Source organism: Podarcis melisellensis (genome assembly GCF_964234715.1).
Source record: "Podarcis melisellensis genome assembly, chromosome: 6".
Classification (NCBI taxonomy): domain Eukaryota; kingdom Metazoa; phylum Chordata; class Lepidosauria; order Squamata; family Lacertidae; genus Podarcis; species Podarcis melisellensis.
The window spans coordinates 37198267-37270355 of record NC_138538.1 but is presented as its reverse complement, the minus strand read 5'-3'; the positions used below and the strand labels follow the sequence as shown (position 1 = coordinate 37270355).

At 41.0% G+C, this 72089-nt stretch overlaps 2 long non-coding RNA genes across 4 annotated transcripts; both read left to right on the top strand.

Annotated features, from left to right (window-relative positions):
* Nucleotides 1–23873: 23873 nt before the first annotated feature.
* On the top strand, nt 23874–35214 carry LOC309372696. The gene is made up of 2 exons (XR_014169626.1): nt 23874–23973; nt 35105–35214. It is a non-coding gene; the product is annotated as an uncharacterized lncRNA (long non-coding RNA).
* A 23377-nt stretch (nt 35215–58591) lies between these two features.
* LOC309371770 lies at nt 58592–68634 on the top strand. 3 transcript variants are annotated; one of them, XR_014169279.1, is made up of 3 exons: nt 58592–58981; nt 64095–67955; nt 68203–68634. It is a non-coding gene; the product is annotated as an uncharacterized lncRNA (long non-coding RNA). The 3 variants fall into 3 exon arrangements; XR_014169280.1 differs by having other exon boundaries at nt 62978–67955; XR_014169281.1 differs by lacking the exon at nt 58592–58981 and having other exon boundaries at nt 58992–67955.
* Nucleotides 68635–72089: the final 3455 nt, after the last annotated feature.

Sequence of the window (72089 nt, the reverse complement as noted above, 5' to 3'; positions counted from 1 at the left end):
TGCAGCTACTAGCCACTCGTTCCATAAGCTAGTCACTCCGTCAAATGCTTTTGACAAGCTGGATCTTGAGAAAATGTAAAATCAACAACATTCACATATGTATTCTCGTAAGCTTTCAGCAATGGATTCTGTACTGCCACCAACGCCAGCTTGGTGAATGTTAGAAATGATACTAAGTTTCTTTCTGCATCAGTGGTGATCTGTTGCAACAGGAGCAACAAAGACTAACTATCCTTATGCCATTAATAAATGTGCTAAAGTACCAGGAGACACTGTGCTGTATTTATTCTGCCACAGCTTGGGACTACTATTTGTGCTTTGATTCAAGACATCCTAGCTGCATTGTTGGGTTTCTAGTCTAAAACTCATGGCAGAGCCCATTGTGCAGTACAACTGCAATAGTAAGATTCACATGTGAGGCTGTCTGGAACTGATGGAAAACTGAACATGGAGTATAATGGTAAATCTGAGAGCTAGTAGTACTTGCAATCACACTGTGATGTAATTATATGTGTGATGACGATGATGATATTAACTATTAGTAGCAGACGTAGTAGCAGCATTAAAAACAGGAGCCACATCAGACACTAGCTCAAATGCATTTGGAAGAATAATAATGAATAATAATAATAATGTAATGCTGAAGTGTCCATTTTTACCTTCAAGGAAGCTACACTTATATAGCAATAAATAATACAGAAGGGGGAACTGGGAAGATTTCTGAGCACAGTATACATTAGTTGGGAAGTGAAACATCTTTTCAATAGTTAGGAATAAATCTTAAATCTTTAATATCTCTTGCAGTCTCATTTTAATTGCATCATAAAATATTACATGGTATGAGCATTGGTGCAAGGGTGCAGGTGCCTAATTTCTGGTCCATTTTGAGAAGCTGTCTGTGGCTCAGCATTTGTGGATTTGGAGGCTGCTGGCTTTTGAATTAGATTTTCTGCGAAAATTCACATCTGAATTCTGATCAAATATTGTGGACCCAGCATATTTCCAAAGCATGGACTGGAAATTCTGGTGACTATACCAAAATCTGCCACCTATTATATTGGTCATGTGCAGAAATCTGATTCAGTACACATTTAAAGGCAAATCTATTGAGCTTCCACTTTCCACAACAATGCGCAAACTGAAACACAGATATCCTTCAAAATTTGCACTTATGTGAATTTTGCAATGCAATTATCTAACCCACAATGCTTACAGCAATGCATATTTCAGGGGGAAGTGTGCACAAAAATGAGTATGTTAATGAAAATAACTTACAAATATATATATTAGGGATGAAATGCAAAAATGTGTACATTAGTCAAAGCTGCATATCTCAGGAATTTTCATGAGGGCTTTTCCCTTTTAAAAAACCACAAATCACTGTCGAAATTTATCACTGCTGAAATGTGGAGAACAGACTTTCAGATGGGAAAAAATGAGAAATGGAGAGAATCAAAATGGACAGATCCTTCTATTCCTAGTCATGTGCGAAATCTGCATAGACTGAACCAAGCCCTAACTGTCCACCCCTAACCACTGTTGCCTCACTCAAGGTACAAAAGATACCTACATTTAGGATGTCAAGTAATTCAATTTTAGTACTATTTGGACCTGTCCCTGCATTTCTGCCTCCACTCTGCCTTTAGCCAGCCCAGTCCATAATAGTGTCCCCTTAGCTTCCCTAGCCTTGATTTTTCAGTTTGATTTTTCTCCCCTGACCCAAACAGTAGCACAGACTCAGGGCTCTTCCTTGAAGGCTGATTCTCTATCGCCAAGTGGTGAGTGGAATTCTATTGCCATTTCTCTTAGCAGCCTCTCGCCCCAGGCTCTAACACATACATCCTCAACTTCCTTTTGCTCGACAGTTGTACTAGGGAAAAAAGTTGATAAAAGCAGTTCTAAGCCTTTGAAGATAATTCATACATTGGTTAACAGCTGTAATAAAAAGAGCAAAAATTACAGCACAGCTCCCGGCACCTAACATTAAAGACCATTGCATTTTATAAAGCCAATAAATCAAACATTCTTAGACTACAACTTCTGGTTAAAATCAAGATAATTGGTGCATCGCCCATTCTCATAATGACAGCAAAAGATGGGCCCTTGAAAGAATTATGATTTTCTGAACCTGTACTTAAAAAATAAAAAACAACAACACCAAACTAAGCAAATATGTGTAACTTCCTCAGGCTCAATATATTAGGTACTGCTCCTGTCCAAGCAAGATTCACTGAAATTTGACATTGCTAGAGCTCTCCTGTCTTATGGATGCTCACAGCAGGTGATGTTTCAGGATGGGATAAGAGAAAATCAAGCTGTGTTAGTTTAATGTAAACTTTAGTCTCATCCAGCCTAGCAATGAATCTGTAGAAATTATCAGGTCACTTAATCCCCTATGCAGGGCAGACTATGGGCAGATTCAGGAAACAGTGTGAGTTAGGTTTAGAGAAGGACAAGACCTTTGTCAGCTGGTCTACAAGAGTAGTTAGTCAGGTGACTGCCTGACTGCAAATGAGGTACCAACTGAAGCCTAGAAGTATACCAGATCTGCCTTTTCAGCAATAGAAAGGCTACAGCTCAATGAGGCTGTGAATTCTCTCTACTCCAGGTAGTCTCAATAGCAGACTGCCCGGTGTGCAGTTGTTCTCAAGTGCTTTTTCTCTACTCAAGTCACTGTGTTGACTGAGCGAATTAATGAATGAATGGTTAGGAGCTAAGTGCAAAGCTATCGTGAAACAGCATAACATTCACTTAAATAAACTATAGGTGCTCTCAGACATGCTAAGGCAGCCCAGAAAACTCATGTAGTTATCAGATGCAGAATGTTTGGACAGTTCTTTCCAAACCCAGCATATACAGTGGTACCTCGGGTTAAGTACTTAATTTGTTCTGGAGGTCCATTCTTAACATGAAACTGTTCTTAACCTAAAGCACCACTTTAGCTAATGGGGCCTCCTGCTGCTACTGCACTGCTGGAGCACAATTTCTGTTCTCATCCTGAAGCAAAGTTCTTAACCCAAGGTACTATTTCTGGGTTAGCGGAATCTGTAACCTGAAGAATGTAACCCAAAGCGTATGTAACCCGAGGTACCACTGTAAATGAAGTTACTTCTGCATTGACCGGAGGTCACATGATCACACGTCCAGTGGAACAGTCAGCTGCACCATTGTGAAACTTTTCTGTTGCCTGGATTTTATAGTCAGCTGCTGAGGCCCTGCTCTCTGGTTTGTCAGTAAGAAGTTGATGGTTACCAGTGGTGGCCCCACACATGTCAAATTCTCTTCCCCATGACATATGAGTCACTTCATCTTTGGAAGCTTTTAAAAAAACAAACATTAATTTCTAGTGATATTAACTGGGACTATTCTATTAGTAAGGTGTAATGTGGTTTTAATTGCATGATAATTTTGTTATGTTTCATGACTATTATTACTGTATATTTACAAAAACTTACATCATCTTGAAAGATTTGACTGAGCCCTCCAAGCCAGTCTGTAAACCAAGTTACCAATTGTAGCAAACACCATGAAGCTGGCTTAGAAAATTAGCTTAGGTGGGCAGAAGTTTTTATTTATGTGGCAAACCCTTTCATATGAAAGGGTTGGTAGGGATGTAACTCCCAGCTGGTGAGCACCGAGACAATTTAACCATAAACCTGATGTGTGATAAATAGTATCCTGTCAGCAGATTACTGATAAAGAAGGGAGTGGTTGTGCTACAGATGAAAGAAAGTAAGATTATAACCAGTTGGAAGTCTGTAAAATACTGTGCTTATCTCTGTTGTATAAAAGGGATTTTTTTTTAATGTGGGACTATAACACAAACAATTACATACTGATATAATAAATACTCAGGCCTCAACCATTTTCAGATTACAGTTGCAATAAAGGTATGCAAATTTAATTACTGTTTCAGATCAGAAAGCTCTGGGTATTCAAACTCTGGTTACTCTGTGCAGTCACCTCTTCTCAGAGGGACATAAAGCAAGCTCAGGGAGACCAGTCAAAACAGCTATATTATCATAGAGCTTCCTCAAAGGCCTCATCTTCCCTATACATTTAAAGCCCTTGAAGCAATCGTGGTTTATCCCAATGAATCCTGGAAACTGTAGTTTGTGAAGCACTGCAAGCTGTTAGGAAGTCACTTTTCCTCTCACAGAGCTAAAATTTTCATAGCACCTCAACAGTTAATCCCTCTGCCCACTGAACTCTGGGATTGTAGCTCTGTGATGAGAAGAATAGTTTAATTATTGATTAGAATGCAATGAATACAATCATATAAGATTAGTGTGAGAGATTTGGGCAGACACGTTAAAATTGACTTCTGCTCCTGCTCTTCTCATCATTTTTGGGCCAAAGTAAAAGGTTTTATGGTATTTTGGGCAGTAACATAGCTTTAGTTGAACCTCAAAAGGAAAGAAGTTTCACAACTGGTGCTTAATGTGCGCCACCAGGTTAATTCAGAATGTGCTCATGTCGTCACTTCACCTCCCTACCAGTTCTGTTGCCTGTACCTTCTTACCACAGGAGCACTGGATGCTGGTATATTAGGGTGAGTGGGGCACTGTCCTGTCAACCTCAGTCTGCCCCCAGCCAATCCCCACTTATTTGCCTTCAGGCTTACAACCAGTCTAGGGGATGGCACTGCCTGTCAACTTCCTCCTCCTTAATCTCATTGTTCAGAGGTGGATTTGGAAAGCACGACTATTTCGGTCACACAGGGCACTGAGCCTCCGGGGCACTGCAGGGGTGCCACAACTATGATTGAGAATTGAGCCTGAGAGGTGAGAGGGCACTGAATTTTGCTGTTGTACAGGGCACCGCTAAAATTTGAAAATCCAAGGTCCACCATGGCAGTGTAGGCCTTGTAAAACTCAGCAGGGAGAAGGATGGGAGTAGAAGATGGGAGCAGAATTAGTTGACTCTGCTGGTAATTGATTTTGGGTCTGCCTGCTGTTGGCCCTTCCACCTTCTGCCCAACCAGTCCCAATGGTAGGTGTGGATCAAAAGGAGTTTTCTTAATCTAGCCATGGATGCCAGAGTTCACTCCTCCTCTGTGATATGTTCAGGTGGCTGGTACAACTTAAGTTGCCTTTGAGGCTGTACAATGGCTGTAGCATCCTACTACTGAAGGCTTAAAAAACAGAAAAGAAGCTCTCTGTATTGCTGGCTTTCTGCAGAAGTTGCCTCTACCAATCAGCTCCTAAGGAGAGGACTGTGATTAGAGCAGTTCATCAAAGACATTATTTAAAAAAGTGTTATAATGGTGACATAACATTCAAAGTGGGGTGGGTCATTTCAATCATGTGGACTGGTTTTTCCTGGCTTCCCATCATTGTTATTGTGGTTTAATAAGGTGCAGTAGATTCCCTTCAACCATAACCAAATTGCCCACATGATAAGTCAAAACTTTTCTTATCTTCTTTTTTCTGAAGATTTGTCTGCAGACCAAAAGAGAAAGATGGAAAATGATTTCCCAATACTGTGCAAACCACTTCATTTAAATTCCATATGTTGCTCCAAAAATCAATGATACGGCAAAAGAAAAAATCAGATTGTTAGAGCGAATCTTGTTTTATACCTGTTTTGTTTAATAATAAGGCTTTATTAATGCACTTGATTTAACCAAGTGATCCAACCACTAAACTGTGTTTATAGTGTGATACTAAATAACATCAAACACGCTTCATGGTGAGCTACCTTAATTGAGTTCATAAAATGTGCTCTGACTTCATTACGATTTGTAAATTGCTTAGATGCACATGATGCAACGATAACCAAATATTTTCCCTAATCATTTGAAATAAATATAGCCTATGTGGTTCATTTCAAAAGAGAGTTAGCTCGGCTGCATTTTCTAGGTCATTTAGTTCCTCGCCTTTTGGGTTACCAGGGTGTGAAGGAGATTTCAACATATTTTAAGGAGCTTCTTGCACATGACTCACAAACGGTATGCTTTTGGACTTGGGAATGGGGTGAAATAGCTCATAGAAAGACTGAGGTACCCTGTAAGCCTTCTTGTAGTTTGTGGGCCTGAAAAGAAAAAAGAAAAAAAATTGGTGGGGGAAGCAAAGCTTTCCCTTACCCTATCCAGGTAAGCTGCAGAAACACTGGTGCCAGGCTGTATCCCACATCAGCTGTTACTGGCAGGTTGGTTAAAGCATACCTATTCACAAGGGCATCCACCAGGCTTACCAGAAATGCATTACGCTGCTGCTGCTGTTTTTGTAATATTTATTTATACCCTGCCTTTTTCCATGACAGGACTCATGGTGGCTTACAGGTAAAAATAAGAGCCACTGAAAACAAAGGGGGTATCATTAAAAAGCAATGAAACATTGATAGAATTAAAACTACAGACATCCAAAATCTATTAAAACCATAACAATAATTATAATAAAGACAGCACAGCTCCAGCCCATTTTATGCAACTGAAGTACTCGAAGCATCCTGAGTGAGGAAGAAGGGTGAAAAAACTTCTCACACCTTTGTGCTGCTGTGCAAGAAGGATGGGAAGCTTCTGCGTTTGATTTCACCGTGACAATGGTGGTGCGTTGCCACACACGTTTACATCCTACACTCTGTATTCTGATAGGCAATTTTTGCCTCCACCCCGGGTCTGTGCCCCTAGCAGGGGCTGGTTTCACCAACCCCTAGGTATGTGTCTGGGCATGAGCGCCAGGAAAAGAATCTCAAGGGGGGAAACATACAAGTATAACCCCTCCTAAATGTATCATGCAAAAAAACCACTGCCAAAAAGCCACCTCTGAAAACTCCTCGAGAGGCAAAATGGGGTTGGTGATTTACCAGAGACCTGTATCAAAAAATAGGGACTGCCCCTGGAATATCAGCGGACATTGGGGGCTTATTGAATGGCATTCTACTATCCAGAGACATTAATAAGTCTCTTTTCTTCCAAACTGGCAGGTCTCACTAGAGCCCTCTGGTCAGTTGTTACTATTGATCCTGGCTTATGAGAGAAGTCATTAACTACTGGTAACGATTGTTGGCTAAAAGGATTACCACTTAAAACCATGAGAATCAATGGGAAAATCTTTTGGCTAAAGGTTCCATTGATAACTTAAGACTCTCAACACTCTATGGCATTGTTCTCTTCCTTAGCACCTGGCATTTTTCTTTTTAATTGCCCAGTGGAATTAAAACTTCAGAAACAACTTAATTACTAGATTTATGCTTCACAAAAGGTTCCATTCTAATTATAGGTTGCCTTTTTAAAAACAATCTAATTGCAAATAATTGAATCCAAAGAACATTTTAACATTATAGTTAGAAACAAGGAGTTTGGATGAAGGATGCAAGTTTATTCCATTGCTTTGTGTTGGAGAATGGATGATAATATATTATATAAAAAGAATACATTGGCTCTTCCTGTATGGAACACATCCATTGTATTTCATTCTGTGTCAGAAATGCTGTGTTGTATAAGCAGCCAACAGAATCCAGTGGCTTTTGAGTACAAGTGAGGAAGCATACATGTGCACAGACCTCTCATGTGCAGAGGCCCTCCTATAGGATGAAGAAAGACATTCATTTTATGAAGTCCTATCTGATAGCTACTGTGCTAAGATCAAGGTGGTGGTAAAGGTAAAGGTAAAAGTAAAGGTAAAGGACCCCTGACAGTTAAGTCTAGTTGCTGATGACTCTTGGGTTGCGGCGCTCATCTCGCTTTACTGGCCGAGGGAACCGACGTTTGTCCACAGACAGTTTTTCCGGATCATGTGGCCAGCATGACTAAGCTGCTTCTGGTGAAATCAGAGCAGTGCACGGAAACGCTGTTTACCTACCCGCCAGAGCGGTACCTATTTATCTACTTGCACTTTGACATGCTTTCAAACTGCTAGGTTGGCATGAGCTGGGACCGAGCAACGGGAGCTCACCCCGTTGCAGGGATTCAAACCGCCGACCTTCTGATCGGCAAGCCCTAGGCTCTGGGAATTAGACCTCTGCACCACCCACGTCCCTCAAGGTGGTGGTACTGGTGTGCAAAACCATATGCAGCTAAGGAGAAGGAAATCTAAAAGATCACCCATTATATACTCAACCAGTCACTGAGCTCTGCATGAGAGGGCCATTCTATACAATATAGGAACTGGGTACTTAGGATGATGGGCACCAACCCTATTGTGGTACCTCGGGTTAAGTACTTAATTCGTTCCGGAGGTCCATTCTTAACCTGTAACTGTTATTAAGCTCAAGCACCACTTTAGCTAATGGGGCCTCCTGCTGCCGCTGCTCCGCCGGAGCACGATTTCTGTTCTCATTCTGAAGCAAAGTTCTTAACCTGAAGCACTATTTCTGGGTTAGCGGAGTCTGTAACCTGAAGCGTATGTAACCTGAGGTACCACTGTATATGCTTGCAGATTTAACATATAGAATAAGAAAACAAGAAGAAATGTACATTTAAAGAAGACCGGAAAATGTTTACTGAATATATGGATGAAAATTGTGTTCATTTTAAAACGCTAGTAGCATTCAGATAAATTCCACAGTGTAATTAATTTTGATGGATGTAACAATGGATTGCTGAATGGTTTGGTTCATGTAAAATTTGCAGGGATGTATGTTATGCAGAATGAACCACAGAAAAAGGAGGGAAGTCATTGATTTAAGGTTGTTTAAAATGAATATTTTGAAATGAAAATGAGAAAATTTTATAAATTTTCACAGCTCACCCCAGATGCTCCCAGGGGCTCTGGCGTGGCCCTAACCCCTTGACAGGGTTCAGACAAAAGCAAGGCGAGCCCCTGGATTCCTTTAACAGAATTCCCTAGCAACAGCGATGGAGGGGTAGGCACAGCCAACCACATCCCCTCCCCAAAACATTGAACCAAATGCCTAATCACCAACCTTACAAAGTTGTGATGATTTGCTACACGGTAGGCAAAAACCAAGAGGCACCAGCCAAGCAGCCGAATGGCAAAATTCCTACCGGGCCCCTGCTCCAAAACAGATGACCCCTAGACAGGCATAGCAAGGCCATAAGAACAACCCTAAATATAGGGAGAGGAGGGCAGGTTATCCGCTGCACGTTGCAAGAAAGTGAAACTCTCTGCAATGTGCAGCAGCTTAAGAAGCCCCTCAGCAGCCAATAGCCAATCCAACTGACCAAATTTCTGCCCCAGCAACAGAGGGGCAACCAATGGGGTGTTGTGGCCATCCAAACGGTCCCGCCCCACAACAGGCAGGCAGTTTCTGGTGATCTCACTGCAACACATGCCCTCCATGATGGAGGACCCGACTTACTAAAAATCTAGAGGAACCCAGCAGAAATTTAGATGATCGTTTCCATGTGAACTGTTTCCAGAAATAAAATCCATTTGCAACCATGTTAACTCAGAAAAGCATGACGGTCATTCTTATCATGATCACATTTACCATGATGGTACCTAAGTTTTTTGGAAGAAGGGAGCCCAGTGCAGATTTATCATCATTACCACCTTTTCCCAGACTGCTCTCAAGTTATTTGGGAGTGGGGAAGTACAGAGGCATTGTCATCATCATCATCATCATTATCATCATCATTATTATCAAGTTTTTCCTTATTGCTGCCAAGGGGTTCTTTTTTGGGGGGGGGAATCCATTTCAGAGGCATTTCTATTATTATCTCTTTCATACTCATAGCAGGGATTCTTCCCAAGCTGAGAATAGGGGAGCACACTCTTAAAAAGGCAGAAACTCTTAAAATATATCCATATATTCCTAACTTTAACATAGACATGTTTATTAAGGTGAACAAATAAGGCCGTCCAACTGTACCCCAAAGACCATAAATCCACCCCTGGATGTCTTTAAAGATGGTTCAGAAACCTGTGCAGAATTCAGCAGTCAGGCTATAACACTATACCCTCCAACATTTCTCCAATGAAAATAGGGACGTCCCATTCCATGATTATTTTACTATTTATATGCCACCACATCTTACTGGGTTCTCCCAGCCACTCTGGACAGCTTCCAACATATAAAAAAAATAAGAAAACATTAAACATAAAAAAACCTTTCCTGTACAGGATTGCCTTCAGATGGCTTGGAGGTTGGATAACTCCATACCCTCCAACATTTCTCCAGTGAAAATAGGGACATCCTAAGGAAAAGCGGGACATTCCGGGATCAAATCAGAAACTGAGATGGCTTCTCTAAATCAGGGACATCCCTGGAAAAAAGGGACATTTGGAGGGTCTGTAACATCGGTGCTGGTCTATCTCCTATTGTGAGAAAGACCACTGACAGACACAGCAACAGATGTAGGAAGCTAATGGTGGCTGAGTTCGGAAGGAGGGAGGGAGGGAGACAGTGAGTTGTTGTTTAGACATTGAGAGGACACTGGCAGAGAAATATAAAACAGTAGAGAATACAGTAGAGAATACAGAAGCATCAAGATCAGTAGAGGGAAGGAGGGAGGGAGGGAGACAGTGAGTTGTTGTTTAGACATTGAGAGGACACTGGCAGAGAAATATAAAACAGTAGAGAATACAGTAGAGAATACAGAAGCATCAAGAGAATACAGAAGCATCAAGATCTTCTGTAAGAGGAAGCATGAGATGATGTGTCAAGCTCTATGCCTTTCCAAATGTGTTAACAAACTGTGTGTAGCAAAGGGGAATGATGATAGGTGTGTGCAGAGAGTCAGAGAAAGAGATAATATTAAGGAGCTGGGACAGGACAATGGATACTGCTGGGCTTAAAGCAGTGGGGAGAACCTTTGAGTGCTGGGGAATGAGAGGTGTGTACAGCACCCTGATAGGAGGTGTGGAACACCATTTGCTGCTCTGCCTGAGGCAGCAAACTGTCTTGGGCCAACCCTGACTGGAACCCCTTCAGCGCTTTGTAACTGAGCAAAGTGATTCAAATCAATGAGATCCTGTTCACTTTCAAATACAGTATGAAAGAAGATACAGAAACTGGGGGGGCATGACAATGTAGCTCCACATGATACAGAAAGATTTTGCTGTGTGGGATCAATAGAGCACACATCAGCTGGCAACACCCAGAACAACTTGGAATATTAATGCACTTTCTAAACCACATAACGTGAAAACAACAAAGGATCAGTTTCACACCTACAGAGAAGACACAAAAATGCGCCAGCAGCAGAGGAGTCGGCATTGTCAAAAAACAACCCAGGTGGCACTTTTGTTGCAGCAGGATTTGGAAGCGAGTGCTGCTCAAAAATTGCTGAGAGCTTCCTGGTGGAAGCTAGAGACAGGCAAGAATAGGCCCAGCAAGAGGCAAAGAATCTGGGTAGGAGGAAAGACATGTCAGAACAGGAGTAAGCCCAGGGCTTGTGATGAGCCATGGAGATGTGCTGAATTTATGTGCATTCCATTTCAAATATGAACAGCTAGAACAATGTTAAACATTTCACAGTTATACAGATAAGATACATTCACACTTGGTGTTATGTGTGTGTGTTGTGGAGAGGTTGCATATATTCCCCAGCATCTTCAAATCTGGGTGGAAATATTGTTTTGAACTCTGATCAGTGGCTGTATGTTTTCAAGTTGAGAGCACACATGCACATACAAAACACACACTTAAGGCAGTGCATGTTTCTCAGGGCAGTACATGTGCTTCTATTTATCCCACCTTATCCTCACAACAATTGTTTGAGACTAGTTCAGCCTGTGACTCTCCCAAGACTCCTTTGACTTATCAGGGGGTTGAATCCAGGTCTCCCTAGTATAAGTCAACTTCATAAACCAAGGTTTGAAGAGGGTTTGCTTCATTAAATCATGGTTAAGACTAATGACAGGTTTTTTTCTTCAGGGTTGGAGAAACAAGAAACTGAGGTTAGTTGAAGCAGAAAGCAAAAACTTCCAATCTACTATTTGCACTTTTATTGACGAAATGAAGGTGTTGGGAAGGAACAGCAGCCAATGAGATGGCTGTTTCTTTCTGTAGCTGAAAACATATATAGTCATGCTCATCTGTTACCAAAGAGTAATTATTTCAGCATATATTTTCAGCATTTACATGATCAGTTTGTGTACACTGTTTTATGTTCTCTATCTTCAGAACTCAAAACAAAATTCCAGCTCCTCTCTTTAACCTTGCTTGCCATATGAACAGCTGCAAGGTTAGTGTTGTGGGGGGGGGTGTATCAAAGATCATTGATTTTCCAAAATAGTGCTCATTATCCATGATTTGGTGGCTTATTATGCTGGTCACAATGAATGTAACACCACAGAGATCAGCCAAGTTCACCCTCATATCCAATTAATGTAAGTAAGGGGAGAATCTAGCCTGACATTTCTAATATTAAACTAAATTGGAAAAACACACTTCTCACCCCCCTCCCCAAAATCCCAAAACCTTTCAAGCTCCTGATGTATGAAAAGAAGGAATAAGGAAGGTCAGATTCACAGTTGTTTTAGCTTACCATTATTCTTTTGTCTTGACAAACATCTCTCTCTCTATTTTAAGGGAGAAAAGCAGTTTATTCCTATGTTGTGTAGGCAGTCAGTCATAGAAAAGTGGAAAGGAGAGGTAGGAGGTGAAAAGTAGCAAGGAGAGAGGCTGGATGGAAAGAAGTAATAATAATGGGGAAAATGTCACATTAAAATTTCAGAGCTGCTGCTGTAGCAGCAGCAGCAGCAGCTGCCTCAGCCTGGGGGGTGAAAGAAGCCAGACAATAGCAAAAGGAAGCATGTAGCATCTTGCTAGCATTCCTGTGGTCGGAACAAGCCTATGCAACTGCTGGAAAATTCCACCCTTCTGCAAATCTTGTCTGTGATTATTGTGGGCTTTACTTCTTTTCTTCTTTTAAAGAATCTTATATATGGCCACAGACCTTTCCTGCTGCAATTACATTAGACCCTTAAGAAGCTTTTAGGTATTACAGGAACACTGGGAGATCTCCAGTTCTTTGGGGAAATTATGATTGGCAAAATGGGATTCTCATGTAATAAAAACATGAAAAACTATGAAGTCACAGAAAGGCTTCAGTTACAGGTAGAGCTGATTATTGCCTCAAAGAAGCAGGAACTTCATACCAGGAATTTCTAATGTTTTCTTTCTTTTCTTTTTTAGTCCACTGCTACTATTCACCACTCTGCTGCCTTGCAGGATATCTTTGAGAGAAGCAAAGGCTAAGGAGTAAACCCTACACAAATCCAGAGTGGAGTCCCTAAGAAGGGTGGCTGGTGCTTTGTATGCCTCCTTCTGGCAAATCCTGCAGCCAAGCTGATGCCAAAGGCATTGCTCTGCTTTCCTTTGGATCACATCAGCAAGGCTGAGAAGGGGGTCTCACCTCCATACACACTGCCCAGGCTTGTGTCTCAGGGAGGCCACTTCGGTGTCATGCCAACCCAGTGGTTTGACCTTACCCTCAGAGGTTCACTCCATTGTCTCTCAAGACAGATGGATGTCAACAACTGTTCACCAGAACTGTTCTTAAATGATTACTGCAAAAGGGTCTTAACATCCTCTAAACAATAATTTACAACATTCTCTCTAACAGCAAACTCAGGTTGGTTGTGTGCTTACAGTATTGGAATCAATATGGAGGCATTGCAACAAAAATGGGAGATACCCACATGCTCAGGTGAGCCCCAAAGTATGCAAACCCCAAAGTAAAACAAATATTTGTTTGTTTTAAACAAAAGGGAACAAAGACACGCAGAATGGGACATAACCTTCTCATTGACCTCTAGAACCCACAGCAAATGGAGTGTCATTTAGAAAAGAAAGGCAGATGGGGAGGAGACTGAATTGACCAGCCTGAGCCCCAGCATAGAGTATTCATGAGTATATACTCCACTCAGGTCCTTTTTCTTCATGAGGACATAAGTGGATAGAAGGCAACTCTGAACTTCTGGGTGGAAGGCTTGGCCACTGGTCAGGGATGATTGGAGTTGCAGTTCCAATAACATCTAAAGGACACTTGGTTTCCTACTCCTAATTTAAGCATCCAATTCCACCACTTAGAGCAGCAAAACAAAATGGAGAGATGAACCCCTTTAACAAGGCTTAATATATGGTTGGCATTTGGGATCAGGTGCAGGAATTTTCAAGGGATATTATTATTTCTTCTCTCCCACCCTTTCTCTTATGAGAGCCGAGAGCAGCTAACAGCAAAGCTAGACCATTAAAAACAACATAAAAGCACAGTACAAAGTATAGCTGACAAGTCAGCATTAAATTATACAAATACCAATGGTGTCATTCATGCTTCAAAGCCGTGTTGAAACAAATAGGTCTTGAGTTGCCAACTGGATGCATATAATGGGATCTCATCTGGCTGGGAGTTATGGCCCATACTTACTTTCAACTTCAGATATCGCTCTGTTACCATTTTCCCATGTTCCTATCCACTTTCCCATATCTCCCTATATCAGACACATGCTCTCTCTTTGGTGGGGGTGGGGCCGGCACAAACCAGCAATAGGTGGGATGGAGCCAAAGTAGCAGGACTGGAATCAAAAGTGGGTGGGACCAGCCCCTTTTCTTTCTTTTTCTGCCACTCATCTTAAACAACTTCCTGCTCTATTTCTGACACCTTCTTTCATCCTCCTTGCCACACACATGGCATTAGGACCTCAGGGTGTCCAGCCTTGACTTTTATAGAAAAGTTGGAGCTGTGTTTTGACTTCCAATAGATTCCCTCTAGAGGGAAGAAAACCCAACAACACTATTGAGTATTATGGGAGAAAACACTTATAGTCTTGTATCAAATGTAATTGCTCAAGAGAAACCTGCAAGCGAGTCTTTTTAAAGGATAGGGAAAATTGTTCAGCAGCATTTATCATCAAAGCCTCCGATTATAGCAGAGAAATGTTCAGCTTCCACAAGTAGAATCAGTTTCAAGATGAATCTGTTCCTTGCAGCAGGATTAAAAAGATTTTTAGGACATTGTGACTTTATGGATGGGGCCTAATGATGCACTGTGAGACAAATTGGCATGTGGACTTTACAAATGAGAGTATACAAAAGATATTTTTTAGCTGAGGAAAACACTTACACAGTCTTGCTGTTGAAAATGCTGTAGCAATCAGAACTGTGGCAAGGGATTACTGTAAAATTCCCAAGCAGTACTAAAGGAGCAAAATAGTATTATTATTATTTTAAAAAAAGAAAAATTACAAAAGAATAGAAGTGGCAATCCATCTGGGACATGGTCCTTTATTATCACTGTGGAAAGAGATCACAAGTTCCTGCTGAGTGCAGGTTTAAACATACATGAAGCCAGGAGTGAAATAAAAGGGGCAATATTCAAAACTCAGGAACACAGAATGGTCAAATTCATAGCACCAGCAAGAAAAAATGGAGTACCTATTCCTTTGCACAGATAGTATTAACTCAAGACTGTATGAGTAGGATAGCCAAGCCATGGCTTAGTGTGAACACACGAGTTTGCGGAAGAGTGTATTTGTTCCTCCTGGTTATTCTGCTGCTGTGCTGAGCTAAACCATGGGTTTGCTTAGTGCATCATCTGAACCTGGGCTCATGGTTTAGCTCTCTCCAGATGAATCATGACCAGGAAAGCTAGACCATGAGCCCAGATTCTGATGATGTACTGAGTTTTGTTTTTAAAGAAAAATGAGCAGAGCTTCAGAAGGGTGGTATATCATTAGAAAGGGGATTAGCACGTATGAGGATGTGACTGAGTAAATAGACCTTCCTTCAACTGGAAATCTATAGAGATGCTGCAATAACACCAACAGTATCCTGTTAAAAGAGAGAGGGGGGAAAACTTGTTTAAACTATATTGAAACAGATTTCAAAACTTTAAATGCAGGGGCAGGAGCCATAAAACTTCTAGAAACCAAAGTAACATGGTGTGAAAAGCACTGCTCAAATTTAACAGTGTCAGACCTGTTCCTTGTTGCCTTTGCCCAGCAGTAGATTGCCAACTGCACCATTTGGAAAATCTGGCTCATTCTCAAAAAGAGGCTAAGTGAACATCTTTGATTGTCCCATCAATAAGTGGGACCATAAAGCTGTGTGGAGATTAGTGTTACCATAAACCTAGTCCTGAAGGTCGAAAACGATCCTTTACAGCAGCATGATGTATTTGCCACATTAACAACAGGTGGCAAACAGTTCAACAAGATTTATTAGTCACAGACCACTCTGCAAATGGAAGTGGAAGAAGATACTAAGGCATACCTCACATTCAACATCTCCAAAGGCCTGAATCAGTACGAAAGGCTTGTGTTTGGTACCACATCACTTTCTGATATCTGGCAAGAGGTAGTGGATCTGATTCTGCAAGGGAACCCCAGAACACAGTGATAGGTGAAAGGGTTGAATAATATCTGAAAGCCTTGGTTGCCCAGGCAGGTGATGCCGTGATGCAAGCCAGGCAAGCAATGTCTCACTGAGGAACTAGGGTGCAGATTCCAACCAGACAGACACCCTTACCCGAGCTTGGGGGTGTTGTGGTGAATGCCCCCCCTATGCTATGTTGATCCCGCCCAATGCCATTTACACCCCCATGCAATGTTCTTTTGCCTAACAAAGGAATGCAATAATTTCACTAAGGAAAAGGTTTAAAAAAAAACCACCGTGCCAATCAGGTTGAGAGGGGAAAAAAACATTTCCGGCCCTGTCAGCCAGCAACCCAAAATTGCTCAGTGAAGGCTCTAACCTGAGGGTGGGTGGGCAGGAAACTCTTGAGGCAAAATGGCCCAAACCTCCAGGGGAAGCAGCCTTATATAGGCTTTCCTCTCCTCCCCCTGTGACAGCTTTTTCCCATGAGCCCATGCAGACAGGATATTGGGCAAATTGCTCAGTACCGGTACTTTGCTGTAATTTATGGGCTACAGCAGCACCTGGCAAAGGCATCCCATGCTTATTGGGCATGGAATGAGGCATATAGTACTGAAACATTTAGAAGAATATTGCTTATTGAGACAACAGTGAAAAAATGTGATTGACCCCCAAAGTTTCATTAGCGAGTGATACATAGTACTATTTTGGCTTAACATGCCAACAGAAAATACCAAGCAAGAGCAAATTCCACTTCATTCTGAACTGCAACCATAAGTGATACTACCTCATGGTGACCAACCCATAGAATGATCACACCATTCCTCCACTCACATAGAGCAATGAAATATGACCTGTGGGCAATCAGCCTGCATTCCCACCCCTTCCCCAAACTTACAAAATGGAAACTGAAAACTGTGTTGAGAGTGACCTTTATAGACTCCACCGTGTGAATGGAGAGGTTGTGGTTGGGAAGAATCTTTGCAGCTTGCAGGCCTAATGTTAAACTGGTACATTAGAGAGGATTTTGTCAAGATTAGTATTTTTTTTCCTGCGATGTCAATCACCCTAGAGACTCTTTTTTTTCCCCCAAGGAAAGAGCCTTTCAGAAGGAAGCCTGTAACAAGCAGGCCAGAACTTTACCCTTTGGGGATTAGTACGATTTAGATCTTTGAGAACTGAAGCCAAATCCTAAAGGGGGAAACAAGTTGAGGCTCACTTTTTTAACACTCCTAGTTGTGTGAATAATCCTGCTTCCACAGTTGTGTCCAACTGCTTGATTCAGTGCTAGAGGCATGAGTAAGAGCTGGCTCACTTTAAACTCCTCCTAAGCCTATGGGAGCATGCTGTGTAAATCAACAAGGAAGGAGGGGAACGAGTATTTGCAAATGTTAATATATGATGATAGTAAAATATGTTGTAAGTATGACAGATAAGATCAAACAACAGACATAAAACAGTTAAATCCCAATACTGCTAGCAGTTTGGGGAGAGCCCAGAGGCTTCAGTGCTAGAATAAAAATGTAAAATCTCTCAGCAGTGTGACTTATTTTCAAGATAAAAGAAAACAAAGCATTTCCCAGTGTTCTTTCGTTGAGGAAAAAGAGGAATGAATAAAACCCTACCTGAGGATAACATACAACCATCCAAAAGGCTATTGAAGACTGAAACCAGATGTGACAGACCAAATACTGATACAATGGTCTGTTGCCATCCCTTCTAACTAGGCCATCATTCTGTTTTCTATCCCAGGTCTCAAACAACTTGTACTTAACAGAGACGTACAGATGGTTCAGATATTTGCAAATTGCTCTACATGGAGTATTTGCAGTCATGCCCTGTGGAGAAAATAATGTTTGGCCCACATTACCTAAAGCTGAGGCAGCCAACATCGTCCCACCCAAATGTTATTGGGCTACAATGCCCATCATCCCTGACCGTTGGCTATGCTGGCCAATTGGAAGTTGTGATTTGATAACACCTGAAGAACACCATGTTGACTAACTCTGATCTATAGATACTAATGCTGTGTCCTGACAAGAATATGCATGAGTAACAAGGCGAAAATGTATCACCGTGATTGCATGTATTAATTGTGATAGGAATTGGTTGTAGGTATGGACATGCCATGTCAGATGTCTCTAGGGCGCCTCAGGCCATTCCACATGGAACAGTTTACAAAATATAAACACAGTTGGACATCAGCTTCAACCAGCATACATTCCAGGGTTCATGGACCATTAATATAAGTCCTCCTCTTGCTGCTCCGTAGGCTCACATGCTCCATTGTTGGAGCTTGAGAGCTCCATTACATGTAACTGAAAACAGCACACCCGTGGTAAATTTTCTACTCAACAGGTGTAATTTTTCAGTGGCAAATTGCCTGCGGTGTACTTGGTCAGATCCAGCATGAGTCTTACACCTACATTTGAATACAGGGGGTATCTTGACATGCAAACTAGCTCTTGATGTCCCAATCAATTGGATGGTGGAAAGGTGAATGCTGGGATCTCAGTGATCCCATCCTGCATTCCCCCTTGCCCCCTAGCTAATTAGTACTGCTAATTGCACTCCAGCTCTTTGGAGAGCTATAGAGAAATGCAGAAAAAGGTGCTGAAGGCAGTATAAATCCCATAGGGGGGTGCTGGCCATCTTACAGTGGGTCACAGGGAAGGCCAGTGTAAGACATGTGTGGCTTTCCATGTGTTGTCTGAGAAATCAACAGGGCAGTTTACCTGTTTCCAGGTTGATCTCTCCAAAGGCTGTGGCCTCCCTGACCTCATCAACCAGGGACATTCTATGTAAAGTTGGTGGCAAAAATGCCTAAAGGTTAGAGCTTTAAGTGACACTATGCCTTCCTGGTAGAGTCGGTGCATGTGACAAGCTTGAGGATTGGAAGTACACACTGGATCAAGGAATGGAGCTTTTTCCACACTGATGGTGATCCCCACAGTGAATGTAACATGTAGACCAGTTTGTATATGTTTTAAATTGCTTTAAAAACTTTAAAATTTTACTTTTCAACATTCCTGTAAGATTATAATGAGAACCAATTAAACAGCCCCCTCAAAGCCATGGAAGGATGGGTGGAAAAGGATGATGTTACGACTAGTCATCTGTTTTCATCCTATTTTGGCAATTTAAAGCCAGTGGTTGTTTCACCCCCTGCCCATCTCCACCCTGCCCAAAGTTATGAGATACTTCAGGTGAAATAGCTTCAGTTCACCCTGCAGTGGAAAAATGAAACATTTCAGAAACATGAAAAGGTTTCTGTTTTGTTTGTTTTTAAAGAAAAATGGGCAGAACTTCAAAACAGGAGGTGTCCTAATTTTTCTTCCAGGAGGATGGTCCACCCCTGTCCTTAAAGATATGAATCAAAGCAATACTTTGAAGGTGTGACTAATGGGTTGCTACTTATATAGCAAACTATGCATTCCTTTGTTGTTCATGGAAACCTCATTCCACACCCTCTAATAACTGCATCTCCCAAGGTAACTGTAAGCAGAGACTGGGGTTAGATTCATGAGATTGCACAAAGTGTTCATAATGGATGCCTACTTGATTGGCACTGGAGACAAAACCTTATACCTCTAGAGCTGGTCTACCTATTCTGACAGGCTCACATGCATTAGTCAAAGAATAGAACACTTATAACTTGCTAACCCCTTTCACCAGTAAAGCTTTCTGCTGTCAGTGCCAGCCCTCAGCTAGTTGTCTATCTAGGCATGTCCTAAGCACTTCTATCTTCACAAAAGGGGTGAGGAACTGGAATGAATGTTGACTTCAAGAAGACTGACTCCCACATGGGGTCTTGCAGAGATACCATTTTGGTCGTTCAGTGAAATTCATGGGCATGTATCCGTGAATTACAACAATGAGTTACTATGCAAGGAACATCTTGTGACTTGCAAAATCACACTCCCTACACAATATTGGGTCAAGAACAATCCAGTTTGAAAATCAGGTGCCTTGCTTCACATTCTGGACAAAAGAAACACACACACACACAAACATGCAGACACACAATGGAAATACAGAATGCCTGAATGCCATCCTAGGTTGCTTCAGGCATTGAGGGGTTATTAAATCAGCCCTCAGAAAGATTTGTATTGTGCATTTCTGCCTCTTCCACACATTGTGTGGGAGTTAATAAGTAATGGGATGAGCATGATGGGATGAGGGAAGGCCCATAGGGTAAATGATGGAGTGGTGTAATTTAACAAGTCAGTGAAAGGAGCAGTTAAATCATGGCTAAATTATGCCGGTGTTTGCCAGAAGTCTTTCCCTGTATTCAAATGCTTTTTCATAAAATATTGAAATTTCTTTCAGCAAAGATAAATGAAGACTCACAGCAGCCAAGCAACTTAAAGCATTGGACTGAAGCCCTTTCTCCTTTTTTAACTGCATGGGTGAGGCAGCACTATGGTGCATTTTCAAGGAGCTGAATCTATTGGGGGGGGGACCAGTCCAGAACAGAGAGATTTAGAAGGCAAATATGTGAGAGGATTTCATTTATTGAGTCTCTCACGGCCTCTCAGTAGAGCTGAGCCAAAAACCGTTTTCTTGCATTGCAAATAATATACTCACCTCTGAATCCTTTGAAAAGTATGCCGTTCAGGAGTCAGATTCCATGACCAGACCACATCAGCCAATCAGAATTTCTGTTTCAGTGCATTTTATTCAGTACTTTTATTTGGCTTCAATCCACAAATCAAAATCCTCTGGGCAGTTGATAAGAATTAATAAAATACACAAATACAAATAATATAAAAACTCAGCAAAAGCAAGCAAACATAAAATACCAAAACCAGCAAAAAAGGTCATATAAAACTCCTTTAAACCACAAAAAGCTGTTTGTGCCCAAATCTATATGAACTAAAACTTGTAATTAAAATTAAAAGACTTGGAAGAATAAAATGGTCTTCACCTGGGACTAAAGAAAACTATAAAAACTGGTATGTATATGAATTGCTTGATAGCAATACCCTTCTCCTGCAGAATGGAATTTTAATTTTTCCTGTTACTGTTTTACACATTTTAAGCTGCTGTATATTTTAGATTCCTTCGATATTGTTTCAGTCATGTGTGTACTCTGCCCAAGGACTACTTGGAAAAGAGTAGATTATCAATTTTCTTATTCTTCCTGGAAGTCTTTGTTAATACTGGTCTGTAAAAGTGGGCAGATATATGCAGAGCCTATTCTCTATTACCTTATTAGCTTTTCTTTGCTGTAATATAATCATTTCATGATGTTTTTAACAAAAGATGTTGAAAATAAATAAATATAACGGAAGTACCAGGTGAGCCTCTCTGAGGAGGATGTTCCACAACTAGGATGGGATGGGGGAAACAAAAAGACCCTCATAATAAATTTGGGTGAAATGAAGATATAACCCAGTGTTCACCTCAAGAAAAGCCTAGCCCTTCAGCTGCTTCTACTTGGTGCATATTTATATGTGAAATAAATAATTCTGGTATAGAATGGACCTGCATGGAAGTTCTGTCCGATTGCATCACAGCAGTGCCTTTCCTTATTTTTGTTACAGCTCAGAGTAAAAAGCAATCTCTGTCTTACAAAGAATTGCTTTGCATTTTGAGACCTCAGGGAATTAGACTAGGCCAGGTAATTATCAGGATGCATCCAAGAGTTGAATTGAAATTGACTCAATGGGCAGAAAGCAATACAATGCATTGAGATAAGAAAAAGCAGAATTAGAAGAATGGCTCAAAAGAGATTGCCTGGCCTTTATCAGGCTTGCAGTCTCTTTTGAATTTATTTGAATATATATGCTTTAAAGATTATGTTTTAAACTGTCATCTCTAAAATGCTGACCTCTTTGTAAATCAACTTTCCTTGTGAGTAGTATAAACTCCTGTGTACCTAAAAAAGGTGAAGGGGGGAGAGAGCCACCCCTCACTCAAATATTTATAGACACACTTTTTCTGTTTTGTCCTCATTTGAATTTCACATTTGGTGGTAATGAGATTCAAACATTCATTGTTGGGCTAAATCCCATGAAAGATATCAGGAAAAGATGAGAGTGAGATGGACAGTTTGGGGCTCGCTTAAAAAAAAAAATCAAAGTAGTACAGGTTTTCAAAGCATAAAGTTGTCTTTAGATGCTGCCATGGAGAGGATGTCAGACAGGTTTTTGTTTTTTGTTTTACTTACGGTAATTTATGAATCACTTCCCATGATGCATCCCAAAGTGATTTATAATATAATAACATATATAAAAGATAATGTTAAAATTGTTGCAGATATAAAACAATTATTTTAAATATATATAGATGTAAAAAAAAATTAAAACAACAGCATATATGATCAGTTCTCAGCAAGATTTTAAAAGGATAAAGATTTTAGGTTTATTGAAAGAGGTGGGTCTTCAGCAGGAGCTGAAAAGAGAATGTGTTTGTTTGTTTGTAGATTTATTTCATTAAATTTATACACTGCTTGAATGTAAAACAACCAAACAAACCTCAAAGTGGTTGATCAAAAGGATAAAACAATAAAATTATTAGCGAAAGAAATTAAAAACTGCAGTTCAAAATATCCAAAAAAATTAAATCAGCAGTGAATGGGAAGCAGATTGAAACACGTATGAACATTCTAGATGACAGGGTAGTCTTGTCTAGGGCCAGTTCAAGACATTTTGCTGCCTGAGGCAAAGGAAAAGATGGCTCCCCTACCCAAAGCACATATAGAAGCCAGTTGGACTGTCAGCTGAATCTCACTTCAATGCCAGTAAAAGGAAAATACCTTCCACTGCACTTGAGGGCAGCCAACTAGCATAGCGGGTACAAGGCAAGTCACATGCCAATCACAGTTCTACCCCTTTCCTGCCCCTCAGCAGCTGCCACCTGAGGCCACTGCCTCACTCTGCCTCATTATAGGGCCAGTCCTGGACTTGTCTAAACAACAACAACAATGTTAATATTTATACGGTAACTTGCCCATCCAGCTGGGATCCCCCAGACACTGAAATGAGTTTCAGTGAAGGCACCTGCCTGATATCAATAGGCAGGGAGTTCCAAAAAGTAGATGCTGCCACACAGAGAGATGTCTTAGAAATGTGTAGCAGGTATTATATGTGGGTCTTATGCCAGTGTAGCCCAACTGCACTGGGAATCAGCCAGTTGAGTTGGATACATGCTGGATCCTAACTCACTCATCCCATCAGATCTGGGGTTTGGATTGTTCCCCAAGAGGCAAAAATATAAGGACAAACTTGATAGAATATTGGGGTGCTGGATTGATGTTGATTAGGAAAGAGCTCTGGGTGCATATATATTTCTCTCATTCCCCTTCACTTCTGTATTTGAAATTGGAAAGACACACATTATAAGCCCATTCCTTCTCAGAAGGAAACTGCTTTTTCAAAAGGATGCTCTGAAACTTCCTGTCGCTCAAGGAAGTGCAGAGCACAAAACAATCATTTAATTTTCCCTCTTTCCATCTCAAGCAATTACTCAATTGCAGGCAATGAGATTTTGCACAGCTTGTGGCACAGCGCTGCAGGAACCAGAGTTTTAAAAAGAGGCTGGTTCCACACACACCCATGGGCATTTGCATTATATTGGGCCATTTACATAGGAGAGAGCTTGACCTGAATTATGTACTTATACTTATTTAAAGCTGCTATTGAGGATGATGGATATTTTGGTTCACTTTATAGCCGGCTTCAGAAATAAAGTTCTTTCACTCGGGGGCAGAAGGAAACTCGCAAGGATTTAATTTTAAAGTAAGTTATTTGGAAGGGGAGATCATCTATTATTGAAGGTGAAGTGCCAGGAGAAAAGATGGTGACAGAGATTTTAATTCTTTGCAAATCCTGCAATTTCATTACTTTCCTCATTGAATATTTATGTCGCAATGCAACATTAGCACTAGCATCTCTGGGCCTCCCAATTATTATTGCTAGATAACTTACAGGCCGATTGACAAACTAGTGAAGCCAGGGTGTTTGGGAATTGAGCCAGTTTAATCTTACAGGAATTTCCATTGATTGAACTAGTTTGTAGATCTCAGTCTTGGCTACTTTTGCTAGCAAGCGAATCATGAAATGATAGAAGCAGGGGTTGCACTTTTAACATGATGTATTATTATGTGGTAGTGGAATGATTACTTGCATTCCCCTCACTCCATTCCAGTTATTCTTTAGGTTTTCGGGAATGAATTCTACAATTAATTATGGAATTGGAGTCTGCACAGTTTGCAGTTGCTTCAGCTCAAATGACTTATGACAGGGGGCATCTGGAAGTTTGAGAACATCCTAAAGGCAGCTACCAGTGGCGTACCAAACCACAAAATGGCAGGATGGTAAAAGCTACCTCCAGTAAATAAAAATGGAGCCTCCTAAATTTGCATGACTCCCATTATATGTAGCAAAATGTGAAATTGATAAACTCTCAGCCAGTGCATCTCCTTTTGACTTCTCCCACTAGGGAGCAGCAACAACAATAGTGAAGGAGGTAAAAGGTGGTCAGGTGACAGCTTTGCCATAGTGGATGTCAGGAGCGCTAGTTAAGAGCAGACTGACATGATGGATAACAATGTAGGGAAAAACGACACGTAAAACCAGCCAAAGCATTAATGAGTCTGAGGAACTCACCAAAAGAAAATACACTATACAGGAACAATTGGCTGGGGGTGGTAGTATGGTGTTAATTTTAGTAGTGCTGTGGCTTTTCTTCCTGAGCTCAAAAGAAGGGGATAGAGACAATAGAGTGGCTTTTAAATTGTTGGCAGGAAGGACTGAGTTGGTTGATGAGATCGTGAAGAAACCTTGACAATAAGATTTCAGAATTCTTGCTTCCCACATACACAATTTTCACACAAGAACTTTGAATTTAACTGCTGAGAACTTGTGTAGTGTTTTGATAAAGGTGGGCTACTATGCATGACTTACCATGGCAACTGTGCATATTTTATGGTCTTTACAAATTCCAAAATAGTTGAAAGCAAACTCCCCATGTTGCTCCAGCATCCAATCCAAGGTATGGTTAAATTAGAGGGGGAAATCAGAGGGAGAGGAATTTGGAAGTCCCAACCTTCACTGCATTACTGGTCAAACCAGGTAGGATGCTAAAAAGTCTTGACACACCCTGGTAAAAAGGAGATGTGGTTTGGGATTTGAAATAGTAACAAACTTTTATTAAATACAGTTAAAGGATCTGCACACAGGTGGCAACTGCTAGGTGAGCTAAACAAAATAGTGTGAGATCCCATAAATCTGAGGCACTGGAACTATGCTTATGTCTCAAATTTTGCAACAAACTGCCTTGGCTCAGGGCCTCAGCATACCTACTTATAGTCCTTTCTTGTTGGCAGATCAATTGCGCTGAGGAAATTCTGCCTATCCGCATGCCACCAGCTGTGCCAAGAGAGTAGAATAAGTTAGAGGTGGCTTTGGGGAAGCATAATCTCTTCGCCTGCATTGAGCACCAAGCAGAGAGAGCACTGCAGGGGGCACAGCAACAGCAATGAACAAGGGAAGGGGAGGCGGGCCCCCAAACCTTTAAAACCCAAAGTCCACCACTGAATAAGTACAATGTGGAACGTGGTCACAGTGTAATTGTGGGCATTTTGTTGCATCATTTTAAGCATTTTAATTATTAAATGTAGCAGTGGATAAAAAACTGGTGAAGCCTCATAAACATAATTGGTATTTATTTTCCCACATGGCAACACCAACTGCGTTATGCTTTTTCACACATACCCATTTTGAGTTGTGGCAAGTGTACTATTGATCTTTTGCTGTCTCCTAAACCTTGTTTTCATTTTAAAAATAATACAGCTTTGGTTCTTAATAGGTTTTCTACGTATTATGGATACAGTCTGTGAAATATTAGCAATTTGTGCATGTTATGAATGGGTGACAGCTCTAGATAAAGGTCTGCTAGTCTGTGGTTTATTAGGGCAAGCAGTCTATCAGGGTCACACCAATCTCGGTCTGCCTTCAGCCAGGCCTTACCTGCCTGCCATTGGTTTTGGTTCCCACTACTATTTGTCTTATTGTCTTCTTCCCTAGTAGTCTCCATGGGCGCCAGCTACCACAGGGACTCTCCTCCCTGCAAGAGAGGGGAGTGGTTGTGGGCGGGAGCCCGAGCACCGCCCCTAGCAGGGGGTGTTAGCCCCCTGCCTCCACCTCACCTGGCTGACGCCCACGCCCCCCGGCAGGCATCCAACCAGGTGCCTGGGGGGGGGCATGTTCAGCAGCCTTTTGCTGCGGCAGCAGCCTCTGCCCAGCGTCATTCTTCATCGTCTCGCCGCGAGTCACCCACCCTCCACTCCCTTTGAGTTAGGGCTTAGGTCATTGGCCTTGCTACGGACCTTAGGTTGGTCGCCCTGGTTGTCTAGGGGGCCTGGTAGGAGTTTTTCCATTTGGCATTAGGCTTTTTGGTTTTTTCGCCTACCTCGTAGCAATTGTCACAACTTTTGTGGTATTGGTGGGTAGGTTAGGCATTGGAATAATGTGTTGTGGTGTGTCGAAGAGCTAGGTGTGGCCATCGCCTATGCCTTCAATTTTTGGGTATTCCGTTAAAGGAATCTGGCGGTTGTGTATTCTGTCCGATGCCTGCTTGGCGGGAGGCCATGGCACGACCCTCGGTGACATCAGGGGAGAGCCTATAGTTGGATTAGCATCAACAGGCTCCACCTACTGGTGAATAAACCCACTTGTTTGCGAAATCCAATGCCTAAGCCAATACCTTTTCACTGCTGTAATCAATAAAGTTGTGGCCTTTCCTTGCCCATTAACCTTATATCAGGTGTCCTTGTGTATTCTTTCCAGATTGCGGGGGTCGGGTCCTCGAACCACAACTACTAGTTATCCAGGGAAAATGCTAGGGGTATGACCAAATTATTTCCAAAAGGTGTCTACATGTTGGATGGGATTTCTGTTCACATTTATTAATTGATTGCATAAGAGATAGCATGGATTACATTTGACATGCTATAACTGTTGCATTTTTATTGTTATAAACTAGCAGTATACCGAATGAAACATCAAGTTTATCAGGACAAAACTTAGTAATGGAACCCTTTATTAGAGATATGACCAGGGCAGGCTCTACTATTAGACAGAGAAAGGTAGCCACCTGCTGGGGAACAGAAAGAGATTGCAAGGAATTAGCGGACATAGCTGTGCATGCCATGCAACCTGTCCTGCTCCCCCTAAACTAGCCTGTTGCACCTTGAAAAACACTATCCTGTCACTAGATTCAGCTTCCAGTCTGGTTGGCTTCTGTACGTAGAATGGGGAGGAGACGCCATCTTGTTTTTTGCCTCAGGCAGCAAAATGTATTGGGCTGGCCTTGGACAGCTCCGAGAGTGAGATGGCATCTGTACTTTATGACATGTTCCAGATCTTGTAATATGAAAAATAATTGATGCAGACAAAGTGGGAGTGGGTCCATTTGTAGTTTGTAAGTGCTTTTACTGAGAGCCTTACATTTATTTAAATTCTACTAAGGCCTACAATTGATTCTGTGGTGAATAACTGTGCGACAGAAACCCCAAGACTATAATCCCAAAAACTTCTACTAACTATTATGCATAATTATGTTAAACTGCTCATTTTTGTTTAATTACAGCCCATCATACTTCTCAAAATTCAGTCAGACTTTAACTATATCCTTAGGAACAAAATAGTTCTTTGATTACAAATAAATTAGACACTTTTATTAATTAAACAGAGCACATTTATAGTAACTGCAGACAATCTAGGAGAAAAGAGGTTTAAGCCTCCCTCAAAATTCATTTCTCTCATTTAGTTCTCTCATTCAGATAGGCACGCTGCATGAGTTTACAAGTTGTTATTTTTGAATGTATTAACACTCTCAGCAATATTCTTCTTGGAAAGATTTGGGAGGCAAAGATTAAAGCACAGATCTCTGGCAAATTGCTTATTGAAATTAGCTGTCTTTTGCAAGGAAAAACTGCTCAGATTCAAGTTAACATTCAGTCCTCCAGCAATACATTCTGACTTTCATATGAGAAAGTGCTTGCCTGCCTGCCGCTTAATTTTTATAACCTCGAAGGGAGCGCATTTGCTTGGAGATTGCATGACAAGCAGAAACTGAAATTTAGGAGCTTTACAACATTTTTACTGGCTGATTTGATTTTTATCACAGCAACAATTTTTTTTGTCCTTACAATCATACTTTGTTCTGCCTTTCTATTTCACTGGGACAAATCCAACTGAATTAGCCATTTTATATTGTAGCTGTCAAAAAGAGAAGTGTACTTTGTACCCTAGTGAAGGAAATTTTACTGTGCCATCAGTGCTATTATGAAAGAAAGTCAGAACAATCATTCTCACCCCCTGATGATTCATAGGCCTTAAATCCAAAATGGATTGTTCAGATCATTCAGGTTCAGTCTCTTGCATATCACAGGGTGACTTGCTGTCAGTCGAACGCCATAGAGGGCCTGGATTTTTACAACTTGAATAACTCAATCTAAGATCAATAATTTGTGTAACACATTTAGATCATATGTGTAATTTGCACAGTTTGCACAGATCTACACTATTTAACAGCCATGGCCTTCCCTTCAGAGTATCCTAGGAAAGGCTGCTGGGAATTGTAGCTGTAAACTATAGTTCTGAGGGAAGTTGTAACTGTTAACATGGTGTGAACATGCTTTAAATTATAGTGTGGATTTGATTATGGTAAAAAGAGTGACAGAAGGATGGAGGGAGATATCTGATTGATTAACAATTCAGAGTTCTGGATTTTTGGATTTCAAATGTTCTCTGAAACAGTAATATTAATAGGTGCAAAATATTACACTGAACTTAAATGGAGATGTTCTGAAGCCTCTATGTCCAAATCAGGCTTTACCAACTTAGAAGCTTTCATCTACAACTCCCATCAGACTCCCAGTTGTTCTGATTGGGGCTGAAGAGAGTTGTAACCCCAAACACCTAGCAGGCAGCAGTTTGGAGAAGACTGGTGTAAATGGTTAGTTCAAAATGTGGAGTGGATTGTGAGCTCAAATTTGAAAGTCGCAGAAATGTTGAACAAATAATTTGAGAGCAAATGGAGGATGGAAGTTATTTGAAAACGTTGAGGAGGGAGCCCTGAACTTATTAATTTATAAAATAATTATTCAGCACCACAACCTCAAAAATGCAATCCTGTTTTTATATTGATAAGAAGAAAAAGAAGAAGAGGAAGAAGAAGAAGAAGAAGAAGAAGAAGAAGAAGAAGAAGAAGAAGAAGAAGAAGAAGAAGAAAGATAACCATTTGCTGCAGCTATATATAGAACTACACATCCAGTTCAACAGGGAATAATAACTATATTAAGTAGGAGGAAATATGCAACTTGCAGTGAACTGAAATAACTAGGAGTTTTAAACAACTATAGTGTAGGTAAGAGGTATGCTATGTGTTTTGTGCATGGATGTGTGCATATGACAGAGAGCAAGAAAGGATTTAAACATGTTGCAAGAGGTTCAAGAAACAATTTGAAATTTATAATTCCTTGAGTTCAGGTTTACGAATATTTCATTTTACCAAGGGGATCACAGAGTGGGATAGTGTATATCTGACTACAGATCTGGCCTTTCCTGACATCTTCCTTGGAAAAGCTCCCAATATATTTTGCCCTTAGGAACTTTAAATCATTACTGACTGCATTAAGTTCTGCAAGGCTGGAATGTTTCAGAGCACCCTGCGGATTTTTAAATCAGTCACCTCATGCTTAATAGATAGTCCCATGTAGAATGATGTGTAGGTAACAGTACCATAGCGTAAAAAGGTTTTTTTAAAAAAAAGAAAGTAAAGGACCCCTGGACGGTTAAGTCCAGTCAAGGCGACAATGGAGTTGTGGCACTCATCTCGCTTTCAGGCCAAGGGAGCCGGTGTTTGTCCACAGACAGCTTTCTGGGTCATGTGGCCAGCATGACTAAACCACTTCTAGCTCAACGGGACACCATGATGGAAACCTTCCCACCGTAGCAGTACCTATTTATCTACTTTCACTGGTGTGCTTTCGAACTGCTAGGTTGGCAAGAGCTGGGACATAGTGTAATATAGTGGCAACAAGAGTAAATACTGGGAAGATGTGTTGTGGGTAGTGGTTAATGAGCTGGGGTTGTGGGCAGAATCAGATTATATTTGACCCCCCCTCCTGATCTGTTTGAGCACATCTGCTCCTCCTATCAACCTAAACACCAGCCCTGCCTCGATTGGCCTCAGCTGTCAATGGGCAAATGGGATGCCTGAATACTGCCTGCACATGTATCCTGTCCAATGTACATAGACAAAATGTCCATAGTAAATCCCCCCAGGGAAAAGAATGTGGCAATTGCATGACTGTTGCCTGTACACATTGTATTTCATGTGTGTAGGCCATATTTGGATGTGTCTTCACCATGTGAATGACCAAGGCTAGAAGAGGCAGGGCCAGTGTTCTGGATGGGCAGTGAAGGTTGGCCGGCCTGGTCTTCTCCATGCAGTGGTCTTGGTAAGGAGGAAAGTACCATCCTACCTGCCCGAGGAATAGTACTTAATGGGATAAATGGTTGCTGTTATCATGTACCTTACACTCTGAAACATTTTGCAGGATCTGAAAGAAGGCTGAAAGTTCAACTGATTCAACTTCTTTTTTTAATCTAACTATGATGACAACTTTAATACCGGCATTTTAGATTCTTCTTCCTGGAACCAAGCCAATAACCACACCAAACTAAGGGAATGTCCACCATATTCTTAAACACTAGCTAGCTACTGTGCTTACCAAAGTGTTGTTAAGTGGTATCTGAAGTCAAATTCTCCCCTGGTTCTCAGTCACAAGGTGGTGGAGTGGGGAGGTCTGTTGAAACCTATGCCTGTTCCCAGACTACAAATGTGCAATTAGTTTCACAATACAGTCTGGTTACAATGCCCTATCATGAAAAGAAAGTCTGGCAGTATCTCCCTTGCAATATTTGATTTGCCTTAGATGGTGTTAATTTAACCCTTCAGAGCAAACTGTCAAGTAGGGTTATTTTTCTCCAAAATCTGATCTCTAAGAAAGAACTGGCTTAGAGTTTATTTATTTATTTGCTTCCTTTCTTTCCTTCTACTATGTCTCTGGGCTTTCTTTAAATTCCCCTCTGCTATTTGCTGTGTCTGGGCAAGCCCTTCATGTCTGGTATGCACCTTAAGACAGAATTATCAGGGGAAGTGATCATTAGATAGCAGGTGGTAAAGTCTCTCTCTCTCTCTCTCTCTCTCTCTCTCTCTTGGTCCTCTTTCCACTGGTATTCACCCCCACTCCTACCAGCCACAGGCAGAGCCTGTGCAAAGGCAGGCACCGACACCACCATACAAGAAAACATCTGATGATGCATGCAGCTGGAATACAACCATCCTCACCCATCGGTTGTTGTTTTCATTTCATATTAAGACAAGCAAGATCTTCAGGGACCATGACTATGACCATACTTCTGCTGAGGGACTTCTGCTGGTATATCTCTGGCTCAGCCAGGGGGTGGGATAGCATAGCTCAGCCAGGAAAGTCCAAATCTACCAAATCTAAACTCTTATGTCCAGCTGGATCTTGGATTTGAATTGTGCTATAACAGTAACACATTGAATTTAGCTCAGCGATGGACTGGAATAATCAGCAACGGGATACACATAGGACTGCATCTCAAGACGGTTTGGAAACTCCAGCTGGTGCAGAATTTAGAGGCCAGGTTGCTCACTGGAACAAGGCGGTTTGAGCATATTACTCCAATCCTGGCCCAACTGCACTGGCTACTGCATAGTTTCCAGTCCCAATTCAAAGTGCTCGTTTTGACCTATAAAGCCTTAAACACCACAATACATCAAGGACTGCCTTTCTCTATATTAATGAACCTATCTTAGGCCCTTCTTCAGGTACCTCCCCCATGAGGGGTCCATAGAGTGGTGGCACAGGAATGGGGACTTTCTGCTGTGGCTCCATTGGTGAAATGCTCTCCCCAAGGAGGTTTGCATGACACCTTTGTTACGTATCTTTAGATGCCAGGCGAAAACGTTTCCCTTCAACCAGGTGTTTGATTAACCTTCTATGGCTTTTAAATGTGTCTGTGGGAGGGGGAGTTACTGGTTTGTTTTACTTTTGCTTTGTTATGTATTTTGTTTCTTCATGTTATATTTTTATGTTGTAAAGCACTCTGTAATCTTCAGATGAAGGGTGGTATACAAATTTAATGAATAAAAATATAATACCTTGCCCTCATACTTCCATATGTTTCAAAGAACGCTGTAGATATGAAAGTTGGCCTATGTTGTGTGTTTGTGACAGTGGGGGGGGGTATGGCCCCTCAGGTTCTTCTTAGCCCCAGCTAAATTCTGTCCATTAATGGTTTTCTTGACACAAAAACAGGAGAAAAGAACTCCCCATAGAATTCTGCATGTTCAAAAGGGTCTAGTGTTTAATTAGAAGCAAGGTCTCTCCCTTCAATGCTCCTTTGGGATTCCAGAGGTAGAGTCAAAAACTGAATCTTCGTCTGAGAATGTTCAAGCAATTCCTGAACGAAAGCCTTGAAGAGCAAAGGAGCAGCTTTCATCAGACAAAGCCCAAAGATGTCAAAGATTTCCTATAGAGGGATCCAGCGGCTGCTTGTTAGGAAGGTCAGATGAATGTTAGCAGAAGTGGTGCAGTTAAGATATTTCAAAGCCTAATGCCCATGTGGGTGTTCCAATTTGAATTTTGTAATTCATATTTTTGTTTGGGATTACAATTTACAAAACAGAAAACGCAAGACAATCAGCTGGAATATTTTTACAAGAGCTATTCAAATAGGTTAACAAGATAAGACCAACCGCAGAGTTAAGCTGAGTAATTATCTATATGCTTCAGCTTGCATTCTAGGGAGGAAAATGAACCATCCCAGGTTTTGTCCTTTACCTTTTATTCAGTCTAAACAAAGGGCTTATCCACACTTACTTCCTCCCCCCCCCCGTGCTTTCCAGGTACTGTCCACACTTAATAGCTCTGTGTCTGAATGCCCCCCCCTTTTTTGTTCTAGAGCTTTCCCTTTCTGTGGAAAACACAACTTTGCATTTGCTCCAATTCAGCTGTAGAGAGTGGGTTTTCTCAGGGAAAGCTTTGAAGCAAAACTAAAAGCGGGGAAGTTTTCAGACATGGAGCATTAAAATGCAAACTTGTGCCTGGAAAGAGTGGGGCAAATGGTAAGTGTGGGTGAGACCAAAGATGTGTTATTTTTAAGTGGAACAATTAAATCCCTTCTGTTTCATTATCTATATATGAGTCAGAAAGAAAGGACATAGGGAAAAAGAAGGAACAAGCAGAAACTGACAATGAATGAAGTGGCCGGCCAAGTGTTAGGGAAGGAAGAAAAAGAAGAATAAGTGGGGGGTGGGAGAGAGAGGAAGATGGATTGAAGAAATAGTCCAACTCTTCAAGTGGTTGCTACACCTTCTGACCCCTTAACTTCTCTCACCCTTCATATATCCTAGTGCCTATTAGAATGCTCTCTTGTAGCCAGTACTGAAAAGCACAGGAGCCAAGTTGCATATTACAGTTGTCACCCTAGCAACAGTATCTCACACCTGAGTTTGACAGCAGTGTTGTATTACTGGCCTTTAACAAATGGATAATGAGGGGCACCACGGAAAACTTGAAGCCTCCCAAGCGTTTGTAGCAGTTTAGGTCAGCATGTGAGGCAGGGGTTGCAGAGGAGAGGAGAGGATTCAAGGAGACAGTGTGCGATTTCCCAGGATTGACTTGATTTCCTGATTGGTACATTTCAACTCATTTGTAGGCTTCTCCTGAAAAGTGCTAGTGAAAGGGCCAGACATCTAAGTACATGCAGTAATGAGTTCATGGAAAAAAGATAATGTATGCTGGAGTGTGGAGCTCAGGTTACCCCTCTTGTCACAACTCTCTTCATTATGAAAAATCCATCATTCTGGCTCCATTGAATAGGTAAACTAGCAAAGGATACCAAGACTCCCCAGCACGGAGGCAGATTTTATCTTGCCTGAGGCCAGACTAGCTTAACTTTGGAATGCACGTTAAATCCAATAAGTGCAGGAGTTAGTTTAGTAAGTAATTTAAGAAGACAGTACACTCCCTCCTCCCTCCTCACTACCTGTCAAAGTCCTGTAGAGGAGAATAAAAGAGCTGTCGAGGCCTCAAACTCTCTCCCCCACCACCATAAAAATGCAAGATATAAAGTAAGATGAACACAAAAAGAAATGTCTGGGGTTTGATTTGTGGCTTCAGTACACATTCTACCATGCTGCCTAAGCTTGGTTTTGATTTGGATACTGAATAACCATGCTTAATAGTCACAAGAAATGTTCAATTTTGATTATTTGGGCCTTGAGCTTAAATCCAAGGGTGCTTTTCTAGAAGCAGGTAATCTCTTCAACTCAGGCCTTTTCTGACTTAGCAGAAGAGTGCTGTGTGAGAAAAATGACCCAAATCTAGAGATGGTCTTCCAGTCGTACAAGATTATTTGCAATTGTGTCTCCTAAATTTCTATATTTTGTGAATAGCAAACCCTATGGACCAGAATACATATAGTTTCCTATTTTAATATAAACCCATGTAGCAATGTGCATGCAGTTCTCATTGAAATGGAAACCACACACAGCAGTTGCTTTCAAGCATAGATACTTTGAATCTTCAAGAACACAGGATGCCTTGCATTCCAATGGGGACGGCATGTGCTCTAGCCCTTAGGTGCTACTTTCCCAGTGTATGATGGTCAGATGCAATGGAGGAACCAAGTTCCCACACCTGCTACTGGATTACTCCTTAACTTTATATAGATAGATACAATATTTCTTATAGGGCAATAACTATATCAGTAAAGGTCTTGTTTCTTTTTTAAAGGGAAAACTTTTTCTTTTCTTTTCTTTTGAGGAGAGAATTCCAGACAACTGTAACTGCTCCACTGTGGAAGGCAAAAAAAGTAAAAGTGCCAATGTCCCCTCTCTGAACATATTATTAAAGGCATGGAGATGCTATATCCTTTACTTAGTAAGGTTTACTGAATGCTTTGTTCACTATTATCCATTTTTAGTCTGTGGGCCTATAGGAGAAATCAGCCAATACTAACCTCATTCCTTTGCATTTTCTCCCTCTTTTAAGAAGAAATGTTCTCACTTTCTTTCTAGCTTTTCCTGCCTGTCTATAGCCTTAAGCAAGTTTCTCCAGATAAACCAGCCTATAATAGCATAGGAGGTTTTAACAGTCAATCCAATATATTAACTGCAGCATAAAGGGTGTTACTATTCAGCCCCAGGACTAACTGTCTCTCTGGGGTTCTTTTAAATACTCCCCCCTAAAACAACACTGTAAATGCCCATAAAAACCCACAAACCTTACTCAGAAATATGATGAAAAGGTAAAAGGGAAGTTATATTGCTTCTTTTAATTAGTTTGCTGCTTTTCCTCTACTCACACTGGGTATCAGTAACAGAGATAACAACCTGATCCTGTCAATAGTAACATCACACACAATGCATTCAATTAATATTTGTCCCATCCAATATGCTACTGTCCATTATTTTCACATACACCCCTTACCTTCTTTTGTTATCAGTGTCATCTTTTTCTTTGGCAAGTGGCAAAACTCTAAACAGTTCAGGTTGTATCTAAAGTAGTGCTACATGAACACTCTTGTCAGTGCACTCCCAAATCTGTTCTAGGGCTTCCCCCCAAATTAGCTGAATACCACTCTTTGCATCAGCCTTCCTTCATCCAAAGTTATACAAAGTTAAGATGCATGTGGAGGAGCGGGGACGCAAACCCAGTTCACCAGATTAGGAGTCTACCGCTCTTAACCACTACACCACACTAGCAACAATTGGAAGGCACCAGATTAGGGAAGGCCACTTTACATGTTCTGGCTCAGCTCACCCACAAGTTCACTAAATCAGCCTTAGGCCAGATTTAGTCAACTTTTTTGGATCCAGGACTTGCTAACCCAAACATGCACTTGGAGACCCATTTCTTAATCAGGTAAATCAATCTACTGTACTTTATTGGCATAGAAAAAGTGCATCATATACATGGATCAGAGCACAACACAGTTAATGAAACATAGTAGCAGATACTTTAGGATAAAATCTTTCTTAATCTTCTGCCATGTATTTGCATGGTATTAGTGGTCCTGTTGAGACCCACCTTGGATCAGGCCTCAACTCACTAGTGCATGCCAACCCATCAGCTGAAGACCAGTACCTTAGGCAAACCACTGCTTATCAGTCACTGGGCTCTTCTCGGTTAACATGGTGATAATAATTCTGGTGTATTTTACTGAATTGTGGTAAGGATGAATTGCCACAGAGATGGATGACACAACTATTTTCAGGCTCTCTCACTTTCACAGGTGGTCATTCAGAGGTCCATCCCAACTTTTTTCCAAATGTGTCTGCACAAATCCAAACAAAAAATAATAATCTGAATGTTACTCAAAATATTTCTAGACATATTTTCTCTGAAAACAGTAGAGCAGAGTGTTTTTATTATTATTAAAAAGAGGGAGGGCAGTGGTTTTTAATTTTTGTCAGAGCAGCCTCTGGCTAGAAAAGAGGCTCAAGTCAAGAGCAATGAAGCACTCAGATGAATATACAAAGCTTAATCTTTTTCCTTTGCTCTTCTAGACAAAAAGTGTTGCTCCCTCCAGGCATACATTTCTGGAGTGCAAACTACAGAATCTGCAAACACCTGCTTCCTTTTTTCATACAAAGGGGTTGGAACCTCAGCTGGTATAACACAGGGTTGTTTTGAAGGGGGTTTGGGTGATTTGGAATTCTGGAGAACTTACTTTTGCTCTTCCATGTGAATACTTAAGCACTTGTACACTTGAGTTTTTAAGTGATACAGGATTGGATGGGGAAGTGTCTTCAATGACAGCAGGTGAGCAATCTGTGTAAGAAATGTAGGCGTACGAAGCTTTTGACACTGAAAAGCTTTTGCACTTTTAAAATGAGCTATCTTTCATATGAGCATGAAAAGTCATTCTGCAAAATCTTCTCACTTGTGTATTATTAGTATCTTTGTAGAAAGGTCATCATTGTTAGAGATGATGACTGTCAAGGAGGGAAAGGGATACTCAGGGCAGAAATATTTCACAATTTGGAAAGCTTTTGAAAAGCTTTTGAGAACAAGGTTTATGATAGATCCATTCCCTGATCCTGGCCTCTATTGTATATAGAGACGTGGTGAAGTTATAGACAAAAGAGTTCATGATGCTAAATGTGTCACTTGAAGTCAAGGGTATTCATTTATCAGATGTTCAAAGGGCAGGTCAAAGCAATACAAGTAAAAACAAATAAAAGAGGTAAATCAGTTTATAAATAATAATAATAATAAATAAGTAAAACTATTTAAAACAAAATCCACGTCATATTGATTAAATAAGACAGAAGAAGTACACCACACACACACACACACACACACACACACACACACAAAATACCTGAATATGCAAAGCCAGGGTAAAGGAGTGGAATCTATATAATGAAGATGCTAGATGCATCTCTGTGGGGATGGAATAACACCCTGGTCAAAAATATTGATAGCTGCTGAGGGGTCAAGAAGAATGAGCATGGTTGTTCTCCCACAAATGTCATCAACTGGGGTGTCCAGGGCAGTTTCAGTGTCGTGAAGCTGGGGCAAAATGGATCCAGATAATGGTTGTTTTACTTTAAATGCTGGTGCGGTGAGTTGCTTGGAATCTGCCATTTGAGAAGGGTCCTAACCCTTTCCTCCCTTGCCACAATCCCAATTGAAATTGTCTCCATGCCATAAATTAGCTTCTCAGAAGGCAATCTTCTCTATGAACCTACGGAAGCTTGCCATTGGGGACAGTTTTCCTTCAGACCACGATGGAGGCTATTAACAGTATTTTTTAAAGAAAGGAAAAGGAAAGCAAGCAAGCATGACACCTGGCCCAGAATCAAAAGCTTATTGGAAATATTGGCTCACAGCGTGCTGTGTAAGTGAAAAGGGAAACTGCTGGGAATTAACTGTGTGGAAACCCTGCAATATTCACAGTGGGAGTTCACATGCACTGTGGGAGAAATGTCCTCAGTTACTAAAAGACGCTAAGCCCTCCATTCTCCTCTTAAGCAATAACAAAGAGGGTCAGAAACTTGGGTTGAGAGACAGCCCAACCCCCACTCCTCCCTCTCTTAACGAAGAAGAAGAATTCAGTCTCCCTTCCTATGTTACTCCTACTCAGAGTAAACCCATTAAAGTTAATGAATGTGTGTAACTTAGGGTCATTCATTACAATGGATCTACTGTTAGTAGGACTAGCACGGGCTACAATCCTGTAGTTCCTTGTGTTACACATAGCACTTGCTGGAGAAGCAAAGTAAACTGTAATTGCTTTCCCAGAGAGTCGGCCCTACCACAAGCTAAAATGAGGCAGCCACCTCAGCCAGCAAATGTCAAGAGGAAGGGAGTGACAAAACTGTCTGTGTCACATAGCCTGCACTGCACTCCCTAAGCTAAACCTGGTGCCTTTAAGTGCATTGGAGCTGTCCCATTGCCACCATCAAAGCTAGTTTCAACCGCCTGTCTGGTCAGATTTGTTACATGTCATGGGAGAGGCGGCATCTTGTTCTTTACCCCAGGCACTAAAATGTATTGGGCTGCCCCTGTTTCCCCAAGCCAACAACATTAACCCACCTTTCTCATAAGAAAAAGTGAGTGTACACTACTGCAAGAGATATTCCTCAGTAGGGAGTCATCGAATCATAGACTTGTAGAGTTGGAAGGGACTGCGAAAGTCATTGTCCAACCCCCTGCAATACAGGAATCTTTTTGCCCAACGTGGGGTTCAAACCTATGACTCTGAGATTAAGAGTCTCATGCTCTACCAACTAAGCTGTCCCCAAGACATGGTCAGAGACTGCTGTTTGGACTCCCAGCATGCTGGTTCATGTGACACTTACTTTACAGACAGCTAGATAAGGAAAGGATACTTGATGGTTGAGAGTTTGCCCTTGCTAACTCGGCTCAGTTAAGACATTTGCCCATGTTCTCCTATACTGTGTTTTTTATAGGGCCATCCACTCCTGAACTGCTTGGAACAAAGAATATGAATGTCACTGCTTTGTCCTGCTACTGAGTGAATCTGGTTGGCCACTGTGAGAGAAGAAAGAAAGACAGTGATGCTGGAAGGAAGCAACCAGAATATTCTAATGATATGCTATTGGGGGGGGGGTTAATGTCAGAATAGTTAGATATGCGTCTGACATGCATCTTGTAAATCTCACTGCGTCTTGCCTACAATTCACAGTCCCATAGCTTACTATCACAAAGGTGCGTTTATCTTAGATAAATAACTTTTGGATGAAGTCTGCTATGGAGCACTTTAGAGCTATTGTAGGAGGGATTGCAAGCTTTGCAAATCCTGTGACCCTGCCTGATTGTGCAAGTCCAGACACAGAAGAGTTTGCGTGAGATGGTGAAATGAAATATACCTTGGAGACAGTGAGTGATGTCAGCTACCCCAGGCTCTGCTTGGTGCCTCCTCTACAGCAAAGCTTCTGCAAAGCATGTCAATTCATGTTTGCTACTTAAACAAAGAAGGGAATTTAAATTCAAAAGGTGGCTTTCTTTTCTTTCTGGAGATTTAGGGATGGGCTGTTGCTGCAAAACACGAACATCTTTCAACTGGGCAGATTCAGAGCAGGGTGATGGGACTGAAGAATGGGAGGCCGAATTTTGAAGGGGAGATGAAAACAGCCATTTGCCTTTTCTTAATTAGACATGAAAGGATCTAAGTGGATTTGCATCCCAGGCAGACTTATCCTATGCTTGTTTACTCAGAAGAAGGAACCACTAAGTTCAATGGGTCTTACTCTGAAGTAATTGGACATAGATTCAAAGCCTCAGGCGACAATCCTTAGCAGTCTTACTAGACAGGAGAATTGAACTAATTGAAGTAATGTCTATATTGATATTTAATTTCAGTCCCTTACATCTAAATAAAATTAATTACTTTTCAGGGAAATTAAATCTATCAGGAAGGAAACAGACCCCAATTCAGTATCATTAATAGAGCATCAGCAAAGGGGATGTGAAAATAAGAACAAAGGCTATGGAAGTGGGATTGTTTTGCAGACTGGTAGAATGTAAAGTGGAATTTCATAGAATAGAGAATTGTGCAATGAATCATATGTTGAAATTTTTTATAAGGCCTTCAAATTAGCATCTCATTTCATATTTTATCTCATTACAGCTACTACCACTCTTGATATGATTAACCCAAAATATAATTTGCCTGTGTTTAGTTAATCACTACTAAAAGTACAATGCTGTTATTTACTAAGAGAAACTTTCTGACACAGTTCAGATGTTTCCTCACCACAGATGTTTCCTCACCACAAAGCAGTCAAAAATGCTCTTGTAGTATAGTCTTAAGTACAAGTAAGCCTTCTTGAGCAACATGATTTGCTCTCTACTTTGTTTAGGATTGCAGCCACTATATATATATAGTGAAAATCTACGAAAGCAAATATATATATATATATATATATATATATATATATATATATATATATATATATATATATGCTTTCGTAGATTTTCACGGGTACAGGAATGCAGGTTTTGGTGTCCTCGGGTGTCTTCCCGTGTAAAAGTTGGGGTGTCTAGGCCAGTGTTTCCCAACCTTGTGCCTCCAGATGTTTTTGGCCTACAACTCCCATCATCCCTAGCTAGCAAGACCAGTGGTCAGGGATGATGGGAATTGTAGTTCAAAAACAGCTGGAGGCACAAGGTTGGGAAACACTGGTCTAGGCGACGTTTCGACGAGGTCTCACTCGTCATCTTCAGGCTGGTGCTTTCGGCTTCTTGTTACTGGAACAGAGCAGGATCTCAGTGTTTGAGTTCCTATAAATACTGTTGAGGGGGTGTGGTGTATAGCCTCCAATGTTCTGGGCAGAGAGGAAGTTCCCAGGCTAGTGTGCCTTTTCTTCTTTTGTTCCTTAATTACTTGAGGGATATCTTGAGTGATTTCTTGAGTGATATCCTGAGTACCACTTAGGTGGGTCATTAGGTGTGGATTAGTTGCTAAAGTCTTTGTGTCTTGACCTCTTGAACTTTGTGAAGAGTTTTTCTGAGAAGATGGCTGTACTGCACTTAGTTGTGCTCTGGCTTGGCTTCGTGTATAGGGGCGAGCTGTGGTTTTGTGGCCTGTGTCAGCCAGATCTGTGTAGGGATTGCAGGGGGGTGCAGCATCCGGAGGTGCCACCATGGTTTGGCTACTGGATGGTGTCTGTAATTTATCTGTGGAGAGGGTCTGGGTTTGGGTCTGGTGTGGTTGATTGGTGATAGCGTTCTGTGTGCCTCTGGTCTGTCCCCCGACCTCTTCTGAAGGCTGGGGGGGGGACAAGGGCTTTTCTTCCCACCCCCAGCATTTTAAAAAACCCCGGGACAGCGGAGGACTTCCCCGCTGTCCCGGGGCGATTTAAAAGCCCCCGGGAATGCAGACAGGGGGGACAAAGACTTTTGCCCCCCGCCAGCCTTCAGAAGAGGTCTGGACCTCTTCTGAAGGCTGGCGGGGGGCGAAAGTCTTTGCTCCCCCCCCCCCGCCTGCCTTCAAAAGCCGTCCGGGATAGCAGGAAGCGCTTCCCTGCTATCCCGGACTGCTTTTAAAATGCTGGCGGTGGGGAGCAAAGCCTTTCGGCCCCTGCCGGCCTTCCTGGACCTCTTCTGAAGGCCGGAGGGGGGGGGAAGGCTTTGCTCCCCACCGCCAGCATTTAAAAGAGGTCCCCAGAGATTTCCCTATGGGCTTTCTTCTTGCGAAGCAAGCCCATAGGGAAATTCGTCTTGCGAAGCAACTCGCAAACGGAAAACCCTTTCGTCTTGCAGGTTTTCCGTCTTGCGAGGCATTCGTCTTGTGGGGCACCACTGTATCCATTCAATTATTTTTAAAAATCCTATCTGTTTCAGAATTATTCTGTAAACTCTCCACTTTGATCTGTAATTTGGCTCCTGAGCCACTCTTGATAACAAAGCTTTTTGTTCCCCCATTTGAAAGATGGCTTTAATTTTTACCCCTTTTGGTCAAAGTGGATAAAATTTACAGGCACAGGAACCCTTCTACACAAATAGCTTCTGGGACTGTCTTGTTTTGATGGTAGGGTAGAATGGGAGGAAAAGGGATTCATTCTCCTCCATAATCCCTTTTGAGGGAGTGAGGGGCATTTGCCTTTCTTATCATGAAATAATTAAAAGGTGGCCAAGTGGTGTATATCCTTGCTTATACATTTTTTAAAAAAACTTTGCAGCTTATTTACAGAATACAGTTGCTTGTATTCTCCTATAGGCCTGTTGGATTGTACAAGTCTGCAATAGGCCTTACATTGTGAGACTGTCTACAGCACTGCCTGCAAAGTTTGAGGGGGGCTCTGGGTTTTAGTTTATTTTTTAAAAAAATTAGGCAATGTTTTGGACAACCTCTTGCAAAGCCTGTGGTCCTAGAAAAAGATATAAATATTGTATAGGTAAATTTAGAATTGTATAGGTAGAGAAAAACACAGAAACAGAGCACTCTGTGGCTGTGAGGGGCCTTGATCTGATGCAGGGCTATTGACATTATGCTTCAACTCAGGAAGGGGGAGAGAAACCCAAATCACCCATATTCACCTTTTTATTCAGTGCCACTGCACGCCCCTAGCATGTATAATCTGAAACTTTTGAAGGGAGCTGTAATGATAATAGGAAATTGTGGTGTAAACAAACAGTGGTACTTACAGAAGTGAGTGCTGGTGAGCCATGTGAAAGCTGAGATTGGAAATATCAAAGTAAACCCTCTGCTGCCAGAACAGCATGATTTCTTTATTGGTACACTACATTCTTTCATTCTGGAAGATAAGTAGTGTGTTCTCATAAATGACAGCCAAACTGAACGTTACAAATGGCACAGGGGCAGAAGCTAATGCCATGCCTTTTAAAAGCTTATAAAGCTTTGAATCCTGAACTGCTTCAACAGTCATACATCTAGAGTGCAAGTGTTTGGTAAATACAGTCCCCATTGCAGGTGTAAAGACAAGAATTACCTAGTATCCCAAGTGCACAAACTCTAGGTGACTAATCAAAACAAATCTGGAAGATCCATGGGGTGTTAATCCAAAATTACAAAGAAGTGTTTCAGGGTCTAGGCAACTTATTAAACCAATACTCCATTGCAATATATATGCAGGTACTGCCTGTAGTTTATGCACCACAGAAAGTTGTGGTGTTCTGAATAAACTGATTTGCATTATCATTTATTATTTTAAACTTGCTAATCACTTGTCACATGAAAGGTCTCCTTGCAACTTACCTCAGTGGGGAACATTTTCCACAGACAGGGAACCACAGCTAAGAAGTCTTGCTTCCTTGATGCAATGGTCAAAACATAACAATTATTCAACACAATACTAGTGTAAAAGCCTAGTAAAGACCAGATCAGAATATATTTAGAACCAAAGAACACAAACAAAGCACAGCTGAGGAAGCATTTTCAATTGCCTACAGTAAAAGAAATCTCAGTAAGTTACCATGAGCAGAATTCATTTCAACCCTCAATGCCAGCAGTGGATTTAGCCAATTCAGCTGGCAGAAACAGATTTACAAAATCACCATTTGAGCACAGGTGGACAACCTGCAGCCTCAGAGTCACATGCAGCCTCACAAATTCATTTTATGGAAAGCGGTCATAATTCAGTGGTAGAGCAACTGCTTTGCATGCAGAAGACCCCAGGTTGAACCCCAGGTTGGGAGAGAACCCTGCCTGATATCCTGGAGACAATTGGACTATCTCTGCAAAATTGTATATTTCAGGATTTGCAATGCTCCTATCATTAGCGGAAACAATTTTAAATTTAAGAACTTTATGTATGCTACAACAGCAGCAAGAATACTCATTGCAAAGTACTGGAAGACACAGGATCTACCCACTCTGGAAGAACGGCGGAAGAAGATTGGAAGAAATTTAAAGACTATTTACAGAAATATTGCAAAATTAATGAATGTTAGAATGATGTCGGATAGAAATTAAGTGGTTTCCAGCTGTAATGTTTTAAAAGGAAAAAAGGTCTAGAAGCAGGTTAAAATTTATTGATAAGGATTTGCTGAACTAACAATCTGAATTGGAATACAAAAAAGGGAGGTATGAGGAGGTCTGGGAAATAAGTTAATGGAAAATAAGTAATGGAAACTTTGTGTGTTTTTAATTATTTTTACTTTTGTATTTCTTTATTTTTTATTTTTTATTTTTGATTTTTATTGTATTAATATTGAAAACTTTAATAAATATATTTTTAAAAAAACAATGTTAAATTTATTCAGTTTTGGATCTGCAAAATTAGTAAATAAACTACCAAGAGGTGTTTTCTTGAAGTCTATTCCTCTTAGTTGTTCCATGCATACCCCTGCACATCTAAACATTTTTCAAAAAAGAAGAAGAAAAGAGCAGTGTTTCGGGGGCGGGAATTGTCAATGTAACATGGGCCTTTGTGTGCGTTTCTATATGCCTATCTTATTCAGCATCCTGCTCTCACAGTGGCCAACCACTTCCCTGTGGGAAACTTCCAAGCAGAACCTGAGCACAAGTTTACTCTCCCTGCCTGTGGTTTCCAGCAACTGGTATCCACAAGCATTACTGCTTCCAAACAAGGGCAACAAGCGAGTCTCTCTACAACGGCAACACAGCTAATCCTGCAAAATTGGTAGCTGCCTCTTTCCCATTGTAAAAATTAAACGTAGCTGCTTTAACTTTTCAAAAATTGCCTTATGGACTGCTATCCAGGAAAGAGCAACATCATAATGGCATAGTTACTGTTGCGATGTTTGGAATAAACATTGTTAGATAATTGGCTGCTCCTGCAATTTTTGTAGATCAAGCTTCTTCTTTCCTTTAGGTACTACAGCTGCAAACTCTATTTGATTTAGCATCGGGCTTTTGCCTTTCCTTGGCTAAATTGTGCCCAACCTGTCAGACATGGTATATTTCAATTCTCCATTATTCAGTTTCAGAATTCACACTCAACACCTAAGTAGAACTTACTCCAGTGCTTCATTGTTTTCCTGTCTATTCTGTTCCCTCACAATTGCAGCTGTATAAGAAGTAACACTGTAAACAACTTAAAACTTTGGCAGGATTAGAATAATACAGTGGTACCTCAGGTTACATACATTTCAGGTTACATACGCTTAAGGTTACAGACTCCGCTAACCCAGAAATAGTGCTTCAGGTTAAGAACTTTGCTTCAGGATGAGAACCGAAATTGTGCTCCAGTGGCGCGGCAGCAGCAGCAGCAAGAGGCCCCATTAGCTAAAGTGGTGCTTCAGGTTAAGAACAGTTTCAGGTTAAGTACGGACCTCCGGAATGAATTAAGTACTTAACCCGAGGTACCACTGTACTTGTAAAGTTCAAAATACAATAGGGGAAGTCAAGGGATTCAGAAAATCTCAAATGTGAAGGTGAATGATATGTTTAAATTGAAATGTACTATGTAAAAATTAATACAAAAATATTTATATAAAAAAGAAGTAACACTATCAAGATCAGGGGTCAGCTATCTTCCCCTGCCACTGAGGATTCCCTCAGGGTAAACTATCAGAGGGCAGAGTCAGAGAAGTCCTCTGGTTTAATTGATCTGGAATAAAGATCACGCTGTTTGGATTTCCACCTTAAATTAGAATTCCCAGTCCTGTACAGATCTACTCAGAAGCAAAGTACTGCTAGACCATATCTGGGGCAGGTCAGGGAGAATCTATGCTAAAATAACTTACGAAAAGGTTTGTTGGGTGAAATTGGCAAGCAGGGGAAGAGGTAAGCACAAGAATCCACAAATTTGAGTTATCCTTGGTGGTTAAAATTGTGGGACTGCAGGTGGCTTCTGAAGCCCAGCAAGAGGTCAAAAATGAGCACTACCTTCCTCTTCCTGAGAGAAATTAGAGCAGCCCCAAAACCCAGCTCCTGGCTTTGGAAGTGTGTCTGAAGTCCAGCATGTCTGACCTGAATTCTCCTCCCTTCAAAACTCAGAAGGAGGGCAAGAGGTTAATCATTCTCCCTATCAAGCTGAGCTTTGGAGATACCCCCAGAGGGGACACCAGTGTTCACCGTAGAGAGCAAAGTACCGGTAAGTTAATTTGTTGGCTGGTTAGAACATCCCTGCCCATCTTTCCTAAAGAGCCACTTCTCCTACTCACAAGAGAATTTAAAGAGAAACATTTATTTTGGAATCTCTGTTTTGTTTTGTATCATATAGTTCTATATGTAATCGCTTTGAACAAAATGTGAATTAAGTAAATGTATATAGGATTGGACTGTTAGTGTTTCACTTCCAGAGCAGAGGGCTGCAACACAAGTACAGTAGTACCTCGGGTTAAGTACGTAATTCATTCTGGAGGTCCGTTCTTAACCTGAAACTGTTTTTAACCTGAAGCACCACTTTAGCTAATTGGGCCTCCTGCTGCGGAGCACGATTTCTGTTCTCATCCTGAAGCAAAGTTCTTAACCCGAGGTACTATTTCTAGGTTAGCAGAGTCTGTAACCTGAGGCATATGTAACCTGAAGTGTATGTAACCCGAGGTACCACTGTAGTTTGAAATTCCTTACCAATTTGGGTTCATTCTTCATTTGCAGCTGTGTTACTTTGCAATGAATAAATATATCTGCTCTTTGCTCAGATATGTGCTGTTGTTCAAGGCAGCTTTACCAAACAAGTCGGGGCAACCAAGAGCTGAATGACGCTCAAAGCAGAGCATTCCCAAAGGCATGTCTTTAACTGGCATTGGATAAGTCAGCATGTGTCTTCATGCCCTCAGAAAGGAAAGGGCTTGGTTTATTCACAGTTGTGTTCCAAATTGCAGGTAGACAGCCAAGTGTAAAGCCGCAGCAGAACATATTATAGGGCGCAAATATACAGAAAGATTTGTGTGGATGAAAGGACAGGAAATCGAGTGAGTGAACTGCTGGTATCAGGTTTTATGCAGAATGAAGAAAGAGTAAATATTCCAAGCAGGAAGTGATGTGATGGCAGGGAGCTTGAATATAATGCCACTTAGGGTCCTAGAATATCCGCTCAGCTGGGGCTCCAGGGAGCAGCATTTGCCATGTGGCATGGATGTGACTGATCCTGGGGGACTGCCATCTTCTGGCACAACTGGAGGAGGGAAGCTTACCTGGTGCTACCCACCTCTGGCCATGCCAGACCCTCCTTTCTTTGCGGGCCTGACCTGCAAGGCCAATTGGGGCAGGGGCAGGAGCACCCATGCCATATTTGCTGACTGTTGTGGGATTTTCCACCCACCCAGTGTGTTTGGGCTCATGAACCTTGAAGTGGTTTACTCAGTCACTGTATTTGGACACCCCCCCAAGTTAGGCTTCCTAAAAAAAGCTCAACAACTTTGACTTGGGAGAGTAGATCTCAATCTCTTGACAGTTGGACATGCCTGACCTATCTAATAGCAACTGTCACAACTTTGGTGGATAAGGCATGTGGCTGGATACTTACTCACGGGGATTCACTGTTAAAGGGGTCCAGGAGGAGTTATTCTGTCTGGGAGCCCACATATACCAATGGGCCAATACACCTCTCCCAATGACAGCCTATGCTGGGTCGTGGCACCCAGTTCATGTTGGGGGTGACTCCTCAGGACAGGGTTGACCCCACTGGGTTCCTATCAGGCAACATGTGGGCTGCCTGGTCCTGGATGCATGCCCAATGACTTAGTGAAACCTACTGTTACCTGCAATCAATAAATGTGTGGCCTAATTCAACCCAATGCCAATCTCCTGTGTTTGTTTTCTTAATCCTCCCTGCACTAGCTAGGGACATCAGGCACCTGTGCTGGAAAACAGCTTAATTTTTTAGTATTCTTTTAGTCAAAGTAGCAAAGAAATAATAATAAATAGCATTGCTGCCTCAGTGCAAGATACTTTTGTTTTACCTTTATACATAATAAACATTTGTTGTGCAAGTTTTTGCATATATTGTAAAGATAGCAAAGGATGGCTGGAATATACGCAATGTTGCACAACTGGTATTACACTCATATTTCTTTAAGGTTATGATTTCTGCAGAAACCAACCAAGCACTTTCAGATTATGGTTTGTCCAAAAAGCAAACAGTTTGTTTAATTCTCATTGTTTTTGGTCAAATCCGCTCACAATGAGGGCAAATGCATTTATGTATTTAAAAGATTTCTATCCCACCACTCCACCTTAATAGTCCAAAATCATGTTAATATTCCAAAAATAACATCAAAGCAGATTTCTACATGGCTAGGAACTTCACATGCCATAAACTTAGAGGTAGCTAATTTCACTAAGCTTTCTCTTCTCAATGCTTAAAATGTTTATCATGATTAATCTGAAGGAAAACTTGCTCTGCATTAGTTTGTTATTTTGCTATGGGCAAATTCTAGTGGTTTACAAGACAAGCAAACTTTGCAATTTCTTGAGTGCCTCGGGTAATAAGGAGGTGTATTCTACTATGATTCAATTACTATGTGTGATGCATAGAGATGGGTTTTACATGTTGAATCTGCTGGCAAGATATTAAAGGCATTGCAAGAAGAACCAAACAAACCTGGCCAGTGAGGCCTGCTGCAAGTTACTGTTACTTTTTCAAAATCAGTTACTATCAGTGCTTTCGTATGTGTCAGCTATAAATGCTCTCTCCCCCCACCCTCTCTCTGTGTGTTTGCTGTGATTAGCATTAGCCTGATATGATATTCCATCACCACCCCATATGGCAATTTTTTACACTCCTTCTTTAAAGGGTGCAAAAGAGTTTTCAAGGGGGGAAGTGCCAAGGGAAAGAAAATGTCTCTATTGCTGAGGCAAACAAGCCAATGCTCCCTCACTCTCCTCAAACCGCACATAGTTGACCTGGGGCAGAATATGAAATAGGATTGACATTCAGATGTGAATGGTATCATTCCACGCAACATTTATTTCCATTGGATGTGCATACAGATACGCAGAGCTGCCCCAACTAGTCACACAGAACAAGTTTTGCCATGCAATCTACAACTAACCTGAAACCAGTCTGCAGAGAAAGATTTCTTAGAGAAAGAAGGCCAGTTCGCAGAATTTTCTCTGAATATTCTGCACAATGTGTGCATGTGTGTAAGTCATCCTAAACAGTGGCGTAGTGTGGGGGGTGCAGGGGCGACCGGCCGCACCAGGCACAACATCTGAGGGCTAGGGTTAGGGGGCGCAAATCCATGGGTTAGGGGGCGCAAATCCATGGGTTAGGGGGCGCAAATTACTTGCCTTGCCCCGGGTGCTGACAACCCACGCTACGCCACTGATCCTAAATATCTCAGAGTGACACTAATTCCAGGGCATTGCAAAATGGTGGTCAGGCTGCTAACACACACACAGTAGCAGCAGCAGCAGCAGCAGCAAAATCTTGCTCTGAAAGAAAGCTGCGCTACTGCCACTGCTAATGGTGAGCTCCACCTCTAAGAAAGGGTCTGGAAAACAAGCCTTATGAGCAGGGGTGAGCAAACTTTTTCAGCAGGGGGCTGGTCCACTGTCCCTCAGATCTTGTGGGGGGCCGGACTATATTTTTTGGGGGGAAATGAATGAAATCCTATGCCCCACAAATAACCCAGAGATGCATTTTAAATAAACAGGCACATTCTACTCATGTAAAAACACACTGATTCCTGGACCATCCGCAGGCTGGATTTAGAAGGCAATTGGGCCAGATCTGGCCCCCAGGCCTTAGTTTGCCTACCCATGCTTATGAGGAACAGTTGAGGGAGTTGGGTGGGGAGGAGACTGAGAGGAGATATGATATCTAAAGGGCTGTCAACATGGAAGATGGAGCAAGTTGGGACCCAAACCAATGGTTTCAAATTACAAGAAAGGAGATTCTGATTAAACATCAGGAGTAACTTTCTGATGGCAAGAGCTGTTCCACAGTGGAACAAGCTCCTGCAGGAGATTGTGGACTCTCCTCCCTTGGAGGTTTTTAAGCAGAGGTTGGATGGCCATCTGCCTTGGGTGCTTTAGTTGACACTCAGGATCCCTTCCAACTCTACAATTCTATGATTATATCATTATCTGCCCAATTACTAGGACACGGGCAATATTCTCCCTGTTTTGGAGAGTTGGCAACAGAACAGCTACATTTGCCTTCAGTCATTTGCCCTCTAACACCATGATGTCCTCATGTTTACTGTGCCATTCTTTTTTTATAATATTTTTATTAAATTTCTATTTTATAATATTTAAATACATCCTTGTTGTACTCTTTACGTATTTGCTCATACGAGCTTATCGACTTCCCTCCCTCCCACCTCATGGTTTCCATAATTCATTTTTATATCATAGCATTTGTGCATCTTCCAATTTATGTTTCACTCCTTCCAATTATCACATTTTTTTAAATAAATATAAAAAGGTAATAATCATTAACATTACAAGTCTTTTTACAGTAACCCTGCTAGTGTTGTTAATTGCTTACAATTGTCCTTCAGGTAATGTACAAATTTACTCCAGTGTTTTTGGACAGCTTGATCACACTGGTTTTGGATTTTCCCGTTCAGTTTCACCAGTTCTGCATAATCCATCATTTTCATCTGCCACTCTTCTATCACTGGTTTTTCTTGTTGCTTCCATTTTGGGGCTAAAAGAGTTCTTGCTGCCGTTGTTGCATACATAAACAGTTTTTGGTCTCTCTTTGGAATCTTTTCATCTACTAAACGCAACAAAAATGCTTCTGGTTGTTTTTTTTAACAAAGGTACTTTTGTACATTTTCTTCAACTCATTATATATCATTTCCCATTAAGCTTTTAACTTACTACAATTTCACCACCTGTGATAGAAATTTCCCTCCTTTTCTTTACATTTCCAACATTCCTTGTTTCTTGTATTATACATTTTACCTAATTTAGATTCCTAACTAACTCAACTCAGGGATGAAAGATGATATATACAGTAAATAAATTATTTGGCTTATTCTCAGTACAAATGTTTTATTGTGTTTTAATATTCTGTTGGAAGCTGCCAGGAGTGGCTGGGGAGGCCTGGCCAGATGGGCGGAGTATAAGTAATAAATTATTGTTGTTATTATTATTATTATTACTACAAGATGTTCTCCACACAAAGGGATGCTTCTTTCCTCTCCCACAGTCTAGTGGCATTGTCATCCAAAACACACTTTTGTAAAAGGGGCCAAATTCCCACTTATCAGCATTGCAGTTTGAAAAGTGTGCCTTGGAAAGTGCTAGTTTCTCAGTAGTGGAGAAAGGTGTGTTATGCTGATGAAATCCTGCACATTTCATCATGGGAGACAACAGGTTCTCAAGGAACCTGTTGTTTCCCATGATGAAATGTGCAGGATTTCAAAGAAGCAATAGCCAGAATACAGTTAGACTTCGTTTCCTAACAGCTGAATAATCACCTTATGTCACCATTACAGAGTCCCACATCCATCACAGTGCCACATGGGCAGGGCAAGGCCTGCAGACTAAAGCTTTATTTTTAGGCCTTGGAAGAAACATAGGAATTATTCTGTCCTTCTGTGTTCACCCTCAAGGCTATTTCAGTTCTTAGGGTGGATGATTCATCTAGCAAGCGTCTTTTTTATCCTAAAGATATTCAAACACTAATCGATCCTGCCCTTTCCCAGGCCTTCTAGATTACTTCATACTCCACAGCTCTTTCACAACGATTTTCTCATAAGAGATGACAATGCAGGTTACCTAGTTTGCAGATTTGTAACTGAGATGCAGATATTTGTTGTTCAGGTGTCTGTGCAGTTATAGATCATGACATACTCCTCAACTGCCCCAGGAAAACTGGAACCTTCCATTTTCTCACACAAGAGCACAGTGGCCATTGTGGATGCCATAATCTCACACTTTGATTTTGCCCAGGAGCACAGTCCATAAGAAACACAGCCTGGTTTTTGGCCAGGCATCTTGGAGGGGATGCCATGATAGTTATGGAATGGCTACACATGGCATCTTGGAGGGGATGCCATGATAGTTATGGAATGGCTACACAAAAAGAGCCTCCTTCTATAACGTTATTACTGTGTATCCAGTTCTGGTCCCAAAGCAGGTGAGCTGGTCCCAAAGCAGGTGAATGATCAAGGATCATTCACAGTGAGCAACTTGCTCCAACCAGGGTTGGAAATGAACTGAGGTCTCTGGAGCCCCTGCTTCCAGTCCAACAGTGATACCACCCTTTCCACTTTCTCAGATTTTTAGAGGCCTTCTGTTAGTTATCAATTTAGGGTCTATCATGGGCCAAAGATCCAGAGAACTAGCTTGGTTTGTCATCTAGCCTGCTCAAGGGAACAGAAACATTTGCACACTGTTTGGTGATAGTTTGACTGGCCTAAGAAAGGCATTGCCCTAATAACACATAATAATTTTGTGTGGTAAATATTCAAGCATTAGAAATCAACTGCTCTGTGATTGTCATGGAATATCTATGGCAGAGAAGGGAACTCTCAGATTAGTGTCTGGATGGTTGTTCTGCTTTCTCCAATTTAAAAGGTACTGAGGTATTTGCTATTCCCTCATTCAATAAAAGCTATTCTGAGGGACTCTGACATATTCAGTAGCTGGGAAGGAGCACTCCAGCTTCCCCACCTCCACTGGAATCGACTGCATACTGGACATGCAAAAAAGAAAAGAAAAGAATTTAAGAGGTCTGCTGGATCAGGCCAATGGCCCTAAAAGTCCAGCATCCTGTTCTCACTGCCTATGCAAAACCCAAAAGCAGAAACAGGATTTAAAATGGAAAGAATGAGAATGGTGATGGGGTAAGGTGTTAGATTCTGACATGCCTTGTCTCACTGCTTGGCAATCTAGGCTCCTCACTCCCCACACAAGACCATACCTTTTGCACACCTGGCATACCAAATAGCTTGTAGGAACCCATTTCCTCATGAAGATTAAGATTTCTGGATCTGGGCCACTGTGCAAAATTTTAAGTGGGTGAATCACAGGAACTGTGGATGGGAGGGGTAAGATCTGAAAGTAAATCACGTCCTTCCATATATACAAGCAGCAAGGTTTGATATTAGGCTTCGAGGTTTCTAAGATAGTAAAGTCAACACCACATAATCCTGTTGAGTCGTGTGCTGTTTGGTTGGGAAGTTTACAGTTCCTTGGTCTGTAGGGTTCTATTCCTGTGTTTAATTTTTTAAATGGTGAGATTGAATGTTAGATTATTTCATTTGTTGCTCATTACAGGATGGAACACGATTTTATTGGCAACAAGAAAAAAAACTGCCAACTTTGGTGGAAATCTTGAAAGTAGTAGTCTAAATGATTACATGATTATAGCTCCGAGAGTAGTTGCAATCTCTCAGGTGGCTGCTGCATGGCATCTAAGCAATGTGGCATCTGAATTTCTAGGTATGCCTGAGGATTTCTGTGATTCGACTATATTTGCTAGGAGATAGACAGCATGGGTGGGTAAAGAAAGGATGCAGCAGTGTTTTTATAATCATGTCCTTAAAATCCCATTTGAGAAACCTGAAATCATGCATCTTTTGAATTTATTTATTTTATTGTATAAAATATACCTTAAAAATAAAACAAAAGTCAAAGAGGAAACATAACCACAGCAAAAACCTGCTGGAATTATACACACAGAGAGACACACCCCGGGCAGCAAAAGGCAGCCAGTTAATAGGCCATCTGGGCTTCATGGGGCAAAATGTTCCACTGTACTGATGCAGTCACTCTCACCCATGTCATTTCATACAGGCCTCTCTTAGCAGTGGAAACACAGAGAAACAAGTTGTCACCCTTTTCTTCAGTTAGAATTTCAGTTAGGCGCATAGGAGCCAACTCCTAGGGGCCAAGGGGTTTTTGCTCCCCCCTAAAATAAAATAATAAATAATGTCCCCTCAGTTGATGGGCGTTATCATTTAAATGGTGTGCACGTACAACATAATATGATCAATTATTCAGGTCAGGGCTTACCTCCCCCCCACCCCCAATGTTTTGTTCAAGTTGGCACCTCTGGTTAGGCAGTTCTTCCTTCAGAAGTGGTGGGATAAGTTAAACATGCCAACATATATTGTCAGACATATCAGTACATATCAGTCTTGGTTCAGGTCAAATGTTGGTAAGGAGGCCAACAAATGTATCAGAACAGGCCCTTCTTGTTGCAAATTGACACTAGAAAGAAGTTCCAGGGCTAAGCTACCAATAAAGCTTTGTCTCAAATTGAGCTGTGTACAAACTTCCCACCAAACTTAATCAATTAGACTCTAATTATTGGAGCCTACGATTATAACCCCCTTTCTGCCTCTGCGTGTGTGTTTCGTCCATGCAATGTGGATCTTTTGCATTGCATTATTATCATTTCACTCTGCATGTAAGGAGATCTACTCTTAAAATGCAGTTGTAGCTTCATGGTTGTTGATGTTGTTTAGTCATTTAGTCGTGTCCGACTCTTCGTGACCCCCTGGACCAGAGCACGCCAGGCACTCCTGTCTTCCACTGCCTCCCGCAGTTTGGTCAAAATCATGTTAGTAGCTTCGAGAACACTGTCCAACCATCTCGTCCTCTGCCGCCCCTTCTCCTTGTGCCCTCAATCTTTCCCAGCATCAGGGTCTTTTCCAGGGAGTCTTCTCTTCATGGTAGTGCATCTCTATCTGTGTGTATGAGAGGGGGAGGGGGGACTCATAGTAAATATAAGCTAAAATCTTCCTCTGTGTATGAGGACCAGAAATGTTGGTAAGAATCTTTAAATAATTAAACATGACCATCGTGGCTTATCTTTAATTAATGAAGAAGTAAAATCCAAGCACCTTTAGGGCCCTAGGATATTGTTCTACAATTATATTACAACCCATCCTTAATTGTTTCACTTGAAAATTATTTATCTTCCTTCCTTTGGAGAATCCCTTCTGAGACCCTTAACACAGTCACCACAACTACTAGCTCTATAGGCTCTATTACCCTGGAGGTGTTTGGGGACTGCCTGGTACATTTAGTTTAACAATTAAAGCAGCCGGCACTGGCTTTCTGAATGAAATCTATATTGCTGTTCAGTTGCTCTGTTTTTTTATGAGGCGCAAGCCTCAGAAAATTGGCATGTGGTTGATTCTATGCAGATGAGAACCAAAAAATCCCACCTCGCCTACGATTATTGAACAAGGATGCTAATCAAAGGGAACCTCTAATTGCTGCTCTTAAAGCAAATGGCTAGAATTCGATGAATCACAAGCTCTGTTTGCAGCCCCTAACAACCGGACTTGGCAGTCAGCAGAATGGAGAGCGATGTTTCAAATTTTCCAACTTTCAGCAAGTAATAAACTGCATGTCTCTTGGGGCCTTTCAGGCAACCTGGTAGATTCTTCCACAATTGGCCTTTCTATCAACATTGGTGAGCTATAGACTGATCATATGATGTGTCACCACCACCAGTATGCTTTTACTAACCCAGAGGGCTGTGTTGAAATAAGTCCACGTCATGCACAGAGGCAGGTGGTATAAAAGATGCAAGCTTCAACTTGCCATTTAGCTTCCAGTGGTGGGATTAGATTATTCACAGCACTTTGCAGGGATATGTAATTCACACGTTTTTGAGGCAATTTGCTTTCATGTGACCCAGGAAAACAAATTTAACACACACATGTCACAAGTTATACGATAATCTATAGAATGCAGAACATTGGGGGACAGTTTTGAGTTTCTACAATACTTTTGGCAAATTTCACCCTTTTAGAAAAATCAGCTAATTTGAACCAATCCTTGGAAATGTATTTTTAGCAATCCAAAATGTGGATCTTTTGTTCAACCTTAAACACATATTCTGTGCACTGTGACTTGAAACACAGTGAATCTATGTTCAAACCACATCCACCCCACTTTGTGCATGTTTCTAGAAACTGCTTTAGGATGACACAAACCTACAGAGCACATTCCTAATAAATAGCATTATTCTGTCTAGAATCAACAGCAAAAATGCAACATGCATATAAATCAACATATAGTACAATGAAAATGGGCAGTCTGTGGCTAAATGTAGATTTCAGAACTTGATCCTTTTGGATAGGATTCTTTTTCTTGTATGAATGTGATACATTCCTTGCTGTAGGGAAGTAGCAAAGTGTCACAGTTATATTTCAATAATTGTGTGGCACTGAAAACCTGCGGCAGCTACCCAAGTAACATATATATTCTTTTGCTAGAAGTAAGATTACAATTGCAATGGAATGGAACCGGATACTTCCTCACTCCTGAATAGGCAGCTCCTTCAGAAGACAGTTTTTCACCTGTCATGAATAAATTCAAGGCCGGGTTTGGGGGATGAAAAGCCTTCATACAATTACTCTCCAGCTGTTTGTCTGGATTTACAGTGGACAATTCCAAGAGATGCTGTGGCCCTGAGCTTTCCTATATTGCGTGTGATCCTGCAAACCAGCAGCCAAAGTAAATAACTTGATTTCATTTACTGGACAAATGTAGAGGTCAAAACAAACAAAGCTTCAGGACCACACAAGCATATTTTCCCCAAAGGTGAACTGTGAAATGTGCTTGGGAGAGATGGATTGGTAAGAACATTTCTTGACTGACATCCTTCTATAAGCAAATATCGTATACTGTGCAATAATAATGTAATGACATCTGGGTAATTTAATTCTTCACAGCTTCAGTCCCCTGTATTCCATCTGTGTTGGCTGTTGTAGTACTAATAAGTATAGACTGAACATCTAAGATTTGACCTTTATTTTCAGCTAGATGGTTGAGAAGTCCAACCCAAGTCAATGGGTATATTTTGGGTTCATTGCAATTTAGAATGTAAGAAGGCATTTCATTGCAATCAGCACTGTTTCCATTCCACCACAGTTCAGTTTCAGCTAAAGCCTACATTGTTTGTCTCGCTATGCACTATGGCCAAAGCTTACATACTTAATAATGCCTTTAATTACATAATCAATTTCAATGAATTTCTATGGGACGGAAAGGTCAAAACTAATACAGGAAAAAATGCAATTATTTCCATAATGTTTGCAGACTAAAAAAAAAAAAAAACAATGAAAGCAACTACTGCTCATATTCACTTGCATGATTTCCATTCCTGACCTCAGATGACCATGAGAATTGCAGAAATTTCCGCTTCTGTTTCTGCTAATCTCTAATTCAACGTAACAGTTATTTCTATGGGACTCTAAGAATTTGGCCAAGAAAACAATTTTGTACTCAGTTCTGGAATGTGGGATTAGCAGGACAAAAATGTCTACAGTCCAATCCAATACGTGTCTTTTCAGTGTTAAACCCCATTGATTTCAATGAGGCCCACCCATTACATAGACATAAGCTAGGGATTCATTACAATTGAGGGGTTCCCCGCTCCCAATGTCTCTCTACAACAGTATAGGTTTTGGGGGCGGAGGAAGTAGAGGGACCCTTAATTCAACCAATGATTCCTTCCAGTTTTAGCTAAATCATGCCCCTGCCCATTATCCTTTTAAAAACAGCAGCTAAGGGAGCCATGATAAAGGTAGAGTGGCTGAGCCCACTCTGCCACTCTGTTATTCAAGCACTGCTCTGTAAGTTAATCACTTGTCTTATTCTGTCTTCATGTAATGTTATATTTAGACTCCTTTGTAGGTTTATATGATAGTAATGTAAACCAGCAGAGCCAACATGTGGCTTTGAGATGCTCTTGAACTCCAAATCCCATAGGCCTCAGCCACCATGACCAATGGTTGGTCAAGAATGGTCAGAATTGTACTCCATTGTGGTGCAGTGGTTAAGAATGTCAGACTAGGACCTGAGACACTAGGGTTCAAATTACCAGTGAGCCAAGAAGCTCACTGGGTGACTGGGTGCCAGTCACTGCCTCAGTCTAAGCTACCTGACAGCATTGTTGTGAGTATAAAAATGGGGGGGGGGAGAGACCATGTATACCACCTTGAGCTCCTTGGAAAAGAAGGTGGTATATAAATGTGATAAATAAAAATAATAATAGTCCTACAGCATCTGAAAGGCACCACCTTTGTGTTCATGGGTCCAAGAAATCCTGTCACAAAAGAAGGAGTAAACGTGTTGCAGATAAATGCAAGAGAAATCCTCACTAACACTGCAATTTCCTCTCTAATAGCAAAATCTCAGACTGAAAAAAGACACACACACCCCGCTTCACTGGAGACAGTCAGCTTGCATTTGCAGGCTCTCAAAAGGATCCCCTTCAAGAGCCACTTTTCTGCAGGTTTGGCTTTATTTAAAAAAGGTATGGAGTGCAGGGGAAAAGTGAGGTTTGCTAACAGATATGCAAAGGTGCACTTATCCCTGGAGGGTGAGGTACTGGGTGGGTGGAACCAGGTAGAGAGATTCCATTCCCTATTGGTTAAGTTATTTAGGTAACTGGAACCCTCCTGATGCATAAGACAAATAAAGACTCACACTGATGGACACCACCTTGAACGGGCAGACATTTAGTCCTATATCTGTGCTGCTTGTTGTATTGTTTTTAAAATACTTTTAACATGAGTTTATTGCTTTCTTTTTCTTTTCTTTTTCAGTGCTCAATTGATTTCTCTTCCATTTCCCCTGCCTATCTGTATGAACAATATAACCTTGATTGAGATCTATTCTCTTCTAATTTTATTTTACTTTTTTTGAGCAACTTTTTTTTTAAGCAAAGGGTAATTTATATTATATATTCTCTTCCTTTTTCTTTCTCTTGATTCAGATTTTTTTGTTTGTTTGTTTGTTTGTTTTTGTAATGGCTTAAAGTAAAAGCCGAGATGCCCCAGGCCTGGAACTATTCAAAACTGATCAAAATACAGGTGAGTTACTATACAGTATGATTATATTTGTTTGTTGTTGTTGCTGTTATCCTTTAATATAAACATTTGCTGATAGTTAAGGAAAGGACAGAATAGGGAGTTATGTTACTGCAGAGCCAGGACTGGAAAGGATACACTATGTCTCAAAGCCTGTATATACTTAATTGGAAGTAAGCCCTGCTAAAAAAGGAGAGATGTATTTTCAAGTAAACATGTTGAAGCTGCAGAAAGTATAACAGGAAATGAGGTGCAGGAAGAAAAAGAATATGGAATGCAGAATGTCAAAACTGTTGCATTTTACCTTTAGGAATCCTTGCAGTCCCGTTTTAATTAGCAGAGAAGAACATGCTTATTTATTTGTATATACACATTCCTTTATGGTGCTCATCTAGATGTACCCCAACAGCCAAATTCCAAATTTCATTGAAGGCAGTGTACTGTGTCAAGCATCTGTGCATGTGTCCATTTTCTCCTTAATTTTCATTTTGGGTACACTCACAAAACCTTTACTATAAAGAGACTTAGCCTGAATGACCCAGGATTTCACCCTTAAGAAAGATTTTCAACACATTCCATCTGTAGCTGGGATGGTGACGGGAGGCAGGGAATCCCCCCCCCCCAAAAAAAATGCCCAAGATTCTCTGAAGAGATAATGGCTGTGAGAAAGTCAAAGCAATATGAACTACAGCAGTATCAACTGATCACCAGTCTTGTTAATGTTCTCTCCTTAAAAAGACCCAAGGTCTTAAATCCATATTTATTTGTCTAGGATTATAAAGTACCTTGAATTTAAACAGGGATAAATTGCTGTTTTCATTGATGTTGGAATGTAAGCAGAAAAAATAACTGGCAGAATGTCTTGATCTGTATGGGGAGATTCTCACCCCCACCCCCACTCTCTTCCTCCCAAGTGCTCATATGCTATTCCCACAGCATCATATAATGAAAAGGAAAGGAGAAAGACCTCCTCAAAACAGCTTTAAAGTTTGGGGAATTGATCTTTCAGAAAGCTGCCTAAAACCAGCCAGTTCATTCAAGAATGGTTTGAATAACCACTCTGGGCTCTTCAAAGCCAGCCACATGAATCAGGTTAGAATCAAAGAATCATCGAGTTGTTGAGTTGGAAAGGACCCCTGAGGGTCATCTAGTCCAACCCCCCTGGGGTGCAGGAATCTCAACTAAATAATACATGGCAGGTGGCCATCCAACCTCTGCTTAGAAATCTCCAAGGAAGGCAGTCCAATTTGTGCAGCAAGCACCTCAAACATAAAAAGGTAGAAAGATTTTCAAATGAAAAAGCTTGGCATTCCAATGACTTGGCTTGATGTATAATGCATGGACCCTTTCAAACATTCAGTCCATTATATAAATGAATGGAGGGAGGTTGAGATTACAGGTTGTAGGTTGAGGTTGTGGACTGCTAGCCCACCTCCGATATTCCCAAGATGCCCATGTTCATAGGAACCTAAACATGCATTGGTTTGCTAGACACACATACACCTAAGCATACATTCATTTTCTATGCATGATGCACCGGCTGCAAAAATTGGAGCATATAGTTTACAAGTAGAATGCCCACACATGATTGGGTATATGAATCATAGAACTGTAGAGTTGGAAGGAAGCCCAAGGGTCTTCTAGTCCGACCCAGTGCAATGCAGGAATCTCAACTAAAGCATCCAAGACAGATGGCTTAAAATCCTCCAGTGAAGGACAGTCCACCAATGTCAAACATCTCTGATAGGAGCATATGCTCTTGTGCAAATGGTGCCTTGAACACATAACAGTTAGAGGTTGGGGTCAGGTAGCAAACACGGCTTCACCCCTCCATGCATTCATTTCTACAAGGAAATGGACAACCTTGTGGGGCTTATTTTAGGGGATGACACTGGAGAGGCCTCTCATCAGGAGACTATATATCTGTAGCACTGATTTCAGATACATGGAAACAACTGAAAGTTCAGCACATGAAATATTGTCCTCTCTGAGCACAGAAGACAGCTTTTGGGAAGAAAGCTGTCTTCCTTTCTTTGAGCATATGGTAGCTCTGCCTAATAAATTAGGATATAGCTTGCATTAATGTGCCCAGGAAACATTGAAGATCATTCAGAGGACAGTTTTTAAGTTCACTCAGACCTTTCCGATAGAATTTGATTTGAAATTTGGATGCAAATGTATATAGTAATAGTTCTTTACCATCTCTTTTCAAAACTCTCTTGGAAACTAATGCAAGATTGTCTAAAACAGCTCTGATTAAGGTCTATCAAACAGGTATGGTTTAGTACACTTGTTTAATGATCCTGCAAAAAGGAATTTTGGATGTCAGCTCCTTCTGTGGAATGTGCTTCATCACATCGCCACAACACCCATCGTATTCTTGCAGCCATTATCACTTTGGTAACCTGCAGTTTGCTTATTAGGTAGTTATTGGCTGGGAGAATTGCTAATGTCCTCAGCTTGGTTTCCATTCTATTCAAGTTTCATGCACCCTAAAGGCTTGGCCTTGGAAAGGGTTAACACTTTGGGAAGGAAGCTGAGAGTCTGGGGGCTGATCTCACCCAAGACCCGTAGAAACATGCCTAATGAAAATGCATTACAAAGAAGTCAGGTTTGCAGGGAGGAATTTCAGCAGACAGGTTCCTTTTGTTCTTATGAAGTTCCCAAAAACCTCCAAACAAGTCTTAACATACCCAAGAGAGAGGACTTGCAAAAGCAGGTCTGTACATTAAAAGAAAAGCCTTCAAGCATTTTGAAGACCTGTATCAGCACTTCTGTGGTTTAGTAACTCAGAATTTAGAATCTTTGCTCGCTATCACAAGATCTCATTATCTCTGCAGGGGAATATTCACAACACAATCTGTTTATACCAAAGCTACTTTTCTAAACATTTTTGCAACTCAATCCTATCCACCTATACTCAGAATTATGCCTCACTAGGGATGTATTTCTAAGTAAATGCCAAACATTTATTTCTTAATGATTTAAAAATTTAAGAAGGAACTCTGTCAGTATAGGGCTTAAATTGGCTTCATAGATCTTGAACCCATTTATTAGACACTACAAGGAACATTATTTGGAAACCTTTTAAAGGAACCCAATCCTATACACATGTACTTGGAAGTAAATGTGTATAGGATGTGAAAGAAAGATGATGTTGATGCAATTTCTTGAGATTTAGGAAAAATGAACTCTGTCCTATGCTCTGGAATGAATGCTCTATAGTACATTTGAGTTTGTTTTCTCAGCTTCTCAGTTTGATCTCTATGAAATGGTAGGAGCATCACTTTTTTGCTTCACAGCTAAATTTTGGATGTAAATTAGACAGCAAGCCTATGTACACTTACTTAGGAGCAAGTCCCATTAAATTCAGTGAGGCTCACCTCTAAGAGAACCACTTTGAGGTTTGTTGTTTTTACAATCAAATGGTCTATCATTTTTATGAAATTAAACAAATAAATATATAGGACTGGACTGGACTGCTAAATCAATGATTGGAAATTATAAAATGTTAGTTAAGGTATTCTTAGATATAAGGTTTTCTTTCCTCCTATGTAAAGTGGAAATGATTATTTCTTTTCTCATGGTGATTTTTCTGACATTTATTTTAACTCATTTTTTCATGCACTTTTTTGGTCCCACCCTTTCTTGTGCTTGTCTATTCTTTTATTTGTATTATTTGGAAAATCAATAGAGATGCACCTTTAAATGAAAGCTGCTATTCAACATCCGAGAGTGAATGTTAAATAAAAGTTTCCACAATTAAGTCAACAAGCTGTGAAATAAAGCAAGCTCGTCTTCCCACAAAGGATGAAAATGATGATTTGCTCTCTTTGAAATTCATTTGAATAGCGCCATTTTAAACTTCACTGTATGAATTACCCTTCTATGTCTGCGAAAACTTTGAATGTTCCCTTGTTCATGAATTTTCTTCCTTTGATTACTTTTCCCTGTAAGATATTTGGGGTCATACCCACATTTTCTTCTGTATTTCCACAGGGTGTAATAAAACAGCAGTTTTATCTACAGTGGGTTCCTCAGGCACATCCACAAAACAAAACCAACCCCTGTCCTAGGTGTAACAAATTATCTACCACAATAGCAGATTGTGAAAACAATAAAGTAGGTGTTGCTTTCAGTCCATAACTATCCCAGTACTTCTGTCCATATCACTCTGTTTGCATAAGACTGTGGTCTGCCCTTTCTATTGCATTGTGTCACATGTCTATTACATTGTACACTGAATTCTTGTGTGACATTTTGGTAGCTTGTTGAAAGTATAGAAGTAACAGGATCCATTACATGCTAGACCCTTTAGGCAACTGATGTCCATGTGGACCCCTACCTATTGTGACTGAAAATGAGATACAGTAGTGTGAAAACATCAGCCACCTGAATTTACCCTAAGAGAGAAAAGATTCTAGGCAAGATTAGAAATAAACCATTAGGTTTTGCTGGGGGCTTGTTTATACTAAGTGTTATCTAACTATTTGCCTACAGATGTTCATCCATTTCAAAAGTCGGCATTTCTGAATTATTATAAATGTGAGGACAAATGCACAGATGTGAAGCATCTGATCCTCAAAACTAGACGACAAGTCCAACAAATGAATAATAACCGCAAGCTTTCCCAGAGATATTGTAATGATCTCTGCTGCAAAGATAGCATACGGATAATCCTTTAAGTGCTTCAGAATTTCTTGCCTGCTGATAGAGTTCATGACAAAAGGATAAATCTAAAGAGGATGAGGATACAGAGAAAAACAAATCCTCTTCAATGTCCCTGTGTGTGCTAAACAAAAAGATGATGTACTGGAGGAATAGTTTGAAATGGGGGGGGGTATCCAAGCATAAAGTATATTAAGTAAACAATAAGGGGGCCTGATACAAATCTTCCCCAACTTGCTGCCCTTCAGAAGCCTTGGGCAGAAATGTGCATCATCCATGATCATTGGCCAAGCTGATGGGAGTTTCCATCTAAAACATCTAGGGAGTGTCAGGTTGAGGGAGGAGAGCTGTACAAATACTGCCTATAATGTTGTTTCCAGTGTTAATTTTCACTCAGCCTGTGTCTGCTACTGACTTTTTTTTCTCATGACATGTTTGTTTGCCCCAGTCACCAAGGTACACAAAGAAAGTTCCATGGATTCTGTTGTCCTTCATTCCACCGGAGTCTGTCTCATAACAAATCAGATTTCAGTGGAGTGAAGCACAAGAGGCATGGAGTTGAATCAGCTGAGCATTCACATTGACGCCAGTGAGGAAGACTCTTTAGAGAAGAAAGAAACCTGGTTAGGTGAGCAGTCCCAGCAGAAACTGAGCATGCTGGGGGAAGTGGCAATGAAAAGAAGAGTGGCATGGAGCATTTTAATTGCCTGTTTGCACTTTGAATATATTTGGGGAAAACATTTTGAAAATCTACTGACATCCTGTGTATTATTATTTTTTAAAGTAAAGGTCTATAAAAGTTTGCAAGCTGCTTCCTTGAGACTTAAATACCTTATGCATTTTGTATTTGAACTTGTCTTCTTCTTGCAATTTGCATTCTGTGAGGGTTTTGTTTGCTTTTCAACTTCACTATTCCAATTGGGAGGCAACCAAGCACCTTCATACACTTGACTTTCCTTGCTTCAGCACTCTCAACTTTCTGGCAAAACTCTCTTCAAATATGAGGGCCATTTATTTTGTAAAAAAAGCAAATGTAAATAAGCTTTACATTGGAGGGCATTTCAGATTTTTCAAGTGGCGCACAAGATGTATAATTTTTAAGGTGTCAGTGTAAATTTTGCAAAGGTTAATGCAGTTAAACATTTTCGACATACACAAATGTCACATCTCCCACTAATCATTCAGCAAATGTAATTGCCTTTTCATAGCTTTCAACTCCCTGAGACACAGAGTGGGAAAACAAGGACAGGCAAATTTCAAACAGCACCAAATAATGCCTTTGCACTGTCAGCATCCATTATTTGCCCTGAAAGATTTAGTGCTCAGTTCCAAAAATGTATAGGCCTGTATTCTTTTCCCACACTTCCTTCCTAGTCTTAATTTTAGAGCAATTTTGAAAAAACTCAAAAGGCTGCAGCTTTGTGATATTCCTTAGAAACCCAGACCTCAGCAAGAATTCTGTCATTGCAGACGCCCACTTTCAGTTTAATGTGAAGACGTTGGCACTGTTTTATTGAACCCATTGTCACATTGCAGCAGTCCAGCCTCACATATATTTGTGACAACTAAGCAGAATTACCAATCCTGAACATCCCTCAAAGGCAGTACCTCTGCAGGACCCCGCCCCTGCCTGCCCCAACGATATGAAAGCTCAAAATTAAATAGTCAAAGTTCTCAATTGCTAAATAGAATTAGGCTAGAGCTACACAGGACTTGGACACAGATGCCCAGTATGTACATCGGATCCCTGAAAGCCAAATTTGCCTACTCTAAAGTCAAGCTGGTTCTCACCCATCTAGGTAGGGAAAAGGAACTATAGTCTGTGGTGTATATGATTCTATGGTGAATCTCAATAGAGTACAGTTCCATACACATTAAATCTGGTTTGCAGAGGGAAGCTGCTCCTGATCAGTGCCAAAGCAGGTATATTGAGTCCTGATTGCATAGACACAATTCTCAGTTGCAGGTATATGTGTGTGTTCCTATATGTGTGCATTCATAGAGATAACATTTCCACAATATATTTAACATAGACCACCATATTAAACTTACTACAGTGAAATCAGTGGGGATAACTTCTGAGTAATGTGTTTCAGGTTAGGGCATATAGCTCAGTACTCATCTGAATGATCTGACATTAACTGCAATGTCACCTCACACCATGAAGCAATATTTATGTATTGATGTCTTTGAGTCCATAAAGCAACATTGTAATCAATGGGTGGTTTTAAAATGCTTGAAATTTCACTTGAAAAGAAGAAGAAATTGATTTGTCTCTGTGTTTCACATATTTACCATTTGTATTCTGGAAATGTAAAAATCACTGACAATCTGCTTTCAGAAGAGATCTTCTTGAAGCCCACACATCCCTCAGCAACCTCCCCTGCCACTGATGATTTGGTATCATCTAAGCTCAAGTGCTTTATACCTTTGAAGACTTTACTTCTAGACACTCAAGAGTGGATGGCATAATGTTTGAGAATAGAAGTATCCTGAGAATAATGTCATCTATCACCCTTGTCATAGATTACAATCCACAAACAATTAAGCCACCATACTCAAGTCAGTCACCACAACACACTTCACTGTGCCTTACACTGTGAGGAAATTTTAAGCATTTATTTGTTTATTTTTAAATTTCTATACAGCTTTATATTTTTAATAAAAATAAAAATCTCAAAGTGGTTTACAGCATATTAAAGCAATAAAGCAATAGCTGGGCAATGTTCCTCCGGCCTCATGAGGAGCCTATTCAGTAGGGCTGGGTGAGTCTGGGCCTCGCCCCCTAGGCCAGGTGTAAAGGGCCTTGCAAGTAACCGGCCTTCATGCCCCACAGCAGAGGGGTGTTCCTCCAGCCTCAAGAGGAGGCTCTTCAGTAGGACTGTTGTGTGTGTCCCGCTCCCTAGGCCAGGTGGAAAGGGACTTGCAAGGAGCGGACTTCATGCCACACAGCCAGGCAAAGAATATTCATATGAATATTCATATTCATGCATATGCAACTCCATTGAAGGTATATTTTTTTTTGCCATTAGAATCCAAACACACACAGAGAGAATTTGCCTTAAATTATTACAAGCATAAAAAAATAAAACTTGAAGAGAAAATACTTGTCTGTTCAAAATGATAAATTGATATTTTGATTTGTGTTGAAGAGTAATATACCTACATGTTTTCCGGTTTTTATAAATCTCATATATATATAATACTTTTTTTAAAAAAATCACTCACTTTCTGTTTTAGTCCTTTCTAAAATCAGCAGTACCCTTTATGCCCTGTGGATTTTCATCATTTTAACAAAGGTAGCATTTCACATATGCGTTATCTCCATGACCCCCCCTTTTTTTTTGCTATAAGGCATCACAAACAGGCTACTTAGGGTCTTACAAGGTTGCCTTTGGAACTGATTTCTAGCGAGGATTAATTATGGGTTTAATCAAAGCAACACTTTGACTTTTGATCCACCTTTTAGTGAAGCAAGATCTGAGAACCAGAGATAAGCACGTACATGACTATGGATAGCATAATAATTTGTATATAATTACTCTCTAGTAATCCTAATGTCAGAGCTCCGTTCTTCCCAGAAAGTGCCCAAGCAGTATCTAAAAAGAGTTGGGTGGAATATAAATATTAACCACAATTAAAAGGAAATTCCTCAAACCAGGTTATTATCATCAGAAAAGATGCACTCTTAGCCACTAACATCGTAAAACATGGTAAAAATACCAAAGGTCTGCTATTGCTGGAGATGTGTGTCCACCAACAGGGGAGGGGGGAGAGACATTCAATTCTGTTCACATTCAAGGGTGAATGTATCAAAGTTTCACTTTCTGAAACAATATGAGAACTGAAACACAGACATCCTTCAAAATTTGCAACTATCTTAGTTTGCTATACAGTTCTCCAAAACAAATACATTAGGGGAAAGTGTGCCTAAAAACGAATATACTACTGAAAATAGCATACAAAAGTGCATGGTATTATGTACAGTTGTGCTTATTAGGAGAAATGCACACTGCAATACTGAGGAATTATCATGTGAACATGTTCTTTTTAAACACACACAAATTGCTGCAGAAATATGAAGAACTGGTTTTTAAGGTTGGAAAAACAAGGAACAGCATGAGTCGAAGCTGACAGGTCCTTCCATTCTTAGCGACGAGATCTTGACTTCCGTATTGTTACTCTGTATGGCTGGGACTGAGCTGCATTACTGCTCACCTTTGCCCAAACAGTCCTATTCCTTACACCCAGCTACTACCATGGCATCCCACAGGCTTAAGTAGATCACAAACCCAGTAGTCCCTTTGCTGTTCTGTTTACAGTGGTACATCAGGTTACATACGCTTCAGGTTACATACACTTCAGGTTACAGACTCTGCTAACCCAGAAATAGTGCTTCAGGTTAAGAACTTTGCTTCAGGATGAGAACTGAAATCGTGCTCCAGCGGCGTGGCAGCAGCAGCAGCAGGAGGCCCCATTAGCTAAAGTGCTGCTTCAGGTTTAACAGTTTCAGGTTAAGTACGGACCTCCGGAACGAATTAAGTACTTAACCTGAGGTACCACTGTATCGTTTGCATGCTTCAAGTGGGCCAGCATAGATGCCCTTAAACAGACCATCCAAATTCTCACTTCTTATTGGTTGCACATATGCACAGTCACAAACACACACACACACATGTGCCCTGCCTCCCCTCACCTCCACAAAGATGGCTCCACAGTACCTTCTCTGGGGCTCAAAGGGAAGGAGTGGGATTGCAGACACTTTATCTACTGCCCCATGGAGTCTTAAGGTATCTGCTATTCAGAAAATAGGAGAGCTCTTTCTTGGATGGAGTTATTTTCTTAACCTCTGTGTAGATATTGCTTAGGTCACAGGTGACTAACCTCCGGTCCACCAGATGTTACTGAACTTCAGCTCCCATCAGCCCCAGACAAAATGGCCAACGGTCAAAGATGTAACAAATTTAAAAAAATTAAAAATTGTCCAGCATCACTGTAGAGACCAACTAAGTTTGTTCTGGGTCTAAGCTTTCGTGTGCATGCACACTTCTTCAGATACTGCGCCAGACCAACACTGCTACCTACCTGAAGTTCAAAGATGTAGTCCAACAACATCTGGAGGTTTTCCACAGATTAGCCATCTCTGATTTAGAGCCAGACTAGATGAGACACCATCCACAGAAGTAACAATTACATGAATAGCCTTTAAAATGTCAGTAGAAGACACTGGGCAGGGGGGAGATGGAATCCAGATCCAGCCCCTGTGCCTGCTATTTGCATTGGAAGATCTGCTCATGTCCATTCTTCCAAGGCAAATAGCAGATGCAAGGGGTCAGATTCAGATTAAGACTGAAGGGTCTTATCAAGTTTGGCCCCTAAGAAAATATGCAGATTAAAACTATTCCTGGGAGATCATATATGTTTCTGTAGAATAATTGACACCAATAAGCTACTTTCAGGAAGGTGACATGGGCAGCCTAGGAAGGGTTAGACCCAATGAAATTGAGAGCAAAACATGTATGTTTCACTGTGATTCAGAAGGAAGATGAGGAATTTCAGACATTTGAATTCAGTCGTTTGCCTTTGAGCTATTTATGCATATTGGTATTTCCATCCAGAACAGGGAGGGAATGAGACAAGGTGGTGGTGAGGTCCCTCCTTTGCTAAGGAATGCACACACTGGCAATTGCAGCTTAACCAGTGATACTTCATTTGTTTTCATTAAGGCAATAGCAAACATTAGAATTACAGAAAGTGAAATCTGACACCAGTCCTAACTGCTGTTGTTTAGTGCTATTCAGAAGTCTCCAGTGCTAAACAAAATTTGTCACTACAGCCTAAGGGGCACTTGATACTAGTAACTGGCTGAGCTCACTTGTCTTTTTTTGAAAGCTTGACAACTGCTAGCATTCTTAGATCTAACTTCACAGAGTGAGCATTACCCATACAAACAGAAGCATGACAGACTTTTGAAAAGACAGAATCCTTTCACAGAAGGTCACACAGTGTCAGGATTAGGGATTACACAAGAAATTGTGACTTTATTCATGTTGCCCTTTCATCTATTTTAAGTGCTTTTGATTTACCAGAACAGAGAATCATTATAGTTGAGCTCTTACTAACTACTACTTTTCCTTCCGCAGTTATAATTGCTGATAAGGATGATTATGATAAAGATTACAATGCAGCAGTGGCGTAGCATGGGGGTGCAGGGGGGGGCGGCCGCACCGGGCGCAACATCTGGGGGTTAGGGTTAGGGGGCACAAATCCACAGGTTAGGGGCGCAAATTACTTGCCTTGCCCCGGGTGCTGACAACCCACGCTATGCCACTGCAATGCAGCATTGTTCTTCAGCCATTAGATCCTGTGTATGTGCATGTGTAGACCACTTGTGCAAGCCAAGTTAATGTCAAGGAATGGATCTGATCTAGTCATACTTCATTTTGTGCAGGGGTAGTCTCTAGGTGTTGTGGACTATAGCTCCATCATTCCTAACCAATGATGATTGGGGCTGATGGGAGTTGTAGTCCATATCTGGAAGGTATCATGTTGACTACCTCTGCTTTAGCATATGCTGATATTCTCTTCATTGAAATGAGCAGAGAAACTCTAATTGGTGCTGCTTCGCCATCACAGCACCAATGCCTGTCAACAAACTTCTAACAGTGTGGCAAGCATTCATTATAAGTGACTTGACACATTGCTGACATATAATATTACAATGCAGCACACAAAAGAGAGTAGATTGAAAGAGCAGTGTGCAGTGGGAGATGTGGTGGACAATGGTCAGGTCATTTCTAACCATGTCTGGGTCAGCTTGCCTTCTTGATCATCTCTCAACCAATGGGTCCTTGATTACACTAGTGACAACTCCCAGGGTTTGAACATTCTGCTACTGAATGCCAAATCAGTTAAAGAAAGAAAGAAAATCTGCCCTCAATATACTAATAAAATATTCATCCCATGACTTCTTTGAAAATGAAACCCACAGTTGCCATGGTGACCTCAGATTAGAATGCCTTATCCTAGGCAAGAACCGAAGAATGGGGGCAACTTTAGGAGGCACCAGGGACCAAATGAAATGAGATCAGGGCCACAGGCTGCTCACCTGTGGCTTAGACTTCCCAGATTCTTCAACCTCCAGAATTTGAATGTTCTGCCCCAAGAGATTAATGGATCCAATGGTTTTCTGATGGCCCAGAAAAGGTATCAGAAGCATATCACCCCATTGCTGAAACAACTGCATTGGCTCCCTATTTCTATCTGGGCCCAATTCAAAGTGCTAATTATGACCTACAAAGCCATAGCTGAACTTTACACAACTAGGTTTTGATGGGAGGGGTTGTGGCTCAGTGGTAAAAAAGGTAAAGGTAAAGGACCACTGAATGGCTAAGTCCAGTCAAATGCGAATATGGGGTGCGGTGCTCATTTCACTTCAGGCCGAAGGGAGCCTGTGTTTGTCCACAAACAGCATTTTGAGTCATGTGGCCAGCATGACTAAACTGCTTCTGGTGCAACAGGACACCATGATGGGTGCCAGAGCACACGGAAACACAATTTACCTTCCTACCACAGCGGTACCTATTTATCTACTTGCATTGGCATGCTTTCAAACTGCTAGGTTGGCAAGAGCTGGGACAGAGCAACAAGATCTCACCCCATCGCGCGGATTTGAACTGCCAACCTTCTGATCAGCCAGCCCAAGAGGCTCACTGGTTTAGACCACAGTGCAACCCTCTCCCCTTTACCAGTTCTGTTGTAAAGCATCTGCCTTGCATGCAAAAGTTTCAAAGTTCAATCCCTGGCATCTCCAGGAAGAGCTGGAAGAGACTCCTGCCTGAAACTCTGGGGTGCTGCATCCAGTCACTGTAAACAGCATTGTGTTAGATGGAGCAATAGTTTGACTTGTTATATGGCAGCTCCCTTCATTCTGTATCTGACAGACAATTTTCTCCAATGTGAGACTTCCAATTTATTTAAATCATATGCAAAAGCTCTTTTGTCCCTCAAATTTGCTACTCATGAAGGGGAGAAGGCATTCTACTTCAACACCAATGGTAAGGTAAGCTGGGAAGATGTGAAGAATAGAATTTCAAGGTCCATGAGTAATTATCATTAAATTAATCCACATATGTATTCCCAAATGCCATATACTTTCAAATGACACTTTGTTGATGCTGATCTTCTGAGCAGTTTTGAGTCCTTTCACTAGAAACAGATATACAAATGATATGCAGTACTTATGGCAAGTGATGTGTGTCATAGAATAATTAATGGAAGAAAGTGAACAACTGTATAGAGAGGTCAACCCCAGACAGTCTCAAGGGAACAACATCAGGCTTTAATGTCAGTGATACAGTTCGCCTTCTTCTAAATTATAATTCCTAAAACTCTTCTCAGATCTGTTCTGTGTTACTCCTACAAATGCTCAGATCACATTCAT